This window comes from Pelodiscus sinensis, chromosome 15, assembly GCF_052426305.1.
Source record: "Pelodiscus sinensis isolate ZL-2025 chromosome 15, ASM5242630v1, whole genome shotgun sequence".
Classification (NCBI taxonomy): Eukaryota; Metazoa; Chordata; order Testudines; family Trionychidae; genus Pelodiscus; species Pelodiscus sinensis.
The window spans coordinates 3721508-3789223 of record NC_143066.1 but is presented as its reverse complement, the minus strand read 5'-3'; the positions used below and the strand labels follow the sequence as shown (position 1 = coordinate 3789223).

Here is a 67716-nt window from a genome sequence, read left to right as displayed (position 1 = left end):
TTTCATTTGGTGTCCTCTAGTTCTTCTATTATGGGAACTAATAAATAACTTTTCTTTATCCGCCCTCTCCACACCACTCATGATTTTATAGACCTCTATCATATCCCCCCTCAGTCTTCTCTTTTCTAAACTGAAAAGTCCCAGTCTCTTTAACCTCTCCTCATATGGGATCCGTTCCAACCCCCTAATCATTTTAGTTGCCCTTTTCTGAATCCTTTCCAAGGCCAAAATATCTTTTTTGAGGTGAGGAGACCACATCTGTACACAGTATTCAAGATGCGGGCGTACCATAGTTTTATGGTACAGTCTGGAGCAGAACATGAACCCCAGGGATGGACTAGGTCATGGGACAGGTCAGCTCCACCTCCAGCTTCTACATTTCCATGACTGCAGAATGGAGCTGACTTGACTGTTGGAAGTTTCACTCTGCCGCTGTGTGCTGCACAGCCCGCAGCCCTTGAGAGGAGGGGAAGGAGGCAGACCCCAGAAGGGGGCACCCGTTCACCATAACGACCCTGCTCCAGGAGCAGATGACGGTTAGCAGAGCACGCGCTGTGTGTCAGGGATCGCATCCCTGACCCAGCCCAGAATTAAGCACTCTAACAAGTTGGCAACATTTGGAGATCACTAACAGAGGGGTGAGCTAATATAGCTCAGTGTCACCCCTGTGTAGGCAGGAGACTTGCTCTGCACAGCCCTGACCTAGCGGAATGGACCTTGCTTGCAGCAAGGGTGGAAGAGAGATTGGCTGTTCCTGCCAGGTTTCACCATAAGAAGAACAAGAACTGGAGGGGCAGCTCCCTGGTCCTCCAGCAAACCTGAGCTGGAGAACAGACACAGTGGCTAAGAGCTACATTACTACGCAGTAGAAAAAACAAGTGCACTGGGAGTGGGAGGCGAGTGCTCAACTCCTCATTGCTTTGCAGCATCCCCTGCTTCCATCCCCGCTCTCTTTGAGCTTTGGGGGTGTCATGGGGTGGACTAGGCCCGAGGCCCCCTGCTGGAGGCTTGTGGTCTTGCCACACCCTGTCCCAGGGAAAAGAGCCAAGGAGAAGTCCTTCTGGCACGCTGGAGTGTCTGCTTCCGCTGCAGCCAATCAGGGACCAGCAAGCTGGTATAAAGATGCTGCTGGGCCAGGGCTTGGCAGTTTCTTGCTGGAGCTCAAGCCAGGCAGACCAGAGACTGATGGACTGGGAAGGCGGCGGTGCCTTGGACGGCGCAGTGCAGGGTGAATTGCAGACCCCAGGACAGGGCATGGCGCGGACTCTGAGATGAAGCCCTGAATGAGGGCAAGGACGCTGCAGAGCCTCGGGAGCGACAAGCAGCTGTAGCCAGACAGGAACCCCCCTGTAACATCCATTTTTGCTTGCCTGGAGCATACAGGGCACACAGAACAGAAGGCCCAAGCTGCTGTGACCATGAATGGCTGTAAACAGAGACATGCCAATTGCTGACCAAGAGGCTGCCAAGGAGTGCCCTTGACTCAAACCCATATTGATACGAACACACATCCATCCGCGGGGGGAGGAATCTCTCGCCCCGTAAAAAAAATGTCTAGTGCTCACAATTTAGTTATCTCTCTTGCAAGTGTAAATTAACTTGAAACTTGCTTGTAAGAACTGGCGCCACAAAACGGACCAGTACAATTCGGCATCTTAGATAAGAAAGAAGATACGGGCCCCCAGGGGTATATAGATGGGTCCAGCAGCACATTTTCTCCGAGTGTCAATCTACCATCTATCTGCTGGTCGGGTTAGGTGTTTGATCTCCCAAGGTTCCCAGGGGACGCCCACCTCGTATTCGTCTTTCCTAGGAATTGAGAGACCGGCCCTGGCCTGACACGCTGGAGTCGAGAGGCACAGAAAGGGGTAAAAATTGTACCTAGATGTGGTCCTTTGCTTAAGTATATATATACATAGTGTTAGAGCTCTTTAAAGATTAAGCTGTCACTTAGTGCCATTATTTCTATTTTCTATCTTTACCTTTTTCCTGTAACCATTTTTAAAATCTATATTTATATTTGCTAGCATTTAAGAAAGAGAGCAATAGCCATTGTAACCATATGCTTTTATAAGTCTTTTAATAAACCTGTAACTGTTTAAGCTTTAACCTGACTCCTCCAGTTGCTGTAATAGAACCAAGCACAATTTAAAAGAACTTCAGCCGGTCATAAAGGGACAGACATAGGGAGAGCTTGGGCGTTTGGATCTGTGTCACTCCCAGGTGACAAGATCCGTTGGGGCACCTTTTCAGCCTTTCCTAGGCTGCCCGCTGCGAAGGAACCCCTGTGTTCTAGCAGCTAAAATCTAAGGTGTAATAAGCTCTTCCTATATAACAGGGTGTCTGTTGGCCTGCTGGCCACCCTCTGCGACGGGACCCCGGTCCTAGCAGTAAAGACACAGACATTAAACCTTTTCTCAGACACACACACACACTGCCCTGACCGTCGGCTGAGAGCAGCGGACAGTAAGGACTGACATTTAGCAGCTGACTGCTAGTTACAGGGTCCCTGGGACCCAGAGGAGTGCATGGGCCTGGGGCCCCCCAGGAGCTACTGAAGGGGGCAGGAAAGAAACCTGGTCATAGGCAAACAAGAAGGGCACCTAGGAAACCCTCCACTCCCAGGACCAGTCACTGGAGTGGGAGCTTGTGGACACAGTTCCTTGGCCGGAAGAGGCACTGGAGAGAGGCTGAGCCCTTTACAGGGGGTCGGCCTGAATTTTGCATAGCCAGGGACTGGGCGGCTGGAGCGCTGGCTGCTGATTTGAAATGCCTTTGAGTGCGATCATGGTGGTAAATACCGATTTGCTTGATTTAGATACCAGCCATTCTGGGCAGGTCCTCTCCCCTTCTGCTCGCTCCTCACAGCCCCCACTGCAGCCTGTCCACCTCGCGCTGCCCAAACACGAGAGCATCCAAGTACAAGAAAGCCCACCTGTGAGATCAGCCAAGTCCCAGAGCATCTTGCTTCTGCCAGGCGCTCAGAGACCCAAGCCCAGCAGGCAGCCAGCCATCTTAGGGACATTTGGGTTCCAAACGCACTTCCCCTCGATCCCAGAGCCGCAGCGGGTAACCTCTCCCTTTGGCGAGGAAGATCACCAGGGATCCCCTGGGAAACTAGAGAGAGTATCCCTGGGAAGGGCTAACGGGGCCTGACCAGTGACTCCCAGTCCCATTGGTATTGCTGGGAGCGGGCACTGGCGGTAACAAAGACCGGTGGCGGAGGAGCTGAAAGCCAAGCTATGGCTGCCCTGGTGGGATTCATCCCATCAGGGTGGACGAGCAGGGTTTGCAGCAGTTCTGCCTCCAAAGCCCTTGGTCCCTTAAGATCTCAGCAGTTCCTGGAGCACCTGCAGAATGCCAGGGTCCCCGGCAGGTCTCCCTGTTGCACAGGGCAACAGAAGTAATGAAGCCTCAGGTCACATTAACCTTCTGCTGGGTCTTCCAGGGGGGTGGGTGGGAAGGGAATTATGGGCAGCCCCACATTGCAACCCCTGACCCGTCCTCCAGAACGGCGTGTCCCCAACCTCCGCTCCCACAGGGGCTGGCAGGGTGGTGCTGATTGCACAGGTAATATTCCAGGGTCAGCGTCTGTCCCCGAGACTACAGCACTGCTAGAGCAAGGGAAGCGCCTTGCTCGTATCGGGTCCTAGAGCTCTGCACCCACCTTGCCCTGGGAGCCCACAACTCACTTCAGCCAGACCAAAGCAGCTTGGAGCTGGCACGAAGCCCGGGCTAGATTTCAAATAGCAACCCAGGGACAGAAGGTTCCCAAGGCCAGTGCTAGTTCTAGGTGCTTCCAGCCTTGCAGCGGTTAGTACCTCCGAAGGGAAGACACAGCCTCCCCTTGAGGCTTGCGCCAGGGCGCGGGCTCCTCTCTGAGTGCCGGGAGCAGTCTGGCCGCATTAGGAGTTCTTTTGCCAAGCGTAGCCAGCATCTGCATCCGGCAAGCGAGTGCAGAGGAGACTGAGGGAACTTCAGCTGATCAGACATCCAGGAGATCCCGGGAGGGTACAGATGAGTTAATGGCTCATCTCTCCGTCTGCTCTTCCGCGGATTGCGTCCAATGGGTTGGGCCCCAAGACACCGTCCTTCTAAGCGGCTGGTGCCCAATTCTGCGTCCCTTGGGGCCAGTGACAACACTCCTCTAGGGGGAGCTGGCTCTGGCTGTAAGTACTCTGCCAAGTAACTTCCGCAGGACTCGTGAGATGGTAAAGCAAATCCCCTCTCAGAAAGGTCTCTCCCAGGAAATCACCCATCACAGGCGCCCTCCCGTGGCTGGCCTCCGCACCAAAGGCCCAACCTCCCTCTAGCGCCTCTAGCTGCCTGTGCAAAGGAATAGTCTCTCTCGGTGGTAACCTGAAACCGGATTGATCCCTATCCCGTGCCACGGTCCACGATCCCTCCAGGCGAAACGCTTCCTCCCCGAGCCCCAAAGTGAAACGCAGCAGTTCGTCAGCCCCGTTCCAAGCCACCCACCCAGGAGTCATCGATCTCTGTCTAGCCCGTTCCAGGGCCCCTCCCCAGGCCTGCCCGCCTGAGAGCCAGGAGCTGCTCTCCCAGGAGTCGTCTCCTGCGGTCCCTCTCTCCACACCTTCCCCTCCACCCCAGCAGAGCTCCCCCACCCCCGTTCGCCAGGGGGTTCTGCACAAGTCTCCCTGCAGCCTTGCTCAGAACTCGTCACCCTCAGCTCCCAGCCATGCCGCCTCCAGCGCTCTTCCGCTGCGGCTCCTGCCTCTCCTGCCTTTGGGGCCCTCCTCATCCAGCCCAGCTGCCTTCCCCGAAGCAGAGTGGGCGGCAGGATGCCCCTCACCTGTGCGCCGGGCCCTGCTCCTTCAAGGGGCCAGTCATGCTGCGAGGGCTGTGACAGCAACGATTGAAAGGGAAAATGGTTTCCCTCCCCTGCCACGCCTGTCTCCTGTGCATCCTCAACACTCCCGGGGCCCTGAGAAGCACCCCAGGAATTCACAAAAAATGACAGAATTCATTCGGTTGGTTTTGTTGTTGCTTGTTTACAAGCAGGGATTTCCCTGCACCCCCCCCCCATGGGGGTATATATCCCCCGAATTTCCCCAACACCTCCCCAGCTTTGTGACCTATGGTGCCATACAACCCACCTTGACCCTCATGGTGTCACCGTCATCGGTCCTGACACCCCCCCCTTGTAAGTTCGAACCCCCCCTAATTTCGGTTCCTGGGGAGACTACTGTTACAAGTTCGGAAAAGTGTGATGTCAGCTGGGTTGGCACTGGCAGATACCACAGGCCCTGTGGACAGGAGCCCGGACAGCAGCGTCCAGTCTCACACCCCTGCGACATGGCCAGGAGAAATAGGGGCGTTTCCCAAAGCCAAAAATCAGGGCCAAATCCCAGGTCTGGCTAGAGGGGAAGCGCAGGCAGGCAGCTGAAGGCTACGCACGTGCTCAGGTATCGTAGCGCAGGGCTTGTGCTCTGGGAAGCGGCTGTGCATTATTTCCAAGGCTTGTCGTGCAATGCCATGTCCAACAACTTGGTTAAGCTGACGGCTGGCGCCCCTGCGCCTCTGGCGGAACATCCTTTCCGTTTCTTGTCCTAGGCTGTCGGTGGCCCCTTCCTGCTGGGAACCCCAGGCCGGGGTGACTCCTCCCTTCCGACAGCATGAAGCCCAAGAGATGCTTGGCCCGCAGCGGTGGGGCTGTCCCGACCCGGTCCATGGCTTTGCTGGTTCCCCCAGCCCCACGAGTCAGCCGGCTCGGATCCGGCCGCGCCGGGAACCGCTCCCCGGGTCTGCCTGTGCAAGGCCTGCCCAGGGGCTACTGCAGAAGAGCCCAGGTTCTGAGGGGTCACTAGGCAACCTCCCGGGTCAGTGGCAGTTTTTATCAACTGGCGTGGATGGACTCTGAGATCTGATTGGCCGGGGCGGAGTTACCCTGTGATTATTTGACATGAAAAGCGCAGGGGCGACAAAGCCGCTTCACCGACAGGATCCCTACGCCCCAGCCTGGCTGGCGGCTCCCGCGCGGCTTTACCCCTGCACGTCCCGGCTGTGTGAGGCCTTCTTGTAACAGAGGGAGGGTATCGGAAACGGGCCGCGTCGCCGCCAGAAACCAGCCAGGTTTTCTCCCAGGGAAGGGGCCTTTGGGACTAACAGGAGCGCCAATGCCACCCCTCCGGGCACATCCCGGCACTGGGGTCCCACGTCAAGGCAGGAGGGAGGCGGTGGCCAGCTGGCTCCACAGGCTGTTGGCTGGTCCCAGGGCCCCACTGCAGCTGGGCATGGGCTGCTCTCGTTAACTCCCAACCCTAGGAGATGCAAAGGCAGCCCTCCCCCCGCCCCCAATCTCTCCAGGAACGGTGCCAGACGCACCAAGCACACTTCTGGCTCAGCTGAGCAGCTGGCCCAGAGGGTCAGGGCCAGGCAGGAAGGAGCAGGGCTCTCCCTAGGATTTCTGGGGCTCTGTGCAGTACTATTAAAATGGCGCCTTTCTGCCCGATGGCACCGCCAGATCGGTAAACCTCCTTTCTTGGGGCATAAGGATCTTGCGGGAAAAGGTTTTTTTGGGGAAAAAGAAAACGTCCACACTGCTTTTTTTTGCGCAAAAACCCTAGTGCAAAAACGGATTGGCAGAAAATATGCAAATGAGATCACGACTCATGCAAATGAGTCCCTCATTAGCATTTTTTTTGCCAAGAAAACTCGTAGTGTAGATGTAGCCTTAAAGACTAACACGGGTATTAGGGCGTAAGCGTTCGTGAGATACACTCACTTCCTCAGACGCTTGAAGAAAAAGAAAGCAGGGAGGCAGAGCTGGGAGAGACACCAGTGCTAATTAAACCCGGGGGGATGTGGCTGGTGTCCAGCAGTGATGAGAAGGGGAAACGATCTGTTCTATGAGACAGCCATTCCATGTCTCTACTCAGACCCATTCTGATGGTCTCAACTTTGCATACAAATTCCAGCTCAGCAGTTTCGCTCTGCAGTTTGTTTTTGAAGATTTTTCCCCTAAGAATGGCACCTTGCAAGTCACTAAGGCTGCGTCTACCCAGCACCGTAACTCGAAATAAGAGACACAATTTGAGCTATGCAAATTGCTTATCTTATTTTGATGCCATTTTGAAATAGCTTATTTTGTTATTTGGCACTGTCTACACAGCGCCAAATTTGGAAATAAAGCGCTATTCCAAAACGTCCCTTACTCCTCGCAGAATGAGCTTTACAGGGACATCGGAATAGTGAGCCCAAAATAACAGGCTTGCTCTGAAGATGCGGGATAGCTTTCAGCGTCCTCATGCCTTCCTTTCCCCTCAGCACCTTGCTTGGGCCCACCGGTAGAGTGCAGCCAGGGCACACGCATCTCTGCTCTGTGTTCCTTGGAAACTGAGTGCTTGGCAGCTAGCCAGCAGAAATTAAAATGTTGCCCAGCTGATTAGCAGAGCACCCACAACTGCCCGCACTGGCAGCATGTTTCTGCCAGTGGGACACATCTGCACATGCCTCAGTGCACAGAACAAAATGTATTCCACACAGATGGAAAAAAATGAGAGGGAAGGTTGCCCCTCCCGCCGGGTGTTTTGCCAGCCCCCCCCGGCCATCCCGTCCCCTGGGCGGCCCCTCCCCCGGGGCGCAGGTGCCCCCTTCCCCCGCCGGCCCTGGTCAGTTCTCGGACGGGTCGGGTAGAGACTGGCGCGGGGCTGGAGCGCGGCGGGGCTGGGCCGAAACTGTGGGGGCGGGGCCGAGCCGGGCGGGGCGGGGCTGGAGCGGAGGGGGCGGGGCCGAGCAGGGCGGGGCGGGGCTGGAGCGGAGGGGGCGGGGCCGAGCCGGGCGGGGCGGGGCTGGAGCGGAGGGGGCGGGGCCGAGCCGGGCGGGCTGGCGGCCATGGGCGGGCGCGGACGGGGCAGGCCGCGGGCCGAGCGGGCGGTCCCGGCGGAGGCGGCCCCGCAGGGCGTTCGCAGGCCCGGGCCGCCCAGTGCCCGGGGCCCGGGGGAGGGGAGCTGCCCGGCCCGGAAGCGGCCTGCGCGCGGGTAAGAGCCGGGCCAGGCCGCTCGGGGGGTCCCGTGGCGGGAGGGGGGTGTCGGGGTGCCGTGGCGGGAGGAGGGGTGCCGTGGCGGGGGGGGGGGTGCCGTGGCGGGAGGAGGGGTGCCGTGGCGGGGGGGGGGTTCCGGGGTGCCGTGGCGGGGGGGGGTTCCGGGGAGGGGGGTGCCGGGGTGCCGTGGCGGGGGGGGGTGGGGGGGTGGCGGGGGGGGGTCCGGGGAGGGGGGTGCCGGGGTGCCGTGGCGGGAGGAGGGGTGCCGTGGCGGGGGGGGGGGGTTGGCCGGGGAGGGGGGTGCCGGGGTGCCGTGGCGGGAGGAGGGGTGCCGTGGCGGGGGGGGGTTCCGGGGAGGGGGGGGGGGGGTGCCGTGGCGGGAGGAGGGGTGCCGTGGCGGGGGGGTTCCGGGGAGGGGGGTGCCGGGGTGCCGTGGCGGGAGGAGGGGTGCCGTGGCGGGGGGGGCCGGGGTGGCGGGGGGGGGGTTCCGGGGAGGGGGGTGTCGGGGTGCCGTGGCGGGAGGAGGGGTGCCGTGGCGGGGGGGGTTCCGGGGAGGGGGGTGTCGGGGTGCCGTGGCGGGAGGAGGGGTGCCGTGGCGGGGGGGGGTCCGGGGGCGGGGGGGGGTTCCGGGGAGGGGGGTGTCGGGGTGCCGTGGCGGGAGGAGGGGTGCCGTGGCGGGGGGGGTTCCGGGGAGGGGGGTGTCGGGGTGCCGTGGCGGGAGGAGGGGTGCCGTGGCGGGGGGGGTTCCGGGGAGCCGTGGCGGGGGTGCCTTGGGGCACGGGAGGAGCCGCCAGGCTGGGGCAGGAGGCCGCGCGGGCGGACGGGGGGGCCAGTCTGGTGTTTGGGGCAGGGCCGAGGTGGGGTGCCCTGGGAAAGGGGGCGGCAGGTTGGTCCCTGTGGGTGATGTGGGACGGGGCACCCCAGGGTGATGGGAGCTGTGGGAGGTGTTGGGGCTGCAGGTCTAGGTAGGAGCCTGGGGCCGTGAGAGCGCTGGGCAGGGCCTGGGCAGCTGGTGGCTCTGGGTGACGGATGGTCCAGAGCTGACTAGATATCAGGTGGGAGGCTGGGCCCACAACCCAGAGCTCCCTCCGACTCCCCACAGCTGCCAGACTTCCCAGCAGTCCCCATCCCAGCGTTCCCACCCGGCAATGGGGAAGGGAAGAGTCAGTGAGCAGCTGACTTGCTAGGTTTGGGAGGCTGTCGGACCACTTTGGCACGGCCAGGAGGCTAGGGGAGGAGGGAGAGGCAGGGTGCACGCTAGGCCCTAGGGAACGCAGCTGCATGAGCACTCCTGCCTCATGGCGCAGTTGAAGTGGTTAATAGCGACACTGATAAAGGCAGATGCTTCCCAAGTGCTAGTTTGGACACTCCCTGGCAGCCACAGCGAGTGCCTGGAATGGGGACTTTGGGTTTCCATCCTCTCTCTGCCACCGCGCCACTGTCTGGCCTCCCTTAATCATTTCATCTTTGCAGCTGAGTGGAGTTAATGTCAGCTCTGGGGGCTGTGAAGGGGCGTCTCCTTAGCAAACCCCTTGCTCCAGAGAAACGGATGCAGAGTTGGCTTCTTGCCCCAGCTCTGACACCTTTCCCTCCCCGCCCTGCTTTGGTTGCAGAATGGTCAACTTTTGCCCGCAGTGTGGCCAGAAGGTAGAGACGGCATTTCATTTCTGCCCGGTGTGCGGGAGCAGGCTGCCGAAGGAAGATGAGGAGGAGCCGATGCAACTCACCCCAGATGCCTCTCTTGAAGCTCTGAAGGGTAAGTAGGACTGGGCTCGACAGCAGCCTCTTTGGATAGGGTCCAGATTAGCCCAAGCTCCCTGGTGACAAGCAGCTGTGGAGCACTGGCATGCCAAGGACCAGTTTGTCTGCATGGGTCCTCCTGCCGGCCTTAGGGTGTGCACATTGTTGCCTTTGACAGCAGTGTGGTAGAGAGGGGAGTGAATGCAATCTGTCCCAGGATTCCTAGTTTCTGAACCAGCTTTGCCTCGGGATTGCTATGTGACTTTCTCACTAAGTGCCTCAGTTTCTCCATCTGTGAAATGGGGCTAAGAGCACTGACCTGTTCCGTGTGGGGGAAGGGTGCGAGAGTGAGAATTTCACCGAAAAGGGCTTTGAGCCCCGTGGATGGAAGGTGCTGGGGGTGTGTTGCGACTGACAATTCTGCAGTAACGTGGACAGTGTTGGGAGAGTTTGTTTCTTCAATCGTGCAGCCTCGAAGCAGGATGAGACATCTCCGGCAGCGAGAAAACCAGAGGCCTGGCCATTTCCTGAGAGAGAACCAGCTTCCACCTCGGCCAAGGCGGAGGCTTGCAGCCCACAGGCTGCTCCCCCGAGGATCACGGTGGCATCCAAGGGTGAGAGCTGGGGGTCTCAGCACTGCTGTGCTCGTGGGGTTGGGGGCAGATAGATACTTCAGGGTGCTCAGGGAAGCACTGGAGCGCTGCGGAGGTGGCTTGTTCAGTCATCTTGCCAACCGGTTCCTTCCTGGCCCCTCCTGGCCGAGCTGCAGCGCGGTCTGGGCTAACAGAGCTATTTGGCTGGCCGCTGCTGGAAGGAGAGTCCCTGAATCGCAGGGCCTCACCGGGGGAGCAGGGCGACGAGTTGGGAGCTGTCAGGCTGGGGTTCCGGGCTGGAGCCTGCGCTGCGCTGGAGAGCAGCTGCACTCTGCCTCTGGTGCCTTGCCCTGCTCAGAGCCTTGCTTTTGTCTCCTCTCCAAAGCCAAGCTCAGTCCCCGGCGCCTCAAGTCCATCTCCGTGGTGCCTCTCCCGGAGGGCACGATCCTGACCGACCAGAGCAGCAAGCAGTGGAGACTGGGGACACTTCTTCACCAGAGCACGTGCGGGCTGATGTATGAAGGTGCTGTGCCAACGCAGGCTGGGCTGCGCTCAGGGAACGGGGGGGAGTAGAAGCGTCTTCCTCCCTTTGCCTCTTGTTGGGGCATGCTGGAAGCTCAGCCTGCCGGGGAGGTGGAGGGGGCTGATTCCTGGAAGAGATTGGAATGGAAGCCTCTTGCTGACACTTCGCAGTTTGCAGTCAGGTGAATCTGCAGCTTAGGCAAACAAGGGACAGAGCTGCCCTTCCCCACCCTGATCCTGCCTCCTCTCACCCCTTCAGCTCAGCAGCCTCCTGGATGGGCAGCGCCCTGGTACTCTCAGCATCCTCTGCCCTGCCAGCAGCAGGTCTGCCAAAGAGGTGCCCTGCTGGGAGCGCGCCCAACATTCTGCCCACCCTGTGTGTGGGTGGAGGAGGCGTTTAACCCCGCAGGGTTTGGCTGTTAGTGTTACCCTCCGTCTTCCCCCCACCTCCCGCAGCAGGGGGAACAGTGGGTTCCGAGCTTCGGGGGTGCCACAGCTCGCTCGGACTCCGCTTACGGGCACGGGAGAGCGCTGCAGGGTTCAAAGCCACTGCTCCATCTCCAGTCTCAACACGCGCCCCCCGCAGCTGTCGCTGGCTTGGGATCGTACCCTTTTCTCCAGCTGGATGTTGTCGGAGGTCCCTGGCACGTGCCCCATTTAATTTACATCCCACGTGTAAGGAGCCGAGTCCCTTGACGCTTCGGCCGCGCCGAGGAGCTCCCGGGTTTGCTGTCGCAGCAGTGCCCGGAGAGTGAGCAGAGTCCTGTAACTCTGACGCAAGGTGGGAATTGTCCTGCAGCCGTGTGCAGAGGCCTCCCTGGGCGGTATTGTCACCATCCCGAGGTGAGGGGGCAGAGGGTAGCCGAGAAGCAAGCGGCTCCTGCACTACTTTCAGAGCAGCTAGCGCTGCCGTGCACCTGTAACCTCATTTGTTCCATCCTTCCACAGCACAGTCAGCGTCTGGAGCCTGCCCTCAAAAGCAAAGCTACTCTCTCAAGCTTGTGAGTCCTGGCCTGTTCCATGTCCGGCGCCCTGTGGTCTGCCTTCCCAGCGCTGCTGTACCAAGGCGACAGGAGTGGGAGCGTGTAGCTCAGCTGATCGGAATGGCTGTCGAGCCTTAGTCTCCATCCGGTTTCACAGGGTTCACTAGCATCATTGGCTTGGTTGTTGCAGGTTTGCTAGAGAAGTGCAGGAATCCGTTGCATTGGTTAAAAGCCCCGTACAGCTCCCATGGGGGGCTCGCTTAGACTTCCATGGAAGCTGGATCAGGAGGCCCTTGATAGATAGGAGTGAGCAAACGGATCTGAGGGTTTAAAAGAGCTACCCCAGCGTGTCCGCCTTTAGATTACCAGGCTAAGTCCTGCCCTCCCTTACACTCTGCAGGCCGCTTGGTTTCCTGGTTGTAATGGAGGGTCCTTTGTTTATAAATGTAGCTTGTTTCCAGACTAGTGACCGTAGTGCTAGCGTTGAGCTGTCCTGCAGCGGGCACCTCTCTTTATAACCGCTTGCCCTGTGTCAGCCCCGCGGCACTGCCAGCCCAGCCGGCCTCCCCAGAGCTGGCGTCGGTCCCAGCCATAAGTACTCGGCGGCTGGAGTCTGGCTCTCTGGCTGTGGACAGCATGGGCTAGAGTGGCGCCCAAGTCACTGATCTCGGCTGTCGGGATTGGAGCGTGCCATTGGCAATACACGGCAGCGGGGCTTTAGGAAGAGCCAGTTACCCGGTGCCGAGAAAACCTCACCGGGCAGCCCCTCCGGCAAGGGTCAGCCAGACACGTGGTGCCACAGGGAATGCGTGGACCTAGCAGGTTGCCAGGATGCCTCTGGCTCTGTGCTGAAGGGGTTGTAGAGCAATCCCGGCTCTCCCACCAGCCACATCTTCGCTCTGCCACTGACCTGGGTGTCTTCCCGCTTCTTGGCTGCCTCGGCGCAGCCCTGAGAGCCCAGGGCAGGGGTTCTCCCCGCGAGCGGCCGTGGGGGCGGTTCTGGCACAGGGCAGCCCTGAGAGCCCAGGGCAGGGGTTCTCCCCGCGAGCGGCCGTGGGGGCGGTTCTGGCACAGGGCAGCCCTGAGAGCCCAGGGCAGGGGTTCTCCCCGCGAGCGGCCGTGGGGGCGGTTCTGGCGCAGGGCAGCGGTGGGAGCCCAGGGCAGGGGTTCTTCCCGCGAGCGGCCGTGAGGGCGGTTCTGGCGCAGGGCAGTGCTGGGGGTGCAGGGCAGCGCTGGGAGCCCAGGGCAGGGGTTCTCCCCGCGAGCGGCCGTGGGGGCGGTTCTGGCGCAGGGCAGGGGTTCTCCCCGCGAGCGGCCGTGGGGCGGTTCTGGCGCAGGGCAGGGGTTCTCCCCGCGAGCGGCCGTGGGGCGGTTCTGGCGCAGGGCAGGGGTTCTCCCCGCGAGCGGCCGTGAGGGCGGTTCTGGCGCAGGGCAGTGCTGGGGGTGCAGGGCAGCGCTGGGAGCCCAGGGCAGGGGTTCTCCCCGCGAGCGGCCGTGGGGGCGGTTCTGGCGCAGGGCAGTGCTGGGGGTGCAGGGCAGCGCTGGGAGCCCAGGGCAGGGGTTCTCCCCGCGAGCGGCCGTGAGGGCGGTTCTGGCGCAGGGCAGTGCTGGGGGTGCAGGGCAGCGCTGGGAGCCCAGGGCAGGGGTTCTCCCCGCGAGCGGCCGTGGGGGCGGTTCTGGCGCAGGGCAGTGCTGGGGGTGCAGGGCAGCGCTGGGAGCCCAGGGCAGGGGTTCTCCCCGCGAGCGGCCGTGGGGGCGGTTCTGGCGCAGGGCAGGGGTTCTCCCCGCGAGCGGCCGTGGGGGCGGTTCTGGCGCAGGGCAGTGCTGGGGGTGCAGGGCAGCGCTGGGAGCCCAGGGCAGGGGTTCTCCCCGCGAGCGGCCGTGGGGGCGGTTCTGGCGCAGGGCAGTGCTGGGGGTGCAGGGCAGCGCTGGGAGCCCAGGGCAGGGGTTCTCCCCGCGAGCGGCCGTGGGGCGGTTCTGGCGCAGGGCAGGGGTTCTCCCCGCGAGTGGCCGTGGGGGCGGTTCTGGCGCAGGGCAGGGGTTCTCCCCGCGAGCGGCCGTGAGGGCGGTTCTGGCGCAGGGCAGGGGTTCTCCCCGCGAGCGGCCGTGAGGGCGGTTCTGGCGCAGGGCAGGGGTTCTCCCCGCGAGCGGCCGTGGGGGCGGTTCTGGCGCAGGGCAGGGGTTCTCCCCACGAGCGGCCGTGGGGCGGTTCTGGCGCAGGGCAGGGGTTCTCCCCGCGAGTGGCCGTGGGGGCGGTTCTGGCGCAGGGCAGGGGTTCTCCCCGCGAGCGGCCGTGGGGCGGTTCTGGCGCAGGGCAGGGGTTCTCCCCGCGAGTGGCCGTGGGGGCGGTTCTGGCGCAGGGCAGGGGTTCTCCCCGCGAGCGGCCGTGAGGGCGGTTCTGGCGCAGGGCAGGGGTTCTCCCCGCGAGCGGCCGTGAGGGCGGTTCTGGCGCAGGGCAGGGGTTCTCCCCGCGAGCGGCCGTGAGGGCGGTTCTGGCGCAGGGCAGGGGTTCTCCCCGCGAGCGGCCGTGGGGCGGTTCTGGCGCAGGGCAGCGCTGGCGGTGGGAGTGCAGCTTCTCGCTCCTCCCGCCCTGCAGGACGCCAAGGATGGCAGGCTGTACAATGAGCAGATCTTCCTGCAGCGAGCGGCGAAGAGAGTCACAGGTGAGTGCCCTGCTGCAGGCCTGCCCTGCACATCCACAGCCACACTGCAAAGGCCCCGAGGCTTGGGTGGCTCAGCTCATGGGCTGGCCTCAGTGCTGGGTGCAGCGGGAGAGCTCAGGCCGTCGGGCAGCACCTTCCCTTGCAGCTCCGCACGAGGGCCGGCGGTCTGCCTCCCCCACTGCGTGTTAACTCCCCCGAACCTCCCGCAGTCCAGCGGCCATGTCCTGCCCAGCTGAGCCTGGGGCAGGCTGGTCGGGGTTAAGTCTAGGGCCTGGGCAGCAGGAGTAGGGATCCGGGTCATCCCACCACCATTGTATGTGGGTCACAGGGGTCTGTGCCTTCCCCTTCTCTCAGTAACTTGGGTGGCAGCATCCCGCACCTCTCCCCTGTCCCTGGCAGCCTCATACCCCTCCCCCATCCTGCCACCCCTGCTGCCTGCCACTGATCCCCACGGAGCTTTCTATGTCTCAGCTGGGGGCTGCTCCTGTGGCCTTTATGGGGGCAGCTCAGGCAGCAGGATGAGCCGGGGCCCAGCACGGCGGGTCTGTCTCTGGGGGGAGGAAAGGCGGCTCCTGCACCAGGTGCTGGCTGGGTGCCCTCCTGGCTGGCAGAATCCCTTGGCCAGGAGCACGGCAAAGCCACGCCCGTCTGTCCGGTCCTCCTAGGGTTGCCAGGTGTCTGGTATTGACCCGGACAGTCTGGTATTTTTGCCTCCTGTCCGGTAAAAAATGCAAAAAATACCGAACGCCTGAAATGTCCGGTACTTTCTGATTGTTTTCCCTGCCAGGAGGCGAAAATACTGGCCACCTGGCAACCCACTCAAAACTGGGCCCAGCCCCTGGACACTTCTCTCCCCCCCTCCCCCGCTTACCTGGTTCTGCAGGGGCTTGTCTTGTGGCTGGCAGAAAAACAAAGTGGCCACCAGCAAAAAAGCCGCCTCTTAAAGGGGCCGTGCTGATTTTGAATTTTTTTTTTTTTTGCTTAACTGCTGTCAGGTCCCTTTTTTGTGTTTTTTTTTTTTTCAATAGAATTTTTTTCCTGGTGTGTTTTTTGGGTGGGGGAGGAGGGTGTTCGGTATTTTTGGTTAAACCATCTGGTAACCCTGTGTCCTCCTAGTGGAGAAGTGGAAGAAGATGCACTCGGTTCCCTTGCTGGGGATCCCAAATTGCATTGGATTTGGACTCCATGGGAGTAACTACAGGTACGGGGAGGTTGCAGGGGGCAGCTGGGGCGTTCCCGCCTGCCCCGGCCTCCCCCCTCCCCGCCAGGCTCTTGCATCTCCCTCTCAACAGCGCCCGTTTCTGACTCCCCCCCGCCACTGACCCGGTATCTGCAGTGGCCCCTCAGCCGAGTACTGTGAGCCTGGTCTCACCTCCCAGTTAGCCTCCAAAATGCTGCAGATAAAGTCCCCTTCCTGCACTGCTCCTCCTGCATTCCAGTGCTACTCTGATGACCTTGCTACCACTGCCTGCTGTTCTCTCCAGCCCCTTCTTCCGCTCCTGTGCGTGCAGCTTGGCTTGGAACCCTCCCTGTGCCCGGAGAGCCCTCCCTCCTCCTGCTTCCCCTCGCCTGGCTCTGGGGACGGGAACGTGGTAACCCAAAGGGCCCTGGCAGACACGCCCGTGGGAATGCTGACCTGCCAGCGTCTCCCTCTCCCCTCCCCAAACAGGCTCTGCTGTCAGAGGGAAGCCGGGCCGCTGCTAAACTAGAGAGAAAGGGAAACCAGTTCAGCTCCAGACCGGTACCTGAGCTACCCAAAGAAGCTTTGAGATGCTCCTGTGACAGGTGCTGACCAAGTGCCATGTGATGTTCTCTCCCCTCCCAGGTTTCTGGTGTTCCCTGCGCTGGGGCGAAGCCTTCAGTCGATCCTGGACGATGGCGCAAACATACTGACTGAGAAACCAGTCTTCCAGATCGCCATCAGGGTGGTATGTGGCAGGCACCTCCCTGAGGGGAGGGAGGGGGGGTTCACAGCTGGATTCTCTCTGGTCCTCGCAAGGTTTGGTCCCAACCCTGGAACTGGGCCGTGGCTGATTCCTGTGCATGGCCTTTGGCAAACAGCATCACTTGCGTTCTGTTGACACCCTCGCACCAAAGAGCGAGCAACGTACGAGGGTGACTTGCTCAGAGCCAGACTTTCTGGAGCACTCAGCACCCGCAAACCCATGCAAGTCAATGGGCGCGAGCGACCTCTGAAGCTCGGTACAGCAGACTGAGCAGGTCACGTCTCTGATCTCTCAGTAGGATAACGTTGCACTAGGGCATGGGGCTAGCGGCCAATGAATGCCCAGCCCCCAGGGACTGGATGAGCCTGGGACGATGCTCTGGCTCGGTGCTAAGTGGGGATGCCGAAGGGCTGACGTCTCCCGTTCTGCCCCTAGCTAGACGCCCTGGAGTACCTCCACGAGAATGAGTACGTGCACGGGAACGTCACGGCCGAGAACATCTACGTGAACCCAGCCGACCTCGCAGAGGTAGGAGTGAGGCCGGCAGGAGCAGCAAGAGGCCGAGCCCTGGCCAGAGCGCTCTCGGGAGGGGTGGCGCAGGGCCCCCCGCGGTCTTGGAAAGGCTTTGGGCCCCTGGAACTCTTGGAGGAGGGAGGATCGCCTCAGCTGGGAAGGGGCCATTGGGCGGTGAGGGGCTCCCAGGGTTACCTTCCCCCCTTGTGCACTGCCCAGCGGGACATTTCCGTGTCTCCTAGGTCACCCTGGTGGGCTACTGCTTGGCATTCCGGTACTGCCCTGCGGGAAAGCACGTGGCTCAGCGCGAAGGCAGCAGGACTCCTCACGAGGGCACCATCGAGTTCATCAGCCTGGATGGGCACCGAGGAGCGGGTGAGAGCGCAGCCCCTAGTGAGGCTGTGATGGCTCCTCTCCCAGCCTGCCCTCTGCCCGTCTCCTCTCCCTCCCTGTTCTCCATAAGCTTGCAGCCAGGAACCGTTTCCTCTCTGGCCAGCCTGCTCCCTCCTGCCAGGCAGCCGCTCTGTCCCATGCGGGGCCGTGGTCTAGTGGGTATCTGTAAAGTGTAACGGTGCACTCCTTGCTCGCTCAGGCCCAGTTGTGGGCTCATGGCCATCTCCAGGAGACGCTTCTGGAGATGAAATGCTCAACCTGCTCATCCCAGAAGGGGACCCTCGGGATCTGGCCTGGCCCACGTGGCGGGGAGGGAACCGGAGACGTGGCTGGTCGGTCCGTCCCACCCTTTATCTCCTCAGGCAGAATTGCGAGGCGAGTCAGGGGACCAAGGGCCACCGCTGTCAGCTCCTGCTGCTCCTCGGGGGCACGAGTGGGGACCACTCCCAGGGGAGCTGAGGATCCCAGAGGTGCTTCCCGGGTTGCAGTGAACTGGGGGCTGAGCTGGGCCGAGATCCCAGGAATCCTAAGCGCTTGGCCGCTCTGCTAGGACGTGTTCCCAGCTGTGCAGCCCGGCCCCGTTGGGCGCTCAGATCTAGGCCAGGCCTCCCAAGCTCTGCGGTTCCTCTCCCATCAGGGCCATCTCGCCGGAGTGACCTGCAGTCTCTGGGCTACTGCATGGTGAAGTGGCTGTGTGGCTCCCTGCCCTGGACTGATGCGCCGGCTGACGTGCACAGGGCCATGGAGCAGAAGGAGAGGTGAGCCCTGTACGGGGGCTCCTGGAGTGTGTGAAATCTAAGCGCTGCCTCCACGGAGCAGGATCCCCCGGCCTCCCTGTGTGGGCAGCGGGCTGCAGGGTGCGAGCTGAGCCCGTGTCCGCTTTCCGCTGTTGCCGTCTCGGGCGCGCGGTCCCGTCTCGTGTTGAACGGCATTGTGTGTGCGCTGAACTGCAGGTACAGCGCAGACGTGGCCGGGCTCCTGCGGGCGTGCTCCAGCCGAAACCCAGTGCCAGGTACGGACTTTTCCCGGCGTCCCCGTGGGTCGCGGTGTGGGAGGCTAGGAACTGGCCTCTCCCCAAGCAGGCTCGGCTGGTGACCGTCTCACCACAGCAATTTGCTGCAGTGCTGGCCTGCCCCTGAATTAACCCCTCTGATCGCAAGAGCTGCCCTTGCAGGTCCTGCCCAGTGAGGCTGGGGGAGCTGCAGAAAGACCCTTGCTCTCTGCGTGGGGTGACGCATGCCAGCTCTCAGGCCCCCCCACGAGCCAGTTTCTCTCACTGCGCTGCATGATGCTGGAAGGGGGACCCGTGTACTCGGCCTGCAAGTGGGGGAGGGCGGATGCCCAGCCTCGCTGCAGTGGGATGAGGGCCAATGGTCAGTGAGGGGCGGGAACTGGGAGACGTGACGTGAGTTCTAGTCCTGGTGCTGCTGGTGACTCGTTGGGTGGCAGGGGCAGGTGCTTCCCTCGCAGGGCCTGCGTTCCTCCATCTGCTCCGTGGGGGGGGTGTCTTCTGGGAACTCGGTGTGTGCGGGGGGAGCACCCGGCCTTTCCTCTGGCGTCTGCGGCTTTGCAGATGCCCTGTCGAGCTACCTGCAGAGAGCAATGGCCTTGGCCTTTGAGGAGAGGCCAGACTACGAGGCGCTGCGACAGCTCTTGGGGAAGCCGCTGGAGATGAGGGGAGCTTCCGCTTATGACTCAGTGGATCTCAAGGTGGTGCCTTAGGTAAGGCGCGTGGGCAGCAGTCATCCCCCTCCCAGGGATACTGGCCACAGCCTTGTCCCTCTGGGGCAGGTGTTACCCCTTTGAGTGCTGGGGGGCTCACTTTCCATTCCTCCCAGCTCCCCTCCAGTAGTGCTGAGACTGGCTGCTGGGTCCCATCAGGAAGAGGGGTGGTTCAGCCGGCTGGCCCTAGGCCTCTCCCGAACTCCTCCCATCTGTCATTACCGGGAACGCAGCAGCTCTGACAGGGGTAAGAGGTCCTAGGGGCCCTGCTCTGTATAAGGGGAGCTGGTTGGCTGGCTGTTCCTAAAGGCTGGAGCAAGCTCAATGCGTGGCCTGTTCTGTAGTGCTCAGACTGGCTCTGCCTCTGACAGCAGGTCGAGTCAGTTCTTGCTGGGTGGAGGGCAGGAGGAATGAGCATGCCCCACTGTGGGGTAGAGAGCTGCTCAGCTTCATGTCATGCTCATCTATCAAAGCAGGCGCCCAGGGCTCTGCTCTCAGGGACACCTAGCAGCAGGCACTCCAGCCCCTCCCCAGAAGCACAGGTAGCTCTAGTTTTGCTGAGCTTGGACAACATGCCATGTTCAGAGGCTCCCAGGCCTACTCTCAGCCCATGTGAGTAGGACCAGCCTGTCTTCTGCCCTTAGGTGTCTCTAGTGTCCATCAGCTTGGGATCTAAGGTGGGCAGGGGATGTGGGCTCTCTAGAGAGCAGGCAGCTGGTCAAGTCCACCCAAATCTGTGCCCTAGCCCCTGATTGATTTTCTTCTTTGTGGCTTTTCAGATCTCAAGACGTTTGACTAAAAGTGTGAGAGGTTTGATGTGTGGGAAGGGCCCTGCATGGGGGCAGCCAGCTCCTGCTGTCCTGACACCTCTGTTCCAGAACTCCGAGTGGGGGATTGTTTTTAGAGCTTTTACAGTGATTTTTAGAAAGCTGACACTTGAGCCAATGCTACTGTGACCATTAACCTGGTTTGGAACTACCCAGCAGTGCCGCGGGGATACAGCCTGGGAAGGGGAAAGAATCAGGGACTGTAAATGTGACTCTTGCCTAGTAAACACTGTTTGTTTTGTAATAAACTCCTTGGACAGAGCCCAGGCTGTTCCTATGCTGATCTGGGGCCTGGAGCCGCTATTTTACTAATCCGACTTGGCCTTTCCCCGGGAAGGCAGGGTTCCTGAGGAGGGAGCAGGCCTGTGTGTGAAGGAACTTGGCTGAGCTCAGAAGCAGTGGCCGGCCTGGAACTAGAAGGGGGGGTTCTTGCGCTCTAACCACTAGATGGGTGTCTCCCCCCAAAACTGATTGGAAGGAAATTGCAGTTGCTTGTCTAAGACAAAGCACCAGCAGTGAGACCTTCTCCCTTCCAGCCCGTGAGCTTAGTAAAGATTCTGCAGCACAGGGAGGCCCTGCTACTCAAGCCCCCTCACTCTTCAACTGCTGCTCCAGGTGCCGTTCGTCCAAGGCTGGGATGCTCTTGTGGACGATGGAGCTGAGAGCCAGAATGGGAGTTTGCTGTCTGGCCCCTGCACCTGTAGTCTACGTTGTTACGGGGGGCAAATGGGCAGGAGCCAGACTAGAGGAAACATCCACTTCAGATGACTGCAGTGTTAGCTGCCTGGACCCAAGAATCAGGTTATTGTTGGTTCTGGCCATCCAACACACCAGTCATCTGATGCTGGGGCTGTGCCACTACATGGTCCCCTCGCCATCTTGTGCTACCAGCCCAGTTGTTGTTGGTTTACCCTGTACAGACTAACTCAGCTACCCCCTGAAGCACAGGAAATGTGTCTCCACACTTGGAGAGAAGGAAGCGAGGAGGTTTACCTTTGAACATGCAGGCTGGCTCCCTGGAGTGGCTAGACACCCAATATTCCTTACACTTGAGATCAAAACCACCTCATCTTAAAAAAAAAAAAAATTGCCTTGAGCTCAGGCAGAAAATTCACGTGTTGAGTTACAGGGCCAGGAGGCAGCTCAGCTCCTATCTGTGACTGTGGCAGTGTGCTTGATCAGCTGCTGCTTTTCAGTCCATAAAGGCTCACACTAAAGGCCCTTGCTGGTTGTAGCTGCTAAGGTCTGTTTTGTAATAACAGTGGGTCAGATCACGGATCAGCTGTAACTACCAGCCTCAGCCCGAAGGCTGCTGCCAGATGCTAAGTAAGTAATTTTGCCCTTGTGGAACTTGCAGCAGGTCCCAGTTAGATGCGTTCTCCTATCGCAACCTCTTTACAGTCAGCTTCTTAGAGACAATCACTGTTCCACCCCCTGTGTTTTTTTAAATAACAAACATAGCAACAAGTACAAAAGGGCTGTTTTATACAAAAGTCACTACACTGTGAATGGGCATCATCTCTGCCACCACCCTTTCTAATCCCAGGAAGGTAAGCAGAGAGCACAGGTCCAGTGTTATCCAGTCTGGAGCAGGACATGCAGCTGCCAGAAGTCTTGTACCATGGCATCTCTCAACCCTGCACTAGCGCCGCTGTCCCTCTTGGAGCAACTCACTTGTTGGGTCCAATAGCCTCGAGGCTCTCAGATTCCTGGGGCTTTTGCTCTTCTCATACAGCTTGCATGAGATGTGGAATCCTTTGTCCAGTAGTGTGGAGAAAGCACCAGCTCCCCCTTGCTGCCTGGGATGCCATGGGGAGTGGCTAGGATAGGGCTTCATGCAGGTTTCTTTGTTCTTGTCACATTACTGCCTCTGATCTAGTGTTCAAAGGAAATTCAAACCTGCCCATTGGCAGCACAAAGAAAATCTGTTGTGCAATAAAGACAGCACCTAACAGTGACACTGGGCCCAAGTTCTTGCAGCCTGCTCCAGTGGTGCTGTAACAAAAGGCACCAGGCAGGAGAGTGGTAGGGCACAGATGGGGTGTTCTTCACTTGAGGAAAAACACGCAGCTCTAGGGAGGGCTTGACTGACATTGATGTAAAGTAATTCAGTTGACTGGAGCTACAACAGTGTAGGACTAAGGGACAGCAGCAGCCCAGAGTCTGCCCCAGAGAAGGGGTGTTTAAAAGCTCAAGTATCTCCTTTTACTTTCACCACCCTTTGCTTGGCTCCAGAACATGCCCTAGGGCAGTGTAGTTAATGTCCAGAGAGTGGGAGGGGCACTGGTGGGGAGCAAGCCAACACCTGGCAGCAGCTGGGAGCCTCCAGAGAGAAGGAACAAAGGGAAGGCTGCAGCAGGGATAGTTCCACCACATGGCTGCGTCCTGCCGGAGCGTCTCCTCCATTACGAGTGGCTGGGGAAGAACAGGTCATAGCAGCAGTTTTATTCTTTCCTCTTCCCATGCAGAAGTCAGCTTCCACTAGGCAGTGCCCTGTACAATCAAGATGGCTTTAGGGAGCACCCAGCGGTTCTAGGTTTTCTTTCCACATGCTCAGCACTGGGGTGGAGAAGGAGAAGGTGTCAATTTGCATAGGATCAAGGCTGTGGGGAATATTTTAAAAAAGCAGCTGCCAAAAACCAAGATGGGTCAGCACTAAGCCTCAGGAGCAGGCAATGGAGCTTGAAGAGCAGGATGGGTATGGGCACCTTGCAGGAGGCTGCTAGGGAGACTGATTTATTCACTACCTTCCCTGCAACACTACGCCACAATACTGGTTCCAAGAGCCATCTGCACAGACAGCAAACAGCATGAAATCAGAGGCTCAAGAAGCCCAAGTTCATTCTCTCCTCTTCACTGTGCTCAGCCACGTTTTTCCGTTTGACTTGCCTTCTCTCCGCCCTGCCAATAGCAGCCCTGGGCCAGACAGACTGTAACTGTGATTTCAAGTAGGGAGGCAGGGGTGGGCCCTTGTTCACAGCACTCCCCAGAGACAGCACTGAGGTAGTTTTGAGCGGTGCTCCAAAGCTGCCATCGACAGAGGAAGTAGGACTGGCACTGTGGACAGAGGAGTAGCCGGAGCTGGCTTCTAGTGGGGGTTCTTTCTGGCCAGGAGCAGCGAGCCACTGTTTATCTGCATCTGACTGCAGAGATGCAACCCGTGCTGGTCTATCTTGGCCCGGCTGTTCTGAAGCAAGGCTGTCTTCATCACTGGAATCCTGACAGCAGTGCTCAGCTGGATCCAGGTAGACCACAGTTACGTCCAGGACTCCACTGGCAGCGGTCACTAGAAGAGGACACAGAAGAGTGATTTGCATCTACCTGAGCAGCAGAGGAGTCAGAGGCAGGAACTCCAGTTCTAAATCCTGGGTGATTAACTCCCTCTGGGGCTTCAGAGAAAGTCACATGCTCTGACTCTCCCTTGTGCAAAGTGGGGACTTCTCATCCACAGGTATGTTATGTTCTAACTGTTGCACGCAGTGGGGACATGGTATAAAAAGCTTGCAGTCACAGCACTAAAACAGGAGAGTCTCTAGTTCTGACCAGTGTTCCCTCTATTTTCCTATCCATGTGTGGAATAAATTTTATTATGTGCTTGTGTGGATGTGCATCACCTGCTGGCGCTCTACTAAGCTGCTGGGCAGCATTTGATCTTTCCTGGGTGGCTGGGCTCCACTGCATGGCTGGCTACAGCCAGATTCCTTAGAGCGCTTTTCCTGGATTAGGGGGGCAGCACAAGCCCTCTACATGCAGTCCTGAGGACTCTCCTTCACTCAGCACGTGGCTCCAAGTGCCCAGTGCTATCTGGAAGCAGCAGCAGCAGCACAGACAATGCTCAGAAATGCTGGCTGCATTTTCTACACTCCAGCGGCTGCTGCCACAGAGCAAGAGCCCTCCAAGTCTTGCAGGGAAACGTTTTGCAGCAAAGCAAGTGGGAAGAGATGTTGGCCTCTCAAACATTTGGCAGTTACAGACTGGGGGGAAGAATCACCCTGTTACACCAGAAAAGGGACCTTCCTTCAGCAACTGTGTCCTCGTGAAAGCGTTTGCACCTGTCCAGCAAGAGGAACCGGACTTTGGGAGGCTGCCGAGAAGAGAGCTTGGTTTCTCTTGAGTGCAATCCAAGAAAAAAGTACACAGCTTACCATCTCCTTCTCTCTCCCCTTCGCTTTCCTGATCTCCTTCATAACCAGAGCAGGTGTCCAAGCTCCAGTCCAGGAAGTTGTCCAGAAGGCTCTCCTCCTGCGTAGATAGCTCAGCTGTGGGTGTAGTCACGAAGCTGCCCCTGTCTTCCTGAATGCTGTCTTCCCTCCTCCTGTTGCAGGGAAACTCAGAGGTTACTCACTCAGCGCACACATGGAAGAAGTCATCCCGAATCAGGGAACAGGCCAGTCTTCACGCGTTTGGCACTCTCAACTCTTCCAGCAAATGCTAAAGATACAACTGGTCATTTGGTTTGGCCACAGTGAAACTCGCTGACATGAAACCCAAACTTTCCCTTCCAGCCACCCAGAGGAAGAGGCCAAGCAGAGTAAAGGTGATGAAGTGAAGGACTGAATGGCAGCTCAGAAGAAGGGAAGTGGCTGCAAACACAGGAGAGCCCACATGTAGAACAGAGCTTAGTTTGACTTGCCTTTTAGTTCTCTTTCCAGAGGGAGAACTAAGGAAAGTCTGAATTTCCTCGGGACTTGTGTGTAAGGGACTTGGCTCTGGGTCCTCCTGTTTCACACCTAACAATGAACACAGCTGGCTGTGACTCATCACCTAGAAAACAAGAGAGCCTAGTCAGACACCAGCAGCCCTCCCAGCACCAAACGCCCAAAGCTTCTCTAGGATCAGTAGGTCTCCTTGGCATGGATAGTCCAGCTCGCTCCCAAGTGCGAGTAATGCCAACACCACTGCATTTTTCACCTTCCCTGGGGGACTGAATTGCACTTGTTACTTTTCAGGGCATTGGATCTCTACTACACTGGTTGCTCTGCTTAAGAATGGAGAACAGAACAATAAAGCTACTCCTCACCTTCTCCCTGCCAATTTCTTCATAGCGCTCATCTTCAAATCGTTGTCTCACAGCCGTCAACACCACCTGCCTATAATCCTTTGGGACATCATCATGGAAACTGGGAAGACAGAAAATCACAGCACAGGCCTTACAAGGCACGTCAGGAAACAAAGTTGATAGAAAGAACCCTCTGACCTAATCCCTCCCTTCACGGCTCCGGAGAACGTTTCCTCTCAGTTCTGAGGTAACAGGCCAACAGCAGTTCATCAGGGAGGCGGAGTAACAGGACTAGCTCAGCTTCCGAGACATCCCCTCCCCCTTCTTCTCCTTGCCACTTTGTCATGTTTTCAGCAGGGCGCGGGATCTGGGCACTGAGATACTGTCAGACACAGAGGAGCTTCCAGCCCTGCTGGGGATCTTCCTGTAGTTTGCCAATAAGCAAATCCCAGCCTTGTGACTCAGGACACTGGGCAGGCTGAGGATAGTAGTAATGAGATGCACACTCCCTAGAGCCACTGTTCAGAGCTATGTACTAGCTCTCCAACCTCTCCCGTGTCGGGGGGAGTGAGGTGTACTCTCACCAATGCTACTGCCTCAGTTCTGAGACACTAATGAAATAGCAAAGCGTCATTATCAAGACTTTGCTGCTGGTCTGTAACACTCCCTGCACTGAGCGCTACTCAGCAAGGTTCTGAAGGTTATACCATTTTTGGTATAGGCTCAGCACACCGGGTATCAGGTCTTCAAGAGAGAATCCAGTGCATTCGGACAGCTGGCTGGTCCAAGGATGTGCTGGAGAAGGGAATACACACATTAGCACCTAGAGCTCTGTACTGCAGAAATCAGGCAGATCCTGCCTGCAGATAATCCATTTAAAACTCAGAATCAATTGTGGGGCTCCAACAGCTGCAGGTGGCAGAACCGGAGAGATTCCGAGCAGTGTAATCCAGTCCATAGAATTACTAAAGAAAATTCTTCAGGCATTTCTTCAACCCACATCTCATAGCAAGGCTTGAGCTTGACACAGCAATTACTGGGGAAAAGGGCCAAACCCACCCCATCCTTCTCAACTGTCTTATCTCTAACGTGACTGGAGGCAGACTGGCACAAACTGCTATCTAGAGGAACAGCAGGATGAACATGCTACCCTGTGGAACCTGCAGGCCCAGTTATGCCTGTTCCTTACCTTGCCGGTGCAGTATCTTAGCCAGTAGCAGTGCTGCAGCAGCCAGATGGGCAGGGGAATATACGCAGAGACCGGTGTTCAATAGCGAGAGCTCGCAGATAAAGCTGTACAGGTGAAGAGTTCTTCTCTCCAAGGGCACTATGTTCAGCAGCACTTCTTTGTAATCCACAATAGTAGGTATCTAATGCATAAAGGAGAACAATGACAAAATTCCACAACGCACTGCACTTAGAATGCAATTGTTCCCATGTGACCCCTTTCCACGGAGGCTCCTTATAAAAGATGGCTTTTTACTACCCCAGTGGTATCAAGATGTTTCCCAGATGCTATTGCAGGCATACATAAGATCTCTGGACTTGGTTCCAAGGGGGTTACACCTGACTTCCCTACAGTGCAATCGCATCACGTGCTTGCAGGTACAGAATTATTTACAACGATCCTCAGACATGCTTACTCAAAGAGCCCGGTCACCTGTCGCAGCAGGGAAGGGTGCTGACTGAAGAAGCCAGGAACACCCAAAACAACATGCAGTCTACAGAGAAGCAGAAGGAGGCTCCACATCTCCCCAGACTCTCCATGACTTAGCATCCCACCCCCACCCTCCTGCTTTTCCAAACTTACCCTTATCTTGCCTTCCAGGGCAGAGATGATCTCCCCCATCATCCGGACTAGATCTTCATATTTGTATGTGTTGTCCGTTAGCCACACAGCTTCCCGTATTGTCAAGATCTCTTTGCTAATGAAACTGCAATATTAGAAGAGCGTTAGCATTGGGGCCAAGGCAGAGCCACACATGCTGAGCTCAGGTTGCATGCAAACAGCCACAGCTATCCTTTGCAATGGAGAACATACAATGGCCAGACTGGCTCAAGATCACGGTCCACCTAGCTCAGTGTCTGCCCACAGTGGCCAGTGCCAGGTGTCCCAGAGACACCTGCACAAGCAAGACAGGGAAGTTAGTGCAGGTTAGGAGAACGTCAAGTGTTTCCAGAAGAAAATGCCCTGTCAATGCCACCTTTCACTTCATCCGGCTTCTTTAGCATAGCACTGATTAGAAGGCCAAATCCTAGAGCCATTTTCACAGGTATAATTTCCATGGAAAGGCTGCAGAACCAGACCTATTCCTTGTGCCTGGAATTCAGTCTCCTGTTTGGCAGCATCTCTTTTTAAACCCTGGAGCCTTGGAAACAGCAGAAGTACTGGAATCAATCCCACACAACACAGTAGGCCAGGAACACGATGCTTCTTCTCTGCCACAAAGTCTTGTTTTCCAAACAGCTTGAATACACACGTAGGTGCACACCTGCTTTTCTGAGTGGCTTATGGCAAAGGGGCTGATCCCAAGGATAGTGCTGACCTGTTCCTAGTAGGATTTCTCATGCTAAGCTACTTTAAGACGATAGTTCTTTAAAGGGGCTGTCATGTGCCATATGTAAATAAGTGCCTGGGTGGCAGCAGCATCATTATGTTACATTTGGAAACATTAAGAAGCTTTACACTGAAGCGAGCAGTTGTCCTGTAAAGGGACAAAGAAGGCTAGTTTTAGCTGTTACTAGTGCAGTAGAGAAAGCAGAATGTGATAGCTACAGGCTAGGTTTGCATCACCATTGATGCATCAAATACTAACCGTGTACAAATGACCATGCATGCGATTCCCAAAAGCTGGAGCCTGGCCCGGGATACAGGTCTCAACTTCAGGTACCGATCAACACACCCCACTGTCATATGAAGACAGAGACTGGAGAAATCCTTCATGGTGGCCACTTCTACCAGCCAGTCGATCAGGATGTACCTAGATAGGAGATAGTCACAGTAGCCATCCAGAGGTGCTACACAACAGCTGTGACATCAGAGATTCTCTGCACGTAAGACTTTTATCCTTTCAAAAGTTATTAGCCAACAAAATATTGAACATCAAAACAGGACTTCAGTAAAGTGTCCTGTTGCATCTAGTTAAAAGGGCAGACACTTGACTCAAACTGTGGGGCTGATGGACCATGGTAGGTATTTAGGCAAACTGGCAAATTAATGCAAACTGCAGGTAAGAGATGCCTTAAAATATGAACGTATCAAAGTAAGAATCCATTCCATGCTGGTTCTAACCAGGAGCACAGTGTAATTAGCAACATTCACAAAGTACAAACTTCGCCATTGCACTTCACTGCTTGCATCTCAGAACTAATGGAGAAGTCCGCAAAGAGCGTAATGATCTGGCAGGTTGCATCTCTTCCCAGACAGAACTAAAACTAGCCCAAGGAAACAGCAGCAGCCTTTCCTGCCATGTCATCCACATTTCTGTATCAGAGACCTGACTGCTCAGCTTGTCTTTACCTCATTGTTTCGTTCATTCCCTTCTGCACAGTGAAGATGCTTTGCTTTCTGACTGGGAGGGAGGCCTGGAAGAGCTGAGACACCAACTCATTGGAGGCTTTTGCTTCTAATCCTAGCTGGTTTCCATTCCCACAGACTTTGGCTAAAGATACCTACAGCAGGCAGACAAGAGGGGAAATGTAAATAGCAAGTGAGCTATTTCCCATTTGGACAGAGAAACAACCTGAACTGAAAGTGAGAGAGAACCCATGACATTTTCCCATTCTAAATACAGTGAAGCCTAGCTTATGGGGCCCACTCCAGAGACACTGAGAACAAACAGGTGTTACGTTGCACACAACACGTGTGCTGGATTTTGGGACAGGCTCTTCAGACTAAAGATGAGCCCTTGCTCAAGTTTTTGTGCAAGTGCAGTTATTTTCTGAAGGTTACTTTGCAGAGTACATTTAAGTATTTTCTGAGAGGCGCTTTAGCTTCCATTCTTAATGGCCAGCCACTTGATCCACGTTTAAGTGCTCGTGCCTTTCTATGCCAGCATGGAGAGGGCATGCAAAAAACCAACATCTTAGTGTCATTAGTCAAAGTCTTACCTGGGCTTCCCAGCAACCCTTTGCTGCATAGTCCCTTAGTTTCCTGAGGCTCTGAAGATATCTACCAGGATCGGACATCTAGAGAAAAGGAATATAAACAGCATTAAGGCTTTGCCCCTTTTGTCTAGGGCAGAGACCCATTTGGTACAGTATCTGTGAAGGTTGGAGTACACCTCCTAGCCAAAGGGATCACTTCTGCTCTTCTGTCCTTTGTAGGAAAAGCCTCACACCATCAGCCTCTTTCTGTGAAGGATAATCCTGGGCTTAAGGAATTGAACAGGGACTAAAGAGATCAGAGTTCAAGTCTCAGTTGGACCACAGACTTCCAGCGTGATGTGGACAAGTCACTGAATCTCTGCATTTATCTTCCCAGTCTGTAAAAAGCAGATACTACTGCCTCTCGCCATTAATCCACCTGGGCTGTTTAGACAGCTGGTGTCTCAGACATACACAGTACTCTTCACAGAGCTCTACTCCTGGTGCCACTGTATTAGAGGTGAAAAGATTGTTTTCAGAGTCAAATGTACTCACAGCAGCTCTTCTGTTGCTTTCCCAGAGGAGGTAGGAGCTGTTTAAGCAACCCTGCTTTGAAGACTCTTCAAACATTTCAAGGGCTTCTTTCCTTTTTTCTTCATCCTGAAAAATAAATAATGTTTAACCTTTTTATGGTACATTCCCAGTCAGAAGGGCACATGAGCCCCCAAGAGGTATAGAAAGTCTTCAGATTAAAAGCTACAGTCCAGAATCTTTTATCATCGGGAGCCTCCTCCAAAATATTCAAGATGGTTTCCGGGACCACTGCAGGCACCGTCTTTTGCAGCTTTCCGCAGGTAATCAAAAGCAATTTAGGACTCCGAGCAGCCAGTATGCCTCTTCCTTTGGAACGCAGCGTGACATCTCAAAAGGACACTATCAGATGTCCCATACTGTAAGCCCAACAAGCAGGCCTAGTAGTTACATCTACTTTCAGCTGATGTCAACAGAGCTGCACAAGTTTAATGCAGCAGAAAACATGGCCCGGGATTTGACCCACACCGAAACTTAACTTAGATTTCAAATCACTTTCCCTTTAAATAGTAAAGGGCCTGCACAGACTTTTCGGGCCCTTCTGCCACTATAAAGGAAAAAGTAAAAATCTTTCACACCGGGGGGAACCAAGGACACTTGATACAATCTCAGATGAAGGTAATAACATAACACATTGAGCATTTGAAAAGTCAGAGGACGTTTGTATTGTAAAATTGAAACTCCCAAATTCCCAAACCCAACAGCAGGAACATTACCCACCTCAAAGAGACTTAAAACCTTAGCCAAGCAGTGCAGAATAGATCCTTTCTGGGCCTAAAAGAGAGTTTTAGAAGTATACATTATTAAAGAGAACCAAAAAGTGAGAGACTTCTCCAAAACAGTCCCAAGGCTAGAGCTGTGTCTGCTCTTGGCCTTTCATGAACTGACATTCTCTGCTCCCACCTTCACTGTTCCATCAATTTTGAGATGGAAATTAACCCGCAAGGGCAATCATGGCACAATCCTTGGACAGCTACCAAGCAGTGCCTCTCTTGCACACTGATTTTGCTCTGGATTAACTTTCATTTTCAGCAGTGGGAAAAGTGGCATGAGAGCAAGATATTCTTGAGAAAAATGCAGATGTAATTCTGATGTGCTGTCCTGCCCTACTGCCACAGACAGAAAGAGCACCACTTACTTTCTGCAACTGACACTCTGCTTTGAGGCTCTCGTAGACCACAGCTTTACAACAGCTTCCACTCACAGACCACGGGGGACGAATAAAGAGCCAGATAAACGGGGCTGCGCAGACATTCAGACGTTCTGTCAGGCTGAAGAAATGAGATGCCTTTAACCCATTCACTTCTGCGCGACCCTCATCGGAGATGGACACTGAATAAGTGAAACAGATGCTTTACAGAGGGAACAGAAACGAATCCAGAAGATCTGCCTGGAATGTAATAGAGCTACAGCACAACAGTCAGCAGGATGGTTTCATGCAAATGGTAACAGGTGGCAGAAGGATGGAACAGGGCTTCCCCTTCATTCATTGGTATAGAAGGTCACGCCAATTTTCTTCCACAATTTGATCTGAGGAAGTGGGTCTGGCCCATGAAAGCTCATCATCTAATAAACCATCTTGTTAGTCTTTAAAGTGCTGCATAGTCCTGCCTTTTGTTTCAGCTGGACCAGACTAACACGGCTACATCTCTCTTACTATTCATTCATTGTGATACTTTTGATAGGCAAAATGACATGACCAAAAGTCATTAGCAGAATTGTGTCATAGTCAGCCCACAGTGCTGTGTAGCTCTCAGCCTAGGGTGTTTTCAGAAGGGTCAGCGATAGTGGCATTCCAGCCTCAGCATTTCAGTGGCCAGGGAAATGCTTGCAGTGCTGTTGGCAGCTCTCACAGAGCAAGCACAATGGTACAGAAGACCTGGCCACATATTCAGAAGTGGGGGAGGAGGGGAGATGTAATCTGTCTGTCTTACATGTGCACAAAATAATCCAAACACCCAAAGTACTAGGTATAAAGATTTGACTCGCAGCCAATAAAAAGAATCCAAGCTTTCTGATTTGTCTTTACTATACAACTTTTGTTCTTTTAAACAGAAGTAGATCATTCATGGCTTTTCCCTCTGCCATTGCTAGGACTTGCTTTCACACTTACAGCCTTCGTTGTACAGGTATGCTACGCTCAGCTTCACCGCAGCTTCAAAGTTACCCCTTTCAGCGGCCCTAAGCAAGAGTACAAAAAGGTTACTCAGATTTAGTCTGGGGGCATCTGAATCGTGAAGATTTCAGTGTAGCAAGAGACCTTCCTATTTCTACTAGGTGGCCACAGCTCCAGAACGCATTGGAAAAATTCAGAACTTGCACCTCTGACACACAGGACGGTTACACAGTCACTAGACAGATTCAGCTCTTATGATCTGCCTTTGTCCATACATACTTTTTTCAAATAGTGTCTTCACTTTTTCAAAATACAATTTTTGCTTGCAACTTTAGATTTTTTAAAGTTAAACTATGGAATGAGTCTAAGTATTAGTCTTAAAGCTTTTAAAACACAATTTTGCAGTCTTTTGGTCCAGGTTTCTGGCCTACAAGTTTATAGGGAAACAATTATCAGGGAAAAGTAGCAATACTTTCAGCTGATGCACTACATTCCATCAGAGGACTGCAGAGCACTTTGTAGATAGATTCCATTTACACTGCAGATACAACTATGGCCCCTGTTCCAGTTAACAAGACAATTTCAACATGAAGCGTAGACAAGAAACTAAGTGCTTGTAATCACATTAACGGGGATATTTTCAAAGGCAGAAAAGGAAGTTAGGTGTCCAGTTGTCTTTGAATGTCAGTGGGAACTGGCTACCTAATTTTTCTCTGCACCTTTGAAAACCCCTAATGCATAGACCAGGGCTACTCAACTTTGGAAGCCCCAGGGGCCACGATGATACTCACAGCACATGCTGAGGGCCACAACGTAAGTGTGGTTGCATGTACATGCAAATCTATGCAAATAGCTTCTTTCACACTGATGGGCATGAATACAAAGCACTTCTCACAATGCCCCAGCACTCCTGACACCACCTCTTTGAGGGCTAGAAACACCGACACCTTGTACCCATCTGTTCCAGCCAGCCCACCCGCTTACATCTTTCAGTGCTCACCCCACCTGGAAGACGTGTTCCCAGTGGAGGCCACGTTCAAAGGATCCTACCCATGGGCCATGTTCAAAGGATCCTACCCATGGGCTGCATGTTGAACCCTGCATAAACCGAACTGCGGGCCTTGTGTTGAGTAGCCCTGGCATAGACCATGCCTTGATTCCTGTTTGTTACCTTTCAAACATCTTCAGATTGTTTGGAGAAGGCCATATTTCTTGAAAACTTGCACATGCCCAAACACTAGCATGATTATCTACAAGGTACTTAAGATGTGAATGCACCTAGGGGAAAAAACAAAAGTACATTACTACAATGCACAGGGTTCTACTGAAAATTATTATTTTGGTCTACTCTTAGGGCCATGTTAACATGGCAAAAGTAGATTTTTGTACAACTATAGTTCTACCTAAGAAAATAAGAATGGTCATACTGGGTCACACCAAAGGTCCACCTATCCCAGAATTTTCTGAAAGTGGCCAACGCCAGGTGCCCCAGAGAGAACAAACAGAACAGGCAATCATCAAGTGATCCATCACCTGTTGCCCATTGAGCTTCTGACAAACAGAAGTTAGGGACCCTAGTCCTGCCCACCCTGGGTGTAGGCATTGATGGACTTCTCCATGAATTTATCTAGCTCTTTTTTTGAACCCGGTTAAAGACCTGACCTTCACAACATCCTCTGGCAACGAGCTCCACGGGTTGACTGTGCTTTATTTACATTAAGATTCAGACAGAGAAAAAAGTCAATTTTGGAAAATGAGATATGCATGCTTAACTGAACCAGACTTTTTGGTCAGAATGATTTGGCAAGATAGCTCCCTCCTGAAAACGTTAATTAGATTTACTCTGCCTTGAGGATGCAGCCTTCCCCATGTCCAGTCCTGCCACTGGGAGCCAGAGCTTCACACTGGCAGAGGTAAGCCCCATCCCATTACGGCATGAAGTGGCTTAGCAGACTCACAGCTCGAATGGAGAGGATATCCTCAGCAGGAAGACCTTTCAGAACATGAAACAGAACATCTTCAGGGAGACTCAGCAATGTCAGAACTCGAGGCCGTTTTCTTATCCTTCGCTTTGAAGGGAAAGAAAAGCATCTGGAACATCTACAGTGGATTACTAGAGAAACAAAACACCCAAGCATCTCAGTTAATGAAAGAGCACAATCAAGCAGAAATTTCAGGACAAAAGACAGCAGCTGTAATGAGTACTAGTCCCCATTAATATGAAACTGACTGGTGTTACTGAGATTGCTCTACTGCACCACAAGCTATGTTTTCTTCAGTGAAATGGAAAAATCCATTGCACAGTCACATATAGAAGGGGATCACTAACTCAAGTAAACAGGGCCAGAAGAGATCCCTTGGGCCATTCAGACCAGCATTCTCCACTGTGAAAACTTCCTTTACATGCAATTCCCATTCATGCAGTATTTAATATGTGGAAGTATCATCAGTGGTGTGACCAGTTGCCTTAATTTTTTTTTCCTGTCAATATGTTCCTCATGTCTAACCTATGCCTCTCATGGACGGGATGTAAAATCCCATTTACAATGTTCAGTGGTTACATTATGCTTAACTGATTAGCTGGCCTGCTGCGTTGTGCCTGGCCCGAGCAGCCTCCATTCCCCGCCCCCCAGCCTGCTGCACCACAGTTAACAGGTTACTGGTAAGCATCACCCAGGTCACCCTGATTCCACAGCCACCTGTCACTGCTCCTTGAACTACCATCTTCAGAGATTCACACCCTTCCTCCATTGGTTCCGTGATATTTAGATAAGTGACTGAAGTTCACCCCACACCTGCTAGCCCAAGGAGTAAACTAGAGGCAGAGACCAAAGCTAAGGATAGAGATGAAGGGCTCACTAGAGTGTTTAGGACAATACTCTGGTGAGAAGCCCAGTCCTGCTCCCATTTGCTGGGAAGTGCCAGGTTTTGGATTTCTGGAGAAATGCTGACTCTGGATTCTGCTCAGGAGCTCTGTTTTTTGCATCAGTCTGAACAGGAGGTGCCAGAAATGTGACCTGCTAGAAGGGAAAGGGATCTCTCACCCCTTAACCCCTGACATTACATGAAAGATCTTTTATCACACAACTTTCTTTTTCTTTTCCTCCCTAGCAAACACCTCCAGCACCTGCCCTGGCTCTACTCAGAGCTTTGCCAAGCAGCAGCGGAGTTAAAACGACATGAATCTTATCAATTTCACTGATGCCCACTCTGAAGAGCAGCAGGGACCAGAGACTTGCCAGTTTCATTCTGCTGCTGCTCAGAGCAGCAGCCAAAGCAAATGATGGAGCAGTCTGTTTTAGGGATGTCAAATATCTGTTAATTGAATAGCTGATTAACCTCAGGAATTCTTATTGGTTAGTCAACTAGTCTATAGTCCCCAGGGGTGGGGCCGGCAGCCAGTACGCTGCGGCCTCACTCCCGAGGAACCTCCTGCTACTCTGCGCTGCTGCGCAGGGTGCCAGACAGGAGTTGGTCTGCTACGGGAGCCAGTTTAAAAACTAGCTCTCCTCGCGGACCAGCTGCCTGTTGGCCTGTGCTGCTGCCTCTGTTACAGAGGCAGCAGTGCAGTATGGCAGCAACCCCTGTCCAGGGTGGTGTTTGAGCTCATGGACCCAGCTCAAGCCAGAACTGAGCCAGGCTGCCAGCTCATCTGGCTCCCTAATACTCCTAACAAACCTAGGGTCTGCTAACTTGAGTTCTACTAACCCTGGGCTTACATTGCAATGTATTAGGAGCTGATTTTACTGGCTGGGGGAGGAGGGAAAGAATGCGTGTAGTCTATAGCATTAACTTATAAACTTTTGCTTATCGGTTAATTGACTATACTATTACATCCCTAGTCTGTTAACTCAGCTCTGGGTCACATTTGGAAAATTATCTTTGCCACCCTAAAAGCTAGAAACACATATAACCTCTCACTTTTCTGCAAATTGATGGAGGAGGGCTGTTCTTCTTAACATGAACATTTCCTGCTTGGCAATATCAGGCGTATTTTTCAAACCCAATTTGTAGGTCTTTTTCAATGATAATTTACCTGGGAACTCTAATTAGCTCAGTTTTCTTCTAAACGAATCGTGAAAAATACGGGTCCCACTAGGGACCTCAGTGATATTCCACATGCCGGACTTAATGATTTCATTATCTCTTGTTCTATCAATTTCCAACTGATGGTATTAAATATGTTTTCAAATAAGTGTAACTTTACAGAATAATAAAAGTTAGAGAGGTAATATAACAAGTGTACTAAACCATAATAAAGCATACATGGATTAAAGCAATAAAATAAGCCAAGCAGCTGCAAGGACTTGATTATTTATAATCAGGGCTCGCCAAGCGGCAGCAAGCACCGCTTGCCAGCCGCGCAGTTCTGCACCCTGTGCATGCGCAGATTGCTCCGCACCGGCTCTTCCCGTCGCCATGGGCGAGTAGATTACACTATTTGTCGAGCCCTGTTTGTAATTAAACATATTAACACTAGCTAAGTTAATAGAACAACGTGATGCACTTCATGGCAATGGCCCCAAAACATTCTTTTCATGGAAGTGTCTCTCCATCTTTCATCCAACTGTGTAGATGGAGAAATGTAAGAACCAAAATAATATTCAAAAGCGTGTCTTTGAAATGTATTATCACATCTTTTCTGATGTGCTCTACTATTTTTGCTTTTACCCTTCCTTTCTAATAAGCCAGTATATGGAAAACCAATGAGCTAGTGCTGTTCTAGCTTATATCCTAGTTTAGATACCACTGTGTTGCATCAGTCTGGAAAGGAGAGAGAACATGGTGAAGCTGCAGGAATGGTCACCAGAAGTACCCCTCTATCTAGCAAGGGCTAGCAACATTTCTCCAGGTAGAGAGACACTCCGTAAGACTGAGTAATACAGTACCCTAGACCTGGGTATTTCCTAATGCAAATGAATAGGTATCTGCCTAGGGGGGGAAAAGCAACGGGCCACCTAAAATATCCAAACTGAGTAAAATGCAGGACAATGTAGCACTTTAAAGACTAACAAGATGGTTTATTAGATGATGAGCTTTTGTGGGCCAGACCCACTTCCTCAGATCAGATTTTTGATCTGAGGAAATGGGTCTGGCCCACGAAAGCTCATCATCTAATAAACCATCTTGTTAGTCTTTACAGTGCTACATAGTCCTGCATTTTGCTTCAGCTACCCCAGACTAACAAACTGAGTATGTATCCTATTAATACTTTGGAGTTTCCAGGATAACTATTCTAACTAAACATCCATTCTCCTCCTGGTAATAAAAGGCTATATTAATGTAATTTAAAGGGCAATTCTGATATGCACAAATCACTAAATTATTCTCATAGGTATCTTCCCCCCTCCCCCCAATTTCAGCAAGAGAACTACTGCAATGTAAGAAGGAATTCATCTCTAGACTGGCATGCCAATTAAGCCTGTATTCAGAACTGAAACTGACCCACAGTCCAGGAAATTGAATCAAGCAAGACTAGATGGTGGACAATATAGCTCTAGTAGCCCAGAAGTTATATTACAGTGAGTTAACTTTAAAATGGCCTCATACACTATTAACATATCTACATTGTGTATACAAGCTGCATTTCTAATATTTTAAATTCAGGTACTGACTAAACAACAAAAGCATTCCAAAATACATTTAGCAAGCAAAGATAGTGTATTTAAGAAGCAGATCTTCTAGTGTTATGTACCCCATAGCAAGAATCAGAAAACATTCAACTTGGGTGAAGTATTCTAATATTTCTGTCCAATTAATGCAGAAAGTGTAATAAAAAACCCTTTCCTCTTAAAATAAATCTGCCTGCAACAAAATCTACTTGGTAAACCCATTTATAGTTTTTGGCAAAAAAGTAATTCATTAGATGATCTGCAAGCAGTTCACTATGCTCAGATGATAAAAAAGCAAGTTTTGTCTGCTCTGGACATAGGAATCCTTAGCACTTGTGTAAAATTAGGGGAGCTTGCTCCTAGGCTTTTGGTCATACATTCTCCTTTTTCCCTCCATAAGTGTGCCAATTAGCTGCTTCCCTCAGCCAGAGGCAGCCATATTAAATTAGGAATTAATATTGCAGTTTGTATATTATTATATTAAATTTGAATTATCTTTGGACATGAGAGAATGGAGGGTTGCTTAGAGGTCATATTTCAATTGTAGATGTTATCATGGCAAAGATAAAATGAGACATATTGAAAAAAACAGGGAACTGCAATACTTGAGTCTGACTTTCAATCTTGTGACCAGCCTGAAATGTCAAAAATCCCTCTAATTCTGAATTAAACTTTTAAAGTATTTTTATTCAAGTCTCTGCTGTTGATGGGGAATTTTGCAATGTGTATATTTCAGTAATTTACATTTCATTCAAACACCCTGTCTTTTGAAGCAAAATCTCATCTGTTCCCTGCAAATCTTGCAGCCACACCTTCATTTCATAAATTATAAAGTAAGGTTATCTTGTGAAACTCTCTGGGTTGATGAGAAACCCAAAGTGACCAAGATAAGACTAGCAGCTCTTTTCTCAAGTCCTGGGTGCCCATGCAGGAACCATGAGTGAGTCCCCTCCCCCTGCAGGCAGCGTCCTGTCCCACTATAGGCTCGGTTGATTTTTAAATCCACCCGCCTAAACCAGTGGGGCTCCCTCTCTTTGGAATTTAAAAATAAAATCTAAAACACACTCTTTTATGAGCACAGGGGAGAAGTAAAAAGGACAATAAGGAGGTGCCAGAGACCATCTGGGGACATGGAGGTGAGGGGGTTAGCCCATCAGATGCTGGGAAGGGTATTTCAGACACTACATAGCCCTCATGTCTCAAATCTGAGAATGCAGGGTCCGAGGCTCAGAGAAACATGCAGCACCCATCCCAAAGACACCCCAGAAAACAGACAGCAGAGCATCCACCCTGCTGGGCTTAACCCCCCCCCCCCAGCCCCACATGAGGCATCTGGAGTTTGCCAGGGCAAGAGCCCCCTAACCACGGGCTGGCAACCCACTCCCTGCTGGAGCCCCCCGCACGGTGACCCCCCCAATCCCTGCAGGACCCCCCCCGCACGGTGACCCCCCCTCCCTGCTGGCCCCCCCCCCGCACGGTGGCCCCCCATCCCTGCAGGAACCCCCCCCCCCCGCACGGTGGCCCCCCCAATCCCTGCAGGACCCCCCCGCAGTGGTCCCCCCATCCCTGCAGGACCCCCCCCCCCGCGCAGTGGTCCCCCCAATCCCTGCAGGACCCCCCCCCCCGCACGGTGGCCCCCCCAATCCCTGCAGGACCCCCCCGCAGTGGCCCCCCCACCCCTGCAGGACCCCCCCCGCACAGTGGCCCCCCAATCCCTGCAGGACCCCCCCCGCACGGTGCCCCCCCAATCCCTGCAGGACCCCCCTGCAGTGGCCCCCCCCAATCCCTGCAGGACCCCCCCGCACGGTGGCCCCCCCAATCCCTGCAGGACCCCCCCCCCCCCCCCCCCCCCCCCGCACGGTGCCCCCCCATCCCTGCAGGACCCCCCCCGCACGGTGCCCCCCCAATCCCTGCAGGACCCCCCCGCGCAGTGGCCCCCCCATCCCTGCAGGACCCCCCCGCAGGGTGGCCCCCAGAGAGCCCAGCCCGCCGGGCGCGGGGACGCTCACCGCCCGCTTTCATGCTGCCGCCGGGCTCGCGCTGCGCGTCCCCAGGGAGCCGAGCCGCGCCCGCCGCCAGCCCGCTCGGAATGAGCCCGGCGCCGGGCACGAGGGGCGGGCCCCAGCTCCACGGCCACGCCCCCGGCCCAGCGCGGGTCGCGGAGAGCGCGAGGACCCGCCCCCTCAGGCTGCGCCACGCCCCGAGCGCGTCGGACTCCGGACTCCGGACTCCACGGGAGGCTCCGCCCACCAGCCGCGCGCACTTTTTTTCAAACTCAATTGGCGCTGTCATTGGCCGGCCTGCGGACAGGGCGGGACCTCGCGCCCGCTCCCCGCCCCGTCATTGGGCGCTCAGGATGCGGATTCGAATTGGGGCAGTTGGCGCGAAGGGCTCGCTGGGAGTGGGCACGTGCTCAGGGACACCGGAACTTCTACCTCGCCGGCCGGCGTGGGGAGGCGGCGCCTAGTGCCAGGCAGGGAGTCTCCCGCCCCTCCCCCCTCAGCCCGCCGGGGTCTCCCGCCCCTCCCCCTCCCGGGGCCTCCCGCCTCAGCCCGCCGGGGTCTCCCGCCCCTCCCCCACTCCCGGGGCCTCCCGCCTCAGCCCGCCGGGGTCTCCCGCCCCTCCCCCACTCCCGGGGCCTCCCGCCTCAGCCCGCCGGGGTCTCCCGCCCTTCCCCCATTCCCGGGGCCTCCCGCCTCAGCCCGCCGGGGTCTCCCGCCCTTCCCCCACTCCCGGGGCCTCCCGCCTCAGCCCGCCGGGGCCTCCCGCCCCTCCCCCTCCCGGGGCCTCCCGCCTCAGCCCGCCGGGGCCTCCCGCCCCTCCCCCTCCCGGGGCCTCCCGCCTCAGCCCGCCGGGGTCTCCCGCCCCTCCCCCCCGGGGCCTCCCGCCTCAGCCCGCCGGGGTCTCCCGCCCTTCCCCCACTCCCGGGGTCTCCCGCGCCCTCCCCCCCCCGGGGCCTCCCGCCTCAGCCCGCCGGGGTCTCCCGCCCCTCCCCCCCCGCCTCAGCCCGCCGGGGTCTCCCGCCCCTCCCCCTCCCGGGGCCTCCCGCCTCAGCCCGCCGGGGTCTCCCGCGCCTCCCCCACTCCCGGGGTCTCCCGCCCCTTCCCCCCCCCCCCGCGTCTCCAGACCCCTGTGGGCCGGGACTCCCGCATTCCCTGTCAGTCTTTCAGGCTAGGAGTCTCAACCCTCCACCCATGCCCCGCATGACCATACGCTCCTGCACCAAGCAGGTCACAGCTGTGCTGGCAGGGATGCAAAGGGTTAACCAGTGCGGGCAGGAGCAGCCCCCAGTTTAACCAGTTAACACTAGCCGGGTGCCCCGAGGATCTGTTCTAGGACCGGTTTTGTTCAACATCTTTATGAATGACCTGGATGAGGGGATGGATTGCACCCTCAGCAAGTTCGCAGATGACACTGAGCTGGGGGGAGAGTTAGATATGTTGGAGGGCAGGGATAGGGTACAGAGTGACCTGAACAGGTTAGAGGACTGGGCCAAAAGAAATCTCATGAGGTTGAACAAGGACAAGTGCAGAGTCCTGCAGTTGGGATGGAGGAAGAATCTCAAACATTGTTACAGGCTGGGGACTGAATGGCTAAGTAGTAGTTCAGCAGAAAAGGACCTGGGGGTTACAGTGGATGAGGAGCTGGATATGAGTCAACAGGGCGCCCTTGTAGCCAAGAAGGCTAATGGCATATTAGGTTGCATTAAGAGGAGCATTGCCAGCAGATCCAGAGATGTCATTATTCCCCTTTATTTGGCTCTGGTGAGGCCGCATCTGGAGTATTGTGTCCAGTTCTGGGCCCACACTATAGAAAGGATGTGGATGCATTGGAGAATCCAGCAGAGGGTGACCAAAACGATTAGGAGGCCTAGGAGGAGAGGTGGAGGGATTTAGGTTTGTTTAGTCTGCAGAAGAGAAGAGTGAGGGGGGATTTGACAGCAGCCTTCAACTTCCTAAAGGGGGGTTCCAAAGAGGATAGAGAGAGGCTGTTCTCAGTGGTGGTGGATAGCAGAACGAGGAGCAGTGTGGTCTCAAGTTACAGTGGGGGAGGTCTAGGTTGGATATTAGGAAAAAGTTTCCCTAGAGGGTGAAGAAGCACTGGAAAGGGTTACCTAGTTAATTCCCTCCATCCTCACGATTTATTCCTACCCTTTGTTTCCTATCTTTTAAGTGGAGTGCCTGAAAATGTTTTCATGATCATCTAGTGATCCTTCAATTAATGTAATGACAAGCCTTTTGTTATCTTAATTACTCTGACTCCCTCTATTTATAAATAAACTCCCTGCCCCTCAAGGCAAAACTGGGAGCAGCACAAGCTCTGCTTCAGTTAAGAGCTTTGTCGGGGGTCAGGGCATGCACTTTAAGCAGACGTCAAGTATGAAATTCAGGGGTTCATACTTGGGAGGAGGGGAGGGTTAGAGCCCCTCCACACTATCTAACTGGTACCTCTGAAGAGGAGGCTGCATGCTGTAACTGGAGATTGAGATATGTGATCCTTCTCTGAATTCTAATCCTGACCTCCTTCCCCTTAGCCACCAACTCCTCTACTAACTCATAAGAGGGGAACTAGCGCAGCATCAACCTATGTTGCCTCCTAAAGCTTCACATGCACCATACAGCTGGTGCACAATGCATGTGCGGGCCAACGGTCTCTCCTATGAACAGTTCTGGCACCTGGTGCCATGCACACTCATATTTAGAATCCAGTTAGGGGCCACACATCATGAAGAAACTACAGAAAGTAACCTTGTGACGGGGTGCCGTCACAGACGACCCCTCGGGGGTGCCTCCCGGGGTGCTGACACGGCCACTGCCACTCGCCTTCCTGCTCTCTGGGGCTCCTCACTGCCCAGTCCTGCTGGGCCAGTTCCTCTGGTCTCCCCTAGCCAAGGCCCTGAGCTGAGCTCCCTGCCCCTATGGAAAAGCAGTACAGACACTGAACCACTTCAGATCCAAGGAGAGTGCAGTTTAGGGCCCAGCCTCCTCAGAGAGCCCTCCCCAGATGGGATCAAACCCCAAAGAATTAGGTAAGCCCCCTTTAGCAATGAAAGGGGGGATGTGCACACTGGTTGCCCCCCCCAGGTAACAGTCGCTTACACTCGGTTTGATAGAAAATAAAAATGGTTTTATTAAGTTGAAGCAGTAGGATTTAAGTAGTAATAAGAGAGAGGAGGCAGAGCAAAGTAGGTTACAAATCAAAAGAAACAAAACAGCTTGGCTAATTCTCCACTGAAACCTCAGTGCAAACTTTTCCACCTGCCACTCTAAACCAGGGCAGTCTTCCCCACCCTGGGGTCTCAGGATCCTTCCTCCAGGTACAGCCCAGCCAAAAGACCCAGTCCTCTACTTTCCTGTCCCTTTTGTTAAGGAATTGAGGCCACTCCCTACCAACCACTGCTCAGACTTAAGGACAAAAGAGTGTTTAACAGTGGCTCATCTAGAAGTTGCAGGTAACACCCTCCATGTCTCCCATTCACACATTGGAAACTCACAAATTATTCCTCACTCCCTGTGTCTAATTTTACACACACAAATGATACATACAACAGAGTAAGATAAACAGAACCAGCAGATCTTGACATGAAGATCGATGGGTTGCATGAAATAATTTGCTCACACCACTTTTGAGTTATATATATTCGTGTCCATGAGTCCATTTCATAAAGCATGGGGGAATCCGTCACACCTTCCCACGAAACTACTGCTGGAGGGTTGGACAGTGTTCAGTGCAGAGGTAGTGTCTCCTACATCCCCTTTCCTGGACAGGGCGTCTGCCACCGTGTTTTCCTTGCCTTTTATGTGCACGATCTCCATGTCAAACTCCTGTAGAATCAGACTCCAACGCAGCAGTTTCGAGGTTGTGCCCCTGGTTCTGTTCAGCCATATCAGTGGTGAATGGTCTGTAAAAATTCTAAATCTCCTGTTGAAGAGGTAGGGTCTCAACTGTTTGACCGCCCACACTATGGCGTGACACTCTTCTTCTATGACGGAGTAGTTTTGTTCAGTAGGGGACAGCTTTTACTTAGAAAGGCAACAGGGTGCTTCTTGTTATCCTTCCCTGTCTGCATAAGCACTGCCCCCAAGCCACTGTCAGATGCATCAGTGCACAATTCAAATGTCTTATCAAAATCAGGGCTGGCTAGTACAGGCTTTGCTGACAGGAGCACTTTCACCTCATCAAAGCCCTTCTGGCAGGCCTCTGACCAAACCACCTTAGTAGGTTGATGCTTCTTGCACAGGTCCGTGATGGGGGCTATGATGTCGCTGAACCCGCCCACAAACTGCCTGTAATAATTCACCATGCCTATGAAGAATTGGATCCGTTTCTTACTCTGAGGTACTAGCCAGTTAACGATGGCTTCCACCTTAATTGGGTCAGGTGACATTTCTTCGCCCCCCCCCCCCCCAATGTCCTAGATAAGGGACCTTGGCTGCCCCTATCTTACACTTGGAGGGTTTTATGGTCAGACCTGCCTCTTTAAGTCAGGAGTAGGTGCTCCTTGTTGTCCTCCCAGGTGTTGCTGAACACAGCAATGTCATCTGTATAAGCCCTTGCAAAGCTGTGCAAACCACTCAACACCTTGTTGACCAGTCTCTGGAAAGTTGTCCCAGCATTTACCAAGCCAAAAGGTAACACTGTGAACTCATAGAGCCCTGAGTCAGTGCTGAAGGCAGATTTCTGTTGTGGTTCCCCCTCCAGAGGAATTAGCCAGTATCCCTTGGTTAAATCAAAAGTGCTAAGGTACTTGGCCTGGCTTAGCATGTCTAGCATGTCATCAGTTCTGGGCATGGGATACATATCTGTTATGGTAACAGCATTAAGCTTCCTATAGTCTACGTAAAACCTTATGGTGCCCTCCCTCTTGGGGACCATGTCCAGCAGGGAGGCCCATGAGCTACCAGACTCTTTGATTACCCCCAGATCTAACATGCTCAGTATCTCAGCATGGATCTGCTCCCTTATCTTGCTGGTGGCTCTGTACAGCCTGGAAGGAGGTGGTTGCATGCCTTTGGTGAGGATTTTATGGGAAAGGATGTGTGTTTTCCCTGGTTTATTGGAGAATATCCCACTAAACGTTTGCAGCACTGCGAGCACCTCTCCCTTCTCAGTGGTAGTCAACCCATTTCAGATTTCCACATTTTCTATTGTGGCCCCTAGTTGGCATTCAGCCAGCAAATCAGTGAGGGGATGTGCCTTAGTTTCCCCTTCAACACAGCAGATCATGACATGAAGATCGATGGGTTACATGGAAACAGGGCTCGCCGAACCGCATGCGCAGATCACCCGAACCTGGCTCTTCCGGGTTGCAATCTACTCACCATGGGCAAGTAGATTGTATTATTTGTCGAGCCCTGCATTGAAATAATTCGCTCAAACCACCTTTGAGTTATGTATATTCGTGTCCATGAGTCCATTTCATAAAGCATGGGGGAATCCATCACAAACCTCCTCTACTAGATCAGTGGTCTCTCACCTTTTTAAGCACAAAATCACTTTTTGAATTTAAGTTCAATCCAAGATCTACCTCAAGTATAAATACCCTTGCCCCACCTCCCTCCCACTCCTTCTCTGAGGCCCTGCCCACTCCATCCTCTTTCTCTTGTCCATCCTCACTCACTTTCATCAGGCTGGGGCAGAGGGTTGAGGTGTAGGCTATGGTCTTGGATTAAGGGATCTGGAGTGTGAGAGGGGCTCTGAGCTGCTGTTGGGGCAGAGAGTTGGGATGTAGGAGGTTCTAGGCTCTGGGAGGGCAATTAGATGCAAGGATGCTCAGGGCTGGAACAGAGTTTTGGGGCGCAGGAAGGGATTTGTGACTGGCGTAGGAGTTTGGGATGTGGGCTCCAGCTGGGCAATGCTTACCTCAGGTGGCTCCTGGTTGGTGGTGCAGTGGGGCTAAGGTGGCAGGCTCACCCCTGCCCTGGCCCACTCCATAAAGCAGCTACCAAACTCCATCCCAAGTCCTGCTGTGCCCCCTGTCTGCTTTTGGAGAAAGGATACAGAGTGGGAGGGGACACCTTGACACCAGCACCCCCTCCTCTCTCTGCCCTGCACAGAAAGCAGGAGGCAGCTCCAAGGCAAAGGGCAAGAGATGTGCAGCAGCGTGGGGAGGAGCAGCTGAAGTGCGGGCAAACCCGTCAGGATCCCCCGTCAGAGGCTCTAAGATCTACTGATAGATCCTGATCTACTAGTTGGTGAGCCCTGAGTTGGATGATCTCAATACAGTTCCCAGTGGCTGCTTCCCTATGTTATGAATAACATTAAACCGCAATCTTCAGAGGGGTAGCAGAGTTAGTCTGTAACAGGATGTGACGGTGTGTTGGGGTTTCCCGTCTCCTGCACCCCTGTAATGGCATGAACAGACTCCACCAGCCAGTAGAACAGAGGGAGTTTATTGCTTCTCCAGGATACAGCACAGCACAGATGTCATCTGGTTACAGGAACTGGGGCTAAGAGGCCTCAGTGCCCCCCTCTTGAGATGGGGGGTGGCTGGGCCCTACAATCCCAGCCCCCTCCCTAGCTCCTTCTCTCCTGCTTCCCAGACAGAAAACTAACTACCGTCCCTTCCAGCCCTGCCCCCCAGCCAGGGGCGGCATTCCACCTTCCTTTTTTCCTCTCCCTGGGGGGTAGCTGGTAGAACAGGTTACCTTCCTGTCCCATCAGCTACTTGGCTGGGCCGTGGTACAGACAGCAGCCAGTGGGGGTCACCCATACCCCAAGCCTAGCAACCAGCAAGGTACTAACACTACATCACACAGGAAAAACTTAAAAAACAACAAATAGTCCAAGTCAGTGGTCCCCAACCTTTTGGGACTGCCGGGCGCCCGGGGGCAGCACCATGTATGCACCACACGCCCGGGGCAGGGGGGCCGCACATGTGCCGGGTGCCCGGAGCACAAGAATGGCTCGGGCCGGCCCTGGTCACTAGGTGGGCACACATAGATGCCCCGGTGGGTGCCATGGCGCCCGCAGGCACCACGTTGGGGACCACTGGAAGTATTAGTTGTTTTTTAAGTTTTTCATTAAACCACAATGTGATTGAGTCTGACTTTCAGTAGCTGCTTAGAATACATCTTGTGTAGGGAATAAATAGTTCAGGTGTGGACTTTGTTAATGACACTGAGGATGCTGAGAGTAATAGCAGGTGAGGGTAGAAGGGAATGGCATGGCTGCGTGATTGAAATGTGCGCCTTCCCTTTCCAAGTTATATCTGGTTTTAGTATGAAATCAGTGCATCAAATTACCACTGGGTGGCATCAGACCCACAAGTGATTGCAGAATTCTGTTGTTTTCCCCTACATTTGGAGAGATTTTAGTGCCAGTTGTGACCAATGGCAAGGAGCACTTAGATTTTAAAGACAAAAGCTCAGAGCCTCAAAGGCACTTAACTCCCACTGATTTTAATGGAAATTAGGAGTCTAAATAATTTGAGGAGCTAATCCAAAGGGCCCAGTTCTGCACTATTGGTCATGTTTCATATGGATGTAAGTAATTTCATTGACTTTAGTGAGAACACTTAACATGAATATGTACTATTCAGGGAGAGTAAGGGACACAGAATAAGGCTTTTTGTCTCTCAGATTCCCAAGCTTTTTCTGTTAGGATCCTCTTTGAAAATATGTAAGGTTGTTATGATCCCCGCCCCCTATACGTTGCAATGCTCTCTTCTGTGCTGCTGTTGGTGGCCACACTGCTTTCAGAGCTTGGTGCCCGGCCAGCACCACAGTTCTCTGCTTCAGCTTCAGAGAGCTGGGTGGCCGGAGAGCGGTGACTGCTGTCCAGGCACCCAGCACTGAAGGCAGTAGAAATAAGTGTGTCATTGCTGCTTTTCCTTCTGTGCTGCTACTAGCTGTGGTGCTGTCTTTGAACTGTGAGCCTGGCCAGCACTCTCTGCTCTCCAGCCTCTCAGCTCTGAAGGCAGTACAGAAGTAATGCTGACAATTCCATGACCCCCCTCCCATTGGCTTGTGATCCCTTTTAGGGTCAGGACCCCTGGTTTGAGAAATATTGGACTATCCAGTGGAGGGATGAATAGTGGCATGGGTGAGCCTTTAACAACGCATGGTGGGGCTAATGGGCACTGCAACTGATTCATTTTCTCAAAATTGGGGTGGGAGCGGGGACTTTCAACTTTTAAAACCAATAGTAGATTATTGACTTGAATCCATGCAAGGTTGCTCATGGCATCACATGGCTATTTGGTGACCTATTTGAAATCAGTTTGTAATTTCAATCCAGTCCCAGTGGGCACATCACCTGAGCTCTCCTCTCTATAGACTGGTTTGGGGTGGCTGCCCCAGGCACCACACTTTGTGGGACTCCATGGCAGCCGCCTCACTCAGCCTTTGAACAGGAGCAGCAAATGGAGCAACCCGCAGTGAGGCAGAGTGCAGTGGACTGGAAGAGGGGTGGGGGAGCAGAGCGAGCTGTTCCAGGCACCCCAGATAACCCCAGCTTGCATTGTTCAGGGAAGGGGGCTTAGGGCAATGGGGCCAGGAAGAGGTGGAGTGGGGGTGGGACATGGGGAAAGGAGGGGGAGCAGAGCAGAGGTGGGGCACTGGGGTGGGGGTTGCTCTAGGCCCCCACCCCTTTAGGGACGACCCTGCACATGTTAACAAAACCATCATCACACTCCATCCAAGGTGGTCATGAGTTAAGAAGACTGAACTCCTCTTCCCCCCTTGAGGGGCTCCCTCCAGGTCAGAGTTTGAAGCTCACTGAACAAGCTGGCAGTATCTGTGCTGCTCTTATCCTGTGGGTGAATGCAGGACCTCAGTCACCTGTCTACCAGCAGGGCACTTTTCATTAACGTTAAGCCCACTTGCAACAAAGGCCACCTGTGTTAACATCTGCTGAAAAAACAGGAAATGGAGTAATTCTCCTCTGTAGAATAGCTGATTCACTTCAAACCCCTGCTAAAATAAGCACAATATAAATAAGTAATTAAAGAGCAGCAATCTATTACACACACACACACAAAGTACACTTGCATGGGTGGAAAAAGCCTGGAATAGAACCAACCAAGTCCTAATTGGGGAAATAATTACCCAGTGCAGACAGAGCAGTTCTTTATATGTCAGAGAAGCAACAGCTGTCAGAGAGAAAAGCCAAAGGTTCTCAGCCCAGTAGGCTTTATGGGTAACCTTGAAGGCAGGCACGGCGAAACCTTTCATTTATAGACAAACATGCTACCTTTTATAAACAGTGTGTTCCTGGCTGCTTTGCTCCGTTAGGTGGCCTGTCCTTGAGGCCCTTTTGCCAGAAAAGGAGCGTTGTAATGGGCTCTCATTAATAGGAAGCTGACAGCACTGAATGGCTCAATGGTTCCACCCTTCGGAGCAAAGTGAACCGTAAAGTTGTGTTTGCTCCCATTAGCAACCATTTGTCCTGTGGAACACTGATGGGCAGTGCTCTGGTCAGGACAGGGTCTCCTCACTGGAGTCAGAGCACATAAGGCCTTGTTGCCACTTGGATGCCTTCATTTTTGAGGGGGGAACAGCATGGGTAAAAAGCATGACCTTTGTCTGCATCTTCACTTCCCACCTCCATCACAAGAATGACAGATTCCCTAATTTTCCCCTCCAAAGGATTCTGGAAGATCATCTCCTTCCTTACCTACCAAACAGGGTCAAAGCTGCATAACCACTGGTCCCCCCGCTAGGGATGTGGGAAGAAATACTTCACAGTGAAAGTATTTGGTACCTGTTCACAGAGCAATCCCCAGTTGCTACAAGTCCTTTGAGCTCAGAATGGCCTTGAAGCCCCATGACAGTGGCTTATAGGAATAAATGTATTAACAGTCCAATTGTAGTTAAAGTCCAGTTTGGAATGATTAATCCATCACATTTTTATTTGTTGTCTCTTTTGGTGTTTACACAACAAGAACGTGAAAAAATGCATGAGCCCAGCTGGGTCCAAAAACAGTCATGTTTACTAACTACAAATCTGAGCACTACTAGAGGGTTCCCAATTATTTAAATAGATACTCCTCTGCTCCTAAATGCTCCATGATTGATTAAGCATACCCACTCAGTCATTTACGCTGCATGTAGAATTGTTTTCATTTCATGCAATTAAGGTGCATGCTGTCTTAAGAGGGAGGGCAGTCAGAATGACAAGTGTGTACACATTTCAGATTTCCAACAGATTTCCACTATTATTTTTTCCTCCAAATATGAGCAGTACTGTTATTAATAGTCACCTTGCCAAGTTGGTGAATTGTTGATCTTTTAATATGAGATGCCTATGTAATTTAGGAACCACAGATGAGGGAGAAAAATGTGTTTTCACTAGAATTTGAAATGGTGGGAGAAGACACTTAACTAATCTTCAAGACACTGGGTCCTGGATTAGTGGTGGGAGTTGAAAGCAGAAGAGGAAGAGAGAGGGTGGGGATGATGCAAGCCAGGGGCTAAGCTTGTTATGCTTATAAGATGCACATGTGATTTTTATAGGGGGAAAAGGCAATACCCTGCATTTATTGAGAATACAGTGGCAAAGTAGTTAGCATGTGCTTACATAGACAGCCACACACATACCATTCCACCAATTGATGTTATATTTACTAGTTTAAGGTCTGTGGATTGATTATGGGCAGAAAGTGGGGGTTTATTGGTTTGGACTGATGTTTTAGTTATGGCAGGATGTATTTGCTTTTAAGGTTTTATCATCTTTTTTTAATTAGGATTAGTGGGTTTTGCATTATGCCTTTTTTCATGGATTTTATTAATTTTATTGCTTTCTCTTTTTTAGATATTTTGACCTGGATCAGGAAGTAAATGGAAGTCAGTGGAACTGTTTGCCGGTAGGACTTCTGATAATGCTTTACATGTCTGGAGATGGGCAATGGAATTCTGCATATGCTGGAATGTGGAAGGCCCCAAGGAGACAACAGGGAAGGGAGTTGTCTCAGTACAGAGAGACATGAGGATACAGGAGAGCTGAGAGACTCCCGTACACATACATTTGTGCTTGACAGTATTTATATTCTCTAGAGAATGCTAATATCTGGGCACAGCTGGGTGTTGGTATTAACCCTGCTTGATACATAGGGAAACATCACTTTGGGAGCACCAAAATGTGCAAGGTGCTTCACAGAGCAAGAAGAATACCTTTGAGGAGCATGCACTCTAAATATTATGGGGACAGGAGTCACTGATGGGTTGTGCTAACACTTGGCAGCTCTCCAGACCAACTCTGCTTCTTTGACCAGCTCAGCAGTTCTTACTGAAGTTACTTTCTCATTTAAAGAGAAAAAAAAAAGGATGAAATCTCTAGCCCTTCTGGTAGAGAAGAGCTTCTTACTGCGGTTCAGTACAGTGCTGTCTCACCAACCCTACAGCCGGATAGCCTGAAACAATGGTTCTAGAAAAGAGGTGGGAACTGAGGTTATTGATTTTACCAGTTGTTCACTCTGATGCCTAACGATAGTGTGGGCTTTGTTCAGTATTTTATTGCTGAGTAAGTTACCTGACATTTGTGATTGTTCTCAGCTTGTGAATAATGCATGAGTACAATATCAACTCACTTCTGCTTCCCCCGTCCAGCTCCTGACCAGAGTGAGAGATTAGGTGGAGGTCAGTGTTACTGAGCCTGAGCAAGGTCATTTGAGCAATAAACTTCTGTGTGCAAAGCTTTGGTTCTGCTGTGAAATGCTGCAGTAATTTGGTTTGTAGTGCTCTCCCAGCCTGATTTGAGAAGATTCATCAGAGGATTTCAGCAATAACCAGAAACTGCTAGAAACCAACTACATGTCTAGAGTTTAAGCAACCAGTCCCAACCCTTGGCAGGTGAGCCTTGATATTAATCAGGTTACCTGAATCATTATAAACAATCTGAGATTGTACAACATGACCGCAAAAGGAACTGTAACAACATTGAGCTTATGACTCTTTTCCATCTTTGTGATCCACAACGAAGTGTTGAGGGACTTAAAGAAAAGGTGGGTGTTTTATGCTTTTATTGTTTTAAAGCAGAAATATCAAAAATGTCCAACTGGGCTCAATACAGGAATAACAGTGAAATGTAAAAGCCTGTGTTACACAGGAGATCAGACTAGCTGATTTAATGGTTATTATTGGCCTTAAACTAAGGATTTATGAAGTTTCACCTTTTCAAGTTTTGTTGGAGGATTTCTTGAGCCATATTTAATGTGAACTTTCACACTGTAAATGCAGGGAGTTGAAGTTGTAATGAAGGTAGCCTTTGTCCTAAAAGTTCCATGGCCAGTGGAGTTAAATTGACAACTAGAACAAAATGAAAAGAAAAAAAACAAAGCAAAGATTTTTGGTCATTCTGTGTAAGGCTGGGGCTACATTACAGGTCATACCAAGCTGGGAGGGATTACAAGTACTTTGGAGAACAGGGTCATAATTCAAAAGGAACTGGAGAAATGCTCTTAGGTAAATAGGATGAAGTTTAATAAGGACAAATGCAAAGTGCTCCATTTAGGAAGGAACAATCAGTATCACACATACAGAATGGGAAGCGACTATCTAAGAAGGAGTACTGCAGAAAGGGATCTAGGGAGGTAAATATGAGTCAGCAGTGTGACACTGTTGCAAAAAAAGCAAACATGATTCTGAGATGCATTAATAGGAGTGTTGTGAGCAAGACACAAGAAGTCATTCTTCTACTCTATGCTGATTAGGCCTCGGTTGGAGTATTGTGTCCTGTTCTGGGCACCACATGTCAAGAAAGATATGGGGAAATTGGAGAAGGACCAAAGAAGAGCAACAAAAATAATTAAAGGTCTAGAAAACATGAGCTGTGAGGGAAGATTGAAAGAATTGGGCTTGTTTAGTTTGGAAAGGAGAAGACTGAGAGGGGACAGGATAGCGGACTTCAGGTATCTAAAAGGTTGTCAGAAGGGAGAAAAATTGTTCTCCTTGGCCTCTGAGGACAGGACAAGAAGCAATGGGCTTAAATTGCAGCAAGGGAGGTTTAGGCTGGACATTAGGAAAAATTTCCTACCTGTCAGAGTGACTAAACACTGGAATAAATTGCTTAGGGAGCTTGTGGAACCTCCATCCCTGGAGATATTTAAGAGCAGGTTGGATAGACGTCTATCAGGGATGATCTAGATAGTGCTTGGTCCTGCAATGAGGGTAGGAGACTGGACTTGCTGACCTCTTGGGGTCCCTTCCAGTTCTATGATTCTAAGACTTTCTGGATCCTTAATTCCCAAAAAGTGAAGCTCCATCTGTGATAGCTTTTGTGTCAGCTATTGTGTGGCCAGCATTTAGGTGTTTTACCACCACCTCCTCTAAATCTGATTCGGTTTAATAACACTTGAACCCTGTGAGCATTACAGCTTCCAAAAACACTGGTACAGGACTCATCTTCTCATGGCATCCACTCACTGCAAGACTCAGCATTGCAGCACTCTGCTGCCTCAGTTTTCCCAAAACAATCTTCAGCCAACTATAGAGATGACTTGCTGCAGTGGTTCAGCTCTCTAGTTAAGCCCAATGTTCCAGGGAAGCCAAATCCAAAACACAAACTCTAGCCAGTCTTAGTCTGGGCCAAGTTCTTCCTTCCTCTCCTTCAATTAAGTCACTCTCCTGATCTCACCCTGACCAGTCTCCTTTCCTCCTCTCCTCTCAGCTCCTTCTGGACCCCTTTTGGCAGCTCCCTGCTTTTCCCTGACCAGCTGCCCTATGGATTTCCTTTTTGGAGTTTCCCACATGCCTCTGGCTCCCATTCAGCCACCTTCTCATGGTGACTTTAACTGTACCAGGGCCTCAGACTTTTATGATGTTGGAATTTCACCAGTTGGCCAGTTATACAGCCTTTTGAGACAAGAGATGAATTCAGACAAGACATGATTTTTTAAAGCAAAAAGAAGCAGCTATTAAAATTTAAAATTGTTTAGGCCCTCCTCATGAGAAAGGAAACACTCCAGTTTTGTTCCTTCTCTCCCACAAACATGCAATGATTTACATAAAATATACAGTTCTCAGCATAGAATAGCAGATTCATAGAAGATTAGTTGGGAAGAGACCTGAGAAGGTCATTTAGTCCAACTCCGTGCTCAAAGCAGGACCAATCTCATTTAAATCATCCTAACTGGGCTTTAAAAAACTTATAAGGATGGAGATTCCACCACCTCCCTAGGCAACCCATTCCAGTGCTTCACCACCCTCCTCATGAAATAGTTTTTCCTAATATCCAACCTAGACTTCCCCCACTGTAACTTGAGACCTTCTTGTTCTGTCATCTGCCTCCACTGAGAAGGACCTGGCTCCATCCCCTTTGGAATCTCCCTTCAGGTAGTTCCATGTCTACACGCAATTAAAAAAATAATCAGAATGGGCACTTATCATTTTAGTAGTCAGAGGAAGCAGGGCTGGTTAAAACCTTTCATTTTAAACTGTTTTCTCAGTGGAAAATACATTTTTCGGTAAGACAAAAGAAAAATTTGTGTTGATGTCTATTTAAAAATAAACTCTACCTTTTTGTTTTCAGCTGAAATTTTTTTGGGTCAGTTTTGGTAAAAAACTTCAATGTTTTCAAATTTTCTGAGAGGAAGCCCCTACTTTCTGATCAGCTCTGGTTAAGGTGCAGGCATTGCGGCTCCTGTTTGAATTCACAAGGCAGGAGGCTTTCAAAGTGGCTTTGTAGAGCAGGTTCAGTCATTTTCTCTGGTTTTGGTTAATTGCAGCATTGGAAATTTCTGCCTTTCTTGTGCAGTCTCAATGATGAGCGGCATTTTCTTTGTCTCAATTTAGTTCCATCAAGCCTGCCTCTGAATACATATTATTACTAAGAGGAACAGCAGCGTCAGTAACAGCTAGGATTGTACTGTAGCAGAGAAGATTTCTAAAATCTTGTTTGAAAAAAAAAAAAAAAGTATTAATTTCTTTACTTGGTACACAACCCTAATTCCAGTCCAGTGCAGAAGGCGGGAAGGCCAGAGAGGCTGCAGAGCGACCACGCCTATTCTGCAGGGACCAGTTCCCTTCTCTGGGCATTGGAACCTGGTGTGCTGGGTCAGACCTGAGTGGCACCAGAATTCTGTGCATCAGGTTGCTATGCCACGGGGGCAAGAAACCAGGCCCAGCCTTGTGGAAGCTACCACTACAGAGAGAGTGAAGGGTTGGCTAATTCACCAGCCCCACCCCCTACGCCCATCCGGGCTCTCCCTGCAGCATCAGACCACGAGAAATGTAAATTAGTCTAGGGCCCAGTGAGGGCTTAACCCGCCCCTGGCTTGAAGTACTGTCATAATGTGGGGGAACATGGCAGTGCGGTCAGGGAGCTTTGGCAGGAGTCAGAGCCACTGAGCTACAGGCAGAGTAAGTGACTAGACCCAGGAAATCTGACTGCTGCTGCTTTAAGCATTAGAGGTGCTGTTTTTCCCTCCAAATAACTAGAGCTTTTAGTGGCTCTGGCTGCTGGCAGCCCTCTGTCATGAAGGGAAATGTTAGCGTTGAATGAAACCTATTGTGCTGTAAGTGCAGGCCATGCTGGCACAGAGCTAGAAGGGTGAGTTTGCTCATCCAGCCCAGCTTTTTGCCAAACGGGTTTGCTTCTGGAAATGAAGGAGGAGACTGTGCAGGTGTAGAGACTCCCAGGTGAGTGTGGCTGTACAGAACCACAATAGCCCACAAACAGCGGAGTGTTCAGAGCCATTTACAAACTCTGAAGTGAAACGCCATTTTTTCCGGGACCCTTATTAAAGCACCTGCCCTCCCCATGTTCTGCCAGACAAATCTCTCCTGAGGTGAGACTGTTACTTTGGAAAGCAGGGTGTTTGTTGTATTAACTGCTTTGCTGGTGCTGTTTCAAGTGAATGTACATTTCAGGCTCTGACCCCCCGTCCCCACCCCCAAGCTGTCTTATTTGGCCTCACTCAGCATAGAAGCTATACCAGAAAATGGCAATGAAGAGGTTAAATAAGTGGCTCCCCTCTCCCTTTTCATCTCAGATTCTCTGGCTTTTGGCAACTCTTGGCAGCATTTGAAAGCCTAGCACTTCTCATCTGACTCTCATATTCAGAGGAGCTACAGTTCACAGAGTGTTCCTCTTCCGTTCTTTATTCTGCTGTTCTCTGGGCAGTCACTTGCTAGCTGCACATTTTCAATTTGGTGTGCTTTAGGCCAAACTAGAGCCCTGTGCGGGACTATTTTTTTTTTAAATCTTGCTCCCATCCTGCCCCACAATACCCCATTCCCATCCGTTTCTGCAGTGTTTCTTGCATTTTTATCTGCCCGCCCCCAGAAACCTTAAATCTTGCAAGAGAGACAGACTTTCCCATACTACTAAAAACTAAATGAACAAAAGTCAGTTAATATGTTACATATATAAATGGAATTCAGACATAAATTTACCACTATAAGGATAAAACAGATATTGCTAGAACAACAGAAAAATAGTTGAACTCCTGTTATAATACACACGAAATCTCTTTCCATTCCTTGCTTACATTTAAATATTAAACCCTTTATTTAAAAAGAAAACAAAAACTTGCTTTCCATTGCTGACATTCTGTATATGTCAAGCGTACCACAGAGAGTGTTCCCCCAAGTTATCAGAGTCTGGGTGTTCACACCCAATCCTGCCTGCAACAAAATATATTTTACCCTCTCCTGCTATTCTGGGAGTGGGTTCTGCAAGACCCTGGGATTCCAGATCTGCTGCAGGGCTCTAGGCTAAACGTCCCCAAATGAGAGAGGTTTCCTGATTACATTTAAAGTCTGCTGCTGAAAGCAGATCCAGAGGAAATACAACTGAAAGGGTCAGGGCAGCCATAGGTCAATGTACAAGGCTTTCAGCCAAAAATACTCCTTCAGTGGCTCAGCAATCCTTTTGAGTGCTCACCTTGGCTACAGGGCCCTGGTGGGGCAATGAGGAGAGAGCCCCCAAATCAGTGTTTCTCAAAGTGGCCCACGAAACCACTTTGAGAAACATACTAACTGGCTGCACCAGTTTGTTTACTTACTGGCGCCGCATCCACAGAGCCTCGTGGCACCCTTTGACTCCCGTTTGCCTTTGGAGCCATGGGAAGTGACAGTCCAGCCCACCCCCACCCCCTTTCAGCGGCTCACCTTGGCTGCAAACGGCAAGCCAGAGCCAATAAGAGCCACAAGGGTCTGTGGCCGTGGTGCTGGTAATTAAACAAACCCACACGGCCAGTTAGCGTGTTTCTCAAAGTGGTTTTGTGGACCTCTTTGAGAAACACTGCCCTAAATTGAATGAGTTTCTGAGGGCAAGTCTCAGGACTCCAGATGTGAATCTCTGTGGAAAAACAAAGAATGAATTAACATAAACCTGGATTCCCCTGAAAATTCTAGGAAGTGTCAGGTGATCCCTCATGAGGGAATGCCCCCATGCTCTAAGCCAGTGTTTCCCAATTTTATTTGGCCACAGAACCCTTTCAAACTCAAAAGAATTTTGTGGAACCCCTAATAGCAGTCTTATATATATGGAGCTGAAAAAGTAGACCACAAATAAGTAAGGATAATAATAAACAAATGCTAAACAAGGTCATAAGATCAACACAAATGAAAATTGGTTTCAATAAAATTCATAAATGCTTAATATTTATTATTATTATTATAATTATTTTAATAATAACGTTATTGTAATGGAATTTTCTTGCGGAACTCTTATTTTTACTTCGCGGAACCCCAGGGTTCCCCAGAACACCATTTGGGAAACACTGCTCTAAGCCAATGGTTTTCAAACTAGGAGTTGCGACCCGGTGCTGGGTGTGGAATGTCAGGCACTGGGTCTTGTTGCTACAGGGTGGTCAGGGAAGGTGCTATGGCAGCTACCTGCCCATCCTGGCACCGCACCCAGCAGTGGCCAGCAGCAGGCCTGGCTCCTAGTGGGGAGGGGGTGGAAGAGTGAATAGGGCTCCGCACACTGCCCTTGCCTGGAGCACTAGCTCTCCATTCCCATTGGCTGGGAACCTGCTGCTCTTGGACTGCGGTGACAAGATAGGCAGGCAGCCTGCTTTAGCGCACACGCTGCACTGCTGACTGCGAGCAACTAGATAAGCCCTCCTGCTTTTGCTCTGACCCCCTCTTCCCCCAAAGCTGGAGCCCCCTCCTACAGCCCAAAGCTCTCATTAGCCCCCTCCCAAGGCTCAGACTTCAGTCAAATTATGTTGAGTTGTGGGCATCAACAATTTTTCTTCAACTGGATCATGAGAAAAGAAGTTAGAAAATCACTGCTCTGAGCTACAGTGGGTAGCCACTAGCAGGCCATCTGCCCGGTGCTGCAAAATGCCAGTTCAAAATATCAGAGACACAAGGTGGGAGAGGTAATATCTTTTACTGGACCAAATTTGGCTGGTGACAGAGGGTCAGGGTGCAGTGGGTTCAGATTTATGGTTTATTACAACAGTCTGTAGTCCACTAACCCCCTTTTTGTGTCCCGTGACTACAGAGGTGTTACCAGGCCACGCAGCATTATGGGGCCCCTGACAACATGTACTAACTACTTATGCTCAACACTCTTGATGCATTTTGCTGTGGTGCTGGGCATGCCTTTCCCCAACCTGAGGCTTTCTCATCAGTGGCTGTCTGACCAGTAAAAGCTGTTACCGGGCCCACCTTGCCCGTCAGCACAATACAAAGCACACATGTAAAACAGTGCCGCACGAGGCCTCGTGTGAGCTGCACCCTTGCTGTTTGTCTTGCTTTCTACTGTTCTGGCCACTGACCCAGTGAAACTGGGAGTGGAAACAGTGACTTCATTAACCAGCTTAGCTTTACTAAGCAGATCCTCCATCACTGCAGCTGATATAAACCGTGTTCAGAAGAGCATGTTAAAGTCGTTAGCTGATGGCTGGCTTAGGAAATTACCCATTCCTTAGTGATTAACTAGCAATTTCCTATCCGTCAAGGCCCTGCACCACACTCCATTAGCCTTTATGAGCTGTGCAGGGTGTATACACACGGAGAACACAATAATTGCTTTAATTTCACTTCTTCTGATGCTTAGTAATTTTCACTTGCCAGCTTGTCGGGAATGCTACTGTTTGGTGCCTGACTTCCCCCTCAGCATCCTTCCCAGGTGCTTGCTTTGCATGCATCTTTAACCCTTTGCTTTCCAGAGCACTGTCACATTTTCCTGAAGAAGTGTCAGAAATTTGATTTGATGGGGGTGGGGCAGGAGTGTTAAAGATCTCTATTTGCAGTGACATCCCTACTGTGTCTTCATACTGATCACAGAGCCTGATTGTCTAAAGCAGTGTTTCCCAATTGGTGCTCCGGGGAACCCTGGGGTTCCACGAAGCAAAACTAGGGGTTCCGCGAGGAGCTGGCACACCCCCTCTGAAAGAGAGAGAGCCAGCTAGCCAGCAGAGGCATGGGCAGCGAGTTGGATGGGCTCATGGTGCCCATGCTCCACCAATATTTGGAACTGGAGCAGGCCCCGGCCCCCCCCCCCCCCCCCACGCGTCCTCCCACCCCGGTCCCAGAGCATCTCTCCCCTGTCCCCGTGCCCGTGCCCGTCCCCGTCCCCGTCCCCGTCGTGCGCAACCTTCACTGAGCTTCTCCTTGCTGGCTGCTGCTGCCCTGCACGGCATGGTCAAACTGGTAGGCGGGGAGATGCCCGGGTGTGATGTAATGTCACGGCACGGGATTTTAAAACTGCTGGGTGCTGCGTTGCGCCGTATGGCTGAGTTGCGTGTTTGGAGTCTGGGGACGGAGTGCAGACTCTGGCCCCACGAAGTGGAAGGCAGAAGGTAGGGGAAGGGGAAGGGCTGGGAAAGGAAGGGGCTTGTGTGGAGGGGGAGGGGAGAGGAAGGCACCAAAAGGACAGGGTAGAGGAGAGACAAATGCCAGGGGGCCAAGTGCAGACAATGAGGAAAAAGGCAGGAGGGGAGGTGTCAGCGGGAGGGGGACAGAGTGATGCTGGGAGGGGAGAGGGTAAAGGCATTGGGGGCTAGAGAGGGGACAGGAGGTGCCGGGAGAAGAATTGAAAGAAGGGGTGGGCATGAGGGAGGCTGGGATGGAGCAAGTCATGTGTGAGGGCACAGGGGCATGAGGGGAATGGGGGCAGAGGGTGGTGAGGGGGTGGGCATCAGGGAAAAAGAGGGCAAAGGAGGTAGGGGCAGTGAGGGAAGGGGGAGGCAACAGGAGGGTGCAGGTGTAAGAGAAGGTGCAACCTCCAGGGGTTTCTGGGGGTGAAGCAGAAGGGCAGACACCTGCAGGAGAGGGACCAGCACCAGAGGAGAGAGGCAGGGCAGGTGTGTAGAGGGAGGTGTTAGAAGAGGGGATGAGGAGGGGTAGCTCACATGATCAGAGTGGGGCTACTGGAGAAGTGGGCACAGGGGGGAGAGAAGGGCTGGTGGAGGGGGGCAGGTCGCAGGAGGGCTGAGGGCTGTGAGAAGGGCAGGAGTCAGGACAGCAGAGGAGGGTGAGGAGTTGGAAGGCAGCAGGCACTAGGGGAGCTGATGGCACAAGGGGTGGAGACATGGCAGCAGAGAGAAAAGGTAAAGGTTTACAAATATTTATTAATAACTTGGGTGCCACAGTGGCACATCCAAACAAGCCACATGAACTCAGTACTGGTGCACAACACAATTCATTTTGCTCATGCGAGGAAACTCTTAGGCTATGTCTACACTGGTGGTTTCTTGCGCAAAAACATCTTGTGCAAGAGTTCTTGTGCAAGAATACGTCCACACTGCCATGTGCGAGCTGTGCTTTTGCACAAGAGCATCTATGGCAGTGTGGACGCTCTCTTGCCCGAGAAAGTGCTGATGACCATTTTAACCATAGGGCTTTCTTGCGCAAGAAATTCATGTTGCCTGTCTACACTGCCCTCTTGCGCAAGAACAGTTGCACAAAAGGGCTTATTCCTGAGCAGGAGCATCATAGTTCTTGCACAAGAAGCCCTGATTTCATACATGAGAACTCGGTCCCCTGCTCCCACCAGTACATTTGGGACCACATTAGTGAGGCTTGGGGGTCTTTGGAGGGTTGTTGGGTTTTTTTTGCATCTCACTTGTGTGGCCACAACAGACTTTTCTGTGGGTCAGTGACCCTTGACTCAAAACAGGTTCCTCACCCCTCTCATAAAGACAATGCTAAAACTTTTTGAGTTTGACATAATATTTTAGTTAAAAATGAAGCCTGGCCAACAAGCCCCCAATTGGGGCCAAACCCCAATCTCACTGCAGCATGATAACACTCCTGCGCCACCTGACCCCAAATCTGAGCCGGTCATACACTGGAACCCCTTGTCCTGGGCCTCTTACATCCCCAAAGTCCTGCATCCCCCCATCCTCCGTCTTCTGCTGCAACACTCCTGCACCATCCACACATGGCAAATCTGTGTCCTGAGCCCGTCATACTCACAACCTTCTTGCCCTGAGTGCCTCACATATCCAGCCCAAACTCCAGCACCCTCACATCAACAAGCCCATGGCTTGCTCAGCACCCCAACCTTCCACCTGAACCCAACACTCCCGAGCCTGGAGCCCCCTCCCCGAGCCAACATCCCCTTCTCCTGCATCCAAATTCCCTCCCAGAGCTTGTACTTCTCACCCCTTCCCACATCCAAATCCCTCATTCCCACCCCTCACCTCCTGTCTCAACCTAGTGAGAGTGTATAAGGGCTGGGGATAGCAAGTGATGGAGAGGAGGGGAACAGAGCAGATGATGCCTCAAGGAAGGGGGGTGGGGGGGTCTTGGGGAAGGAATGTGATTTTCATGCTTTTTTTTTTTTTTTTTTTTTTTTGCTTGGCAAACCTAGGGGTTCTTTGAAATTCTGAAAAGCTGAAAAGGGTTCCTCGGCCAAATTAAATTGGGAAACACTGGTCTAAAGCAAGCAGGCCACGCCTTTCCTTCCTCCTTCAGCTGTTCTTTGACAAATTTGTTAATGGATTTGCGTTTCAGTGCTTTATTACTCAGTTCATACTCGTTCCTGAGGACACCTGTTTGCATTGCAAGCAGTATGGTATTGTCACAGATTGCCTTGGAAAGAGGCATTCAGTTCTGCAGCCTGAAGCAGAGCCAGGGATCGGGCCGGTACCAGCAGTGCTGTAAATACCAGCAGCACCTGAGAGGAAGAATGGGCTAAAACACAGACTGGAACTTGAGAGACCTGGGTTCTTTCTGACTATGTGACTTCGGGCAAATTATTCTCCTCAGGCGGAGTGCGGCAGGAGAGCGTAGCTGTCCGGGTCATTAAGAGGAATTGCCATAGTGAATCAGACCCGTGAGGTACCCTGTCTCCAGCTGTGGCCAGTGTCTGCTATTTCAGGAAGTACAAAGTACCCACAACCAAACAAAAAACAAACAAACCAAAAACCTTTAGTAGATGATGATGGAATAACCCACATAGAAGGGAATTTACTTCCTAATCTCTGTCTATATGAAGCAGGAGGGTTTATGCCCCTTCTTTTATGTTCAGTTCTCTAATGTAACTGTGGATGGTCTCAACTGTATATATGTCTAGTCCTTTTAAAAAGGCTATTAAGCTCTTGGTCTGGATATGTTGTGGCAGTAAGTTCCATGGATCAGTTGTGTATCAGGTCAACAAAGGGTTTATAACATGATGAGATCCTTGGATGGAAGGTGTTAGAGAACTACAAAGTATGTAGATTAGCTTCCTTTTCCTGTGACATCGTGGCTGAGAGGGAGAAGTGCTTTTCAAGCACATCATTTTTGGCCCTCTCCGCACCCAATGTCAGTATAGGCAAGCACACACATGCAGACAGTTGAGCATAGACCTATGTGGAATTGGAACACCCCTGTACATGCACTTATCCACAGGAAGACAGTTTAGTCTGGGGATGTGTAATCCCTGTGCTCTGTTTCAGCATGTGATGGTGCCCCAGTTCCTGTCATAATTTTTTCCATTTTGTAAGTGGGATATCCTGCTTAGATCATTCTGTGCCACAAGGCGCCCACCAGCCATAGCTGCCTTCATTGCAGAGCTAGCTTGAATGCTCTCGCCTTAAGAGTTGTCTCTTGAGTTAGCTTTTCTTGCTTGACTGCGACAGTATTGCAAAATAACGCTTGAATGGCTGTGGGCACATTGACACCGCACTCACTTGTGTGCCTCACTAAGGTTATCTGGGGGCATAGCCATGGCTCTTAGTGCTGCTAAAAGTGTAGTTGCCCTATGAACTCTCCCAGGGAGTCTGGGAATCTGTATGTTTTTTCTGGACACATGGGAAGAATTGTGGCAAGGCATTTGAAGACTAGTACCCCTCGAGTGGCACTTGGCTGTGTCCACACTACAGAGCTGTGTTACTAGCTGGAGGTGCACTCACTTGGGCCAGCCAAGCACCTCCACGTTCTAGGTAACAGGGCTCTTTATGGACACACTTGAGTTATCTTTGCAGTGAAGATGAGTGCTCAGAAGTTGAACACGGACTTCTTCCTGCCCATGATCCTGAACACTTGTGTAGTTAACTCTGTCTTTCCTTGTCTTCTTTGGAGACCACACAGCTTCATTCCTAGCAAAGAACCTTTACCATAAGCAATTAGCCCTCATCACCATGCAGATAGAACTAGTGATGATTTTAATAATGTGTTGTCTGTATACACTAAAGATGGATTCTCTTGAGCTAGGCCGCACATAGAAATGTTTCTATCTCATGTCAAGGTCACTTTCCCACAACATTTCACAGAATCCTAGAAGATTAGGGTTGGAAGAGTCCTCGGGAGTCATCTAGTGCAACCCCCTGTCCAACGCAGGACCAACCCTAACTGAATCATCCCAACCAGGGTTTTGTCAAGTCAGGCCGAAAAACCGCTAGGGCTGGACACTCTACCGCCTTCCTAGGGAACCCATCCCAGTACTTCCTCACCCTGCAAGGGAAATAGTTTTTCCTAATTGCCAACCTAGACCTCCCCAACGGCAACTTGAGACCATTGCTCCTTGTTCTGCCGTCTGCCACTACTGAGAACAGCCTCCCTCCATCCTCTTTGGAACCCAGACTAAATCCAGTTCCTTCAGCTTCTTCTAATAAGTCATGTGCCCCAACCCTCTAACCATTTTTGTTGCCTCTGCTGGACTCTCTTCAATTTGTCCACATTCTTTCTCTACTAGGGGCCCCAAAACTGGATACAGTATTCCAGATGTGCTCCTACTAATGCAGCCCAATATGCTGTTAGCCTTCTTGGCTACAAGGACACATTGTGAACTCATATCCAGCTTCTCATTCGCTGTAATCCCCAGGGCCTTTTCTGCAGAACTGCCATTTAGCCTGTAGCTGTGCTTGAGATTCTTCCATCCCGAGTGCAGGATTCTGCACTTGTCATTGTTGAACCTCATCATATTTCTTTTGGCCCAGTCCTCCAATTTGTGTAGGTCTCTCTAAATCCTATCCCTACCCTCCAGCATATCTACCTCTGCCCCTAGTTTAGTGTCATCTGCAAGCTTGCTGAGGGTGCAATCCATCCCCTCAACTAGATCATTAATTAAGCTGTTGTACAAAACCTGCCCCAGGACCGACCCCTGGGGTACTGTGCTTGATACCAGCCGCCAATTAGCCATCAAACCATCAATCACTACCCGTTGAACGTGGCAATCTAGCCAGTTTTGTATCCACCTTGTAGTCAGTTCATCCAAGCCATACTTCTTTAAATTATTGGCAAGAATACTGTGGGAGACCGTATCAAAAGCTTTGCTAAACTCAAGTGATATCACATTGTGTGGGAAGATCTGTAAAAGCTGTGCAAATAGCTTGAGTTCACTCTCCCTGGCGCGTCAATTGCAGTTGGTGGATCTGTACCCTGCATCTGTACCACTGCAGGGCAGGAAATCAAAAGGAATCCCATATCCCACAGTTTGTCTGGTCCATGGACCACCAGCGATCCTCTAACAGCTGACGGGCCACATGGTACTGGCTCCCTTCCATGTCTGCAGCTGAGAGAATGAGAGTGGGGAGGACGGGCAGCTGGAGTGGATGGGCAATGTGCTTAACTTTTATCAAAACAGGAAAAACAGTGAGTGCATTCAAAGAGGCTAGAATCCATGGACTAATCAGAAACCTTTATTCTATAAATAATTGGTGTAGTCATCAGTGGGTGGCCTGAGATGATAAAGGGCGTGGGAGAGGGTGTGCACAATCACAAATGAAAAGAGAGTTGTCCATGAGAGAGTCTCTCTAGTGAGATGTGTGCATGCTATAGAAAACCCTGAGAACCCCTGCTGTATCCAATCGAAACTGTTGGGACAATCTACGTAGGCAGAATGTAACCATGCAGATTGAAATCTAGCCAGATCCCTGGGATTAACAGTCTCCTCGTGGAAAGTACTATGGGACCTTAACATAACCCCAAGCACTCAGAACTTCGGTTTTGTGTTTTGTCATCAGAAAAATGGTCTCTCCCCGGCACAGTGCCCTCAACTAGCCAGCTGGGGAATTGACTTGGTTCTGATTCAGAGAGAAGAATGCCAGCTAACAAGTCACAAACGATGATTGCATGCTGCGCCTGTGTTTCCTTAGAGGTCTTCTATCAAGGATAAGCCAAGCCTGTTTAGTTTCTGAGATTTGGCACAAAGACACATGGGCCAACCAAATGTGGTGCACCAGTGAAACTATTTGATTGGGCCACCCCAGTTGCAAAGCCCAAGATCTAGCTCGTAACCTGTTCTAAATCTGTGCTGCCAGGGTTAAGCAGGGGGGAGAACTCAGTTACTCCTAGGGGGTAAATGATAGATAATGTGTTTGGCACTGATGTGCTTGTGTCCTGGTTCCCTGGGAGCCAACAATTCTCACTACAGAGTTTTTCTGCTGCTACCCCAAGCCATGTATACTGCACGCTACCGAACAGCAGACTGCAAGAAGCTAACATCACACTAGCATTTGCAGGTTTGACAGCATTCTCTAAATCAGCTGTGCAAGATTCAGTGGCTCAGACATGAGGAAGATAAGGTTGGAGTACAATGGATATTCTTTTGTCCAGAGTCAATGCATCCCTTTATGACAACAAAAATGAGGGGACCGAAGCATGAGCCTGCCTGAGCCCCTGAAGGGGCCGAAGCCCAAGGACTTCAGCACCAGATGGGCGTGGTGGGGGGGGGAAACCTGTAACTTGAGCCTCACCATCGAAGACTGAAACCATTGGGCTTTGGCTTTAGCCTTAGGCGGTTGCATTGGACTTTGGCACTTGAGCCCTAGCAAGTCTAACACCAGCCCTAGTGACCCCAATAAAACAGGGTCATGACCCACTTTGGGGCCTGATCCACATTTTGGGAACTGCTGCTTTAGTCTGTTCCATTCACTGCACATTTGTTCTAAGCAGGGGCACAATGGAGGGGAGAAGGAGCCATGGTAGCCACCTACAAACCACTCTCTGTTCACTTGACATGTCAAAATAAAATTGTGCAGCTGTTGTAAATATCATCTTAAGGCTTCTGCTGGGTCTTGTTGGCTTGGCTCTCCTTTGCTAGAGCTTGAATGCACCCCTGGGCCCACTGTGCTTCGCTAGTCCCAAGTGAGGCTCAGCTGCCACTCACAGCAGAATACAGAGGTCTTCATGATATGATTGCCTTTGTCCTTTCTGGTGGCTTCGATGAGTAGTGGAATCACCATTGCCATTTTACTGCCATCAGTAGGCTCCAGTGTTAACACCAGTTGGTTGAACTAGGTGCAGTTCAGTGCATCTCAGGGCTACTGTCCTAGATTCCCTGTAGCTGAACATATATATAATTGAAGATGAAAAGTACTAGAGATCTAGGTATTTATTATTATTATATCAGTTTATATTCAGTTTGGTTTGGGGCTTTTTTGGGGGGGGGGGAGGGAGTGAAGTGCAAATCATTAGGAGCTAGAGTTAATTTCTGTATTTGAATATAGCCTTAGATTCTGTGGCACAAAGAAACAACCTTCAGAAAAAGGAAAAGAATCACTGAGTAGCTGTGAATGCGCCCTGCTGCACTGGTAATAATTGCTATATCTGAGACCTGCCCCCAGTTCTTCATAAATCCCTCTCCTTTGATGATTCACACAGTGATCTGTTGAAGGAGCCAGTCTGACAGCAAAGGATCTAATTATGGGGGGATGCCAACAATGCCCTTCTTTTACCTCCTGGTCTCCTCTCACCCAAATTGTCTGGTAAGTAGCTTACAGAAGATTACAAATGATACCACACAAAGGATTTGGGATTTTGATAATATACATTAACTGAATGCTAGCTTTTCCAGGAAGTGCAGTGAGACAAAATTGAAGCGGAGAAATGCACAGCTGCTCTGCTTTCCTTTATTCCATCCCTGTAAGAGGCTGAGATGATTATGATCAAAGGAGCCAGGGAAAGGGTTTTAGCAGCTCTTTTTAGCTTCCTCTCTCCTACTCTTATTTTTCCTCTACTTCTTGTGTTGCAAAATCTCAAAAGTTGCAAGTAAATTTAATGAAGCTGCAAGCTTGGCTTGTACCACTCATCACCAACAGGACTCATCCAAACCTAGGGGGGCCACCTCTTTGGGAAGGGGAGAAGATGGTGCCTTCTCCATGACTATCTGCTGTGGCCACCAACTAATGCCCGTTGTGACATGGACACATGTCCACTAGGAATTGGCGGAGATCATTCCACCCAGAGGCAATGACTTTCATTTCCTATTAGCCCAGGACTATAGGAACAGTTGTTAGTAAGTGTTTGTGCGGTAATGCCTAGGATGTAACCACACTGAAGTACAAGACCCACGTACTGGCTGTCGCTGGCCAGAGTCAGCTGAGCTTGCAGTGGATGTTTGGCGTGGGCTATTGCCTGGATCAGTGCTCCAATTCCAGTTCGAACTCAAACACCTTCTTTGCAATTTTACAAGCCTGCAGTCTGAGCCGTATTGTCCTGAGTCTGCTGACCATTCACAGGACATAGACATACTCTGATGGAAATCAGGCCTAACTGTGCTAGGCTCTGTGCAGATGTGCATCAAGAAACAGGCGCACTGAAGAGCTTACATTCTAAGCACACCAAGGCAGACTTTGCAGATTGGAAACAGAAGCAATAAGAGCCTCAAAGGTATTTAGGTGTCTAATACCACTGAAATCAAAGGGTGCTGGCCACCTACAAATCTCTAGGGACCTGGGCCAAAGGGACTTGCCCCATGTCATGGAACCTACTGCAGATTTGAGAACTGAACACAGATCTGAAGCCAAAGCCAGCATGTTTCTCACAAAACCATGCCTTCTCTCCAACTGGTAAATGGAAGGTGGAAGATTTATCCTGTGGTCAGTCACTATGGCACTGAGCAGACATTCTCATCTGCAGAACTCTAGGATGACTGGTGTCTTGAGACTCAGAGATGTTAGCCTTTCATCTGGACTTCTCAGAACTCTGTCTAGTCACCCAGAGCAGGTGGATGGAAGGGTGCTCTTTTCCAGATCATGGTGCACAATTCAGGAAAGGAGGTGCCCCAACTATTCATGAGACAAGTGAGGAATTTCTGTCTGCAGTGAGAAATTAAGTAGACTATAAGAGGGGATCATCCCTT

General features: G+C 52.1%; 2 protein-coding genes across 3 annotated transcripts; one reads left to right on the top strand and one right to left on the bottom strand.

Annotated features, from left to right (window-relative positions):
• Positions 1 to 7824: 7824 nt before the first annotated feature.
• On the top strand, positions 7825 to 36652 carry VRK3 (VRK serine/threonine kinase 3). 2 transcript variants are annotated; one of them, XM_075899033.2, is made up of 14 exons: positions 7827 to 8000; positions 9616 to 9758; positions 10213 to 10356; positions 10721 to 10858; positions 11806 to 11858; positions 14437 to 14503; positions 15620 to 15704; positions 16329 to 16431; positions 16885 to 16977; positions 17205 to 17337; positions 17993 to 18113; positions 18309 to 18367; positions 18929 to 19077; positions 19857 to 20166. In XM_075899033.2, exons 1-13 carry the CDS (start codon positions 7855 to 7857, stop codon positions 19075 to 19077), a joined length of 1434 nt encoding a protein of 477 aa, XP_075755148.2. In that variant the 5' UTR covers positions 7827 to 7854; the 3' UTR covers positions 19857 to 20166. The 2 variants fall into 2 exon arrangements, with proteins under 2 accessions (XP_075755149.2, XP_075755148.2); XM_075899034.2 differs by lacking the exons at positions 18309 to 18367; positions 18929 to 19077; positions 19857 to 20166 and adding an exon at positions 34808 to 36652 and having other exon boundaries at positions 7825 to 8000.
• Positions 21367 to 39470, bottom strand: CCNF (cyclin F). Its single transcript, XM_075899032.2, has 17 exons — positions 39318 to 39470; positions 33655 to 33809; positions 32868 to 32974; positions 31694 to 31761; positions 30719 to 30912; positions 30301 to 30354; positions 29545 to 29649; positions 29014 to 29091; positions 28424 to 28575; positions 27720 to 27884; positions 26714 to 26837; positions 26093 to 26273; positions 25611 to 25698; positions 24925 to 25024; positions 24538 to 24668; positions 24050 to 24219; positions 21367 to 23190 (listed from the first exon to the last, which is right to left on the bottom strand). Exons 1-17 carry the CDS (start codon positions 39328 to 39330, stop codon positions 22721 to 22723), a joined length of 2355 nt encoding a protein of 784 aa, XP_075755147.1. The 5' UTR covers positions 39331 to 39470; the 3' UTR covers positions 21367 to 22720.
• Between the last annotated feature and the right edge of the window lie 28246 nt (positions 39471 to 67716).

Coding starts and splice junctions, on each gene's coding strand:
- VRK3 (XM_075899033.2), top strand. CDS start 7,855: ATGGGCGGGCGCGGACGGGGCAGGCCGCGGGCCGAGCGGGCGGTCCCG. Junction 9,759..10,212: donor CTCTCTTGAAGCTCTGAAGG/GTAAGTAGGACT, acceptor TCAATCGTGCAG/CCTCGAAGCAGGATGAGACA. Junction 18,368..18,928: donor CAGCCGAAACCCAGTGCCAG/GTACGGACTTTT, acceptor GCGGCTTTGCAG/ATGCCCTGTCGAGCTACCTG.
- CCNF (XM_075899032.2), bottom strand. Junction 26,274..26,713: donor CCCTGGAAGGCAAGATAAGG/GTAAGTTTGGAA, acceptor TTTATGCATTAG/ATACCTACTATTGTGGATTA. Junction 25,025..25,610: donor CTGAGCCTATACCAAAAATG/GTATAACCTTCA, acceptor CTGTCTTCCCAG/TTTCCATGATGATGTCCCAA.